The sequence below is a fragment of the Chanodichthys erythropterus genome, chromosome 13, assembly GCF_024489055.1.
Source record: "Chanodichthys erythropterus isolate Z2021 chromosome 13, ASM2448905v1, whole genome shotgun sequence".
NCBI classification, from domain to species: domain Eukaryota; kingdom Metazoa; phylum Chordata; class Actinopteri; order Cypriniformes; family Xenocyprididae; genus Chanodichthys; species Chanodichthys erythropterus.
This window is the reverse complement of record NC_090233.1, coordinates 8527185-8599273: the sequence shown is the minus strand read 5'-3', so window position 1 is coordinate 8599273 and position 72089 is coordinate 8527185. Positions and strand designations below refer to the sequence as shown.

The 72089-nt window shown below is 36.7% G+C and overlaps 4 protein-coding genes across 12 annotated transcripts in view; 1 reads left to right on the top strand and 3 right to left on the bottom strand.

The window, feature by feature from the left end:
- doc2b (double C2-like domains, beta) overlaps positions 1-15545 on the bottom strand; it is a 286240-nt gene extending 270695 nt beyond the window's left edge. For 4 of the 5 annotated variants that reach the window (XM_067407184.1, XM_067407186.1, XM_067407188.1 and 1 more), the window contains exons 1-4: positions 15263-15545; positions 12067-12157; positions 11753-11896; positions 8671-8800 (exon numbers count right to left, since the gene is read on the bottom strand). In XM_067407184.1, coding sequence (XP_067263285.1) covers positions 8671-8800; positions 11753-11896; positions 12067-12143 — 351 coding nt within the window. In that variant the 5' untranslated portion in view covers positions 12144-12157; positions 15263-15545. Of the gene's footprint in view, positions 1-8670; positions 8801-11752; positions 11897-12066; positions 12158-13936; positions 13972-15262 lie in introns of those variants that run through there. The other variant, XM_067407185.1, reaches the window with a different exon arrangement.
- Positions 15546-20112: 4567 nt separating this feature from the next.
- On the bottom strand, positions 20113-43302 carry tmem248 (transmembrane protein 248). 3 transcript variants are annotated; one of them, XM_067406729.1, is made up of 7 exons: positions 43056-43302; positions 35127-35285; positions 34119-34404; positions 32096-32246; positions 29617-29800; positions 23869-24012; positions 20113-23737 (listed from the first exon to the last, which is right to left on the bottom strand). In XM_067406729.1, exons 1-7 carry the CDS (start codon positions 43056-43058, stop codon positions 23717-23719), a joined length of 948 nt encoding a protein of 315 aa, XP_067262830.1. In that variant the 5' UTR covers positions 43059-43302; the 3' UTR covers positions 20113-23716. The 3 variants fall into 3 exon arrangements, with proteins under 3 accessions (XP_067262830.1, XP_067262832.1, XP_067262831.1); XM_067406731.1 differs by lacking the exon at positions 35127-35285; XM_067406730.1 differs by lacking the exon at positions 20113-23737 and having other exon boundaries at positions 23863-24012.
- Positions 43303-43430: 128 nt separating this feature from the next.
- On the top strand, positions 43431-48354 carry rad51d (RAD51 paralog D). Of its 2 annotated transcripts, XM_067406928.1 has the most exons (11): positions 43431-43554; positions 43652-43739; positions 44203-44264; positions 44422-44540; positions 45871-45952; positions 46103-46237; positions 47014-47109; positions 47182-47272; positions 47357-47427; positions 47976-48134; positions 48218-48354. In XM_067406928.1, exons 2-11 carry the CDS (start codon positions 43658-43660, stop codon positions 48314-48316), a joined length of 996 nt encoding a protein of 331 aa, XP_067263029.1. In that variant the 5' UTR covers positions 43431-43554; positions 43652-43657; the 3' UTR covers positions 48317-48354. The 2 variants fall into 2 exon arrangements, with proteins under 2 accessions (XP_067263029.1, XP_067263028.1); XM_067406927.1 differs by having other exon boundaries at positions 47014-47272.
- A 1123-nt stretch (positions 48355-49477) lies between these two features.
- On the bottom strand, positions 49478-65295 carry lig3 (ligase III, DNA, ATP-dependent). 2 transcript variants are annotated; one of them, XM_067406925.1, is made up of 22 exons: positions 65163-65295; positions 63554-64144; positions 63331-63459; positions 61996-62208; positions 61723-61767; positions 61136-61287; positions 60825-60991; positions 60628-60705; positions 60383-60551; positions 59785-59940; positions 58807-58938; positions 58130-58209; positions 57889-57976; positions 57200-57277; positions 55034-55157; positions 54785-54927; positions 53056-53130; positions 52620-52766; positions 51857-52004; positions 51649-51746; positions 51018-51095; positions 49478-49711 (listed from the first exon to the last, which is right to left on the bottom strand). In XM_067406925.1, the coding sequence occupies exons 2-22, from the start codon at positions 64095-64097 to the stop codon at positions 49478-49480; spliced, it is 3078 nt and encodes a 1025-aa protein (XP_067263026.1). In that variant the 5' UTR covers positions 64098-64144; positions 65163-65295. The 2 variants fall into 2 exon arrangements, with proteins under 2 accessions (XP_067263026.1, XP_067263027.1); XM_067406926.1 differs by lacking the exon at positions 61723-61767.
- Positions 65296-72089: the final 6794 nt, after the last annotated feature.

The window sequence follows — 72089 nt, the reverse complement described above, 5'->3', positions numbered from 1 at the left end:
AATGTTCAATCCTCCTTTGCTCTTGCGCTTCTTTGGTCAGGAGTGGTCTCCCGTGCTTATGGACACCCCACGCCTGATGGATGTTCCGGACAACACACAGACGATGTGGTAGAGTGTGTTTGCACCTCTACAGTCCGCTGCTAATTGTGCTGCTTCGTCTTGTTTTTTTAACATATGCGCATTGTCCTGCCGACAGCTCCTTTTGATTCGGCAATCTAGGGTGAAATATTAGTCATTAGCATGCTCTTGGGCCTCTAGGGTTGGCATTTGCTCACAGTGTTGCTTTGCATGTCAGTGATCGTCAACCATTTTCCAGGACTTTTCACTAATCCACCGCTCTTTATATGAACCTCGTCGCCTACCGATCAGTCTCTGCGCTTTCTACCATTATTTCTTGAAAAAGTGTCTAACAATCTTCAAGGCTGGTTGGTTCTTCGTGCACCTGAAACCAACTCCGAAGTTCTAACTTGAAGGCATTGACGACGGCAGGGTTTTTAAACCTAGCCATATTGAATGGATGCCATCATTTCAGTGGTGTTGGAAGACGCAGGAGACTAAGGCCCCTCATCGTGGTTTGACGTTGCGCAGTGTCAATCGTTATCTCTTCGACACACAGATATAGTCGATCTCATTATGCGTTCTTCCATCTTTTTCAGTTTTTCTGGCAGGTCTTTTTGTGAATGTCTTCGTGTTGATAGAATGTGTTGACGATGAAGATGTTGTTTGGCTGCACAAAAGGAGACAATTCTTTTGCACTTCATTCGTTTGCTTTGCCAAGCCATGCGAACCAAGTGTTCGTTGAGTCCTCGACATGCCCCACTAATCTGGGGTCCGTTCTTCGTACATCGCTTAATACATCTGAGATGATTTGACAGTTGTCAGATCATCTAGTCATGATAACTGAACTCTTTTGGTTCTTCAAACGAATTTGCAGATTGGATTTAAAATATCTGGATTAAATTGTCTGCGATTACTGCGCGTTCTTGTGTTCCTTGAAAAGGGCAGACTTGTCGACACTCGAAACCACGATCATCAATACAGCAATTGGTTGGCGACGACAACAACGTAGTGACTAGACTTGTGCCGATATTCGGTAATGCGATAAAGTGAAAGGAGATGAGCTGAATGAAAGTGCTCATTCACTCTCTGACAGCAGAGGGCGCTGATGGAACAGCAGCGTGCAGCGGTTACCACGGAAACCGTGCAAACAAAGTAACTGCGGTGGTGAAGTTTTTAAAATGCTTCAAACAGCCATTCATTTTTTTTTTTTTTTTGTCATCTCAGTGTTGTTCATCACAGCACCAAATAATGAATACTTAAAGACTTAAAAGGATATTTAATTTTCAAACCTAAACAGTTTTATATTTTAATATGGACTACAATATGCCCTAATGATTAGAAATGTTTATTGTGTCATATACATATGTTATTGTTATATAATATTTGTTATTGTTCAGTAAAACTTTGAAAACATACAGCTTCATTATTTAACATGTTAATTCATTATCACTAAACTGACAATAAAAATACTTATAAAGTATTATTAATTAATGTTAATTTCTTAGTTACTGTTTAATAACATTACTAAAATCAAAACAACTTATTTAATGGACCTGAGATAAAACTAACAATGATCAGCTAACATTAACAAAAAATAACACTTTCTGTAACATATGTAGCTATTGCTCAATCTTAGTTAATGCATTAAATAGAGTAAAGTGTTATCTGTTGTTCTTTATAGCCTAATTCTTTCAAACTTTCTCTGTTTGAAATTTTCAGTCAAACCTGTTAAAGTATGATAAAAATGGTTTTGCAACTTATTTTAATATTGTGATAATACCGTATACCGTGATAAAAGCTTCATCAATTAATCGCAACATGAAAATTTGATGCCGTCACATGCCTAGTAGTGACATCATAATTAAAAAATGCACCTGAAAAAAAAAAAAAAAAAAAAAAAAAAAAGACAAATTTCTGGACATTTTTCATGAGAAAACAGCCAAGCAACTATAAATGACATAAAAGTTATAATAGATCAATTAAATGTGCAGTTTTTTGTAACATGATTCCTAATTATTTAGGCCATATTCACGATTTCCTATTTGTACAGGCTTTACATTTTTATTTCAATGTTGTAAATAGCAATTCATTTAATTAACCTTTGAAACGGATTTGTTGCATTAATTAAAATTTCTTAAGGGTCAAGATCAAGTTATCTGCATCTCCTGCACTGCATCAAGCCACTCCCATACTAGCTGTCACAGTTAAAAATTAATGGACACACTGCATAGACTAACTGTACATTATATGTGTGAGTCTGCAATAAAATTAGGTATTCCCTCACAAATAAATCTCTCAATGAGTAAAACTGGCAGTGTCTATATTATGATAGACTACACAACATTAGAATATTATTTGCCAATTTATTTTTCAATTATTATTATTGTCCCTGTTCACATTAGGGTACTCTTGTAAGAAAGTAGCAGTGGCTGGGAAAGACTTTAAGCATCACCTTCTGTTTACATGAAATAAGCCTGCTCCCAACTCCGAGCAGGTTTGAGCTTATGGACCTGTTGCTATGTCAGCAAGTCCAGGATGAGCAAAGAACCGAACAATCCAAGATCATACAAAATCGTCAATCAAATCCAGCTAACTGAGTTAGCGACTTATGAAGAACGGACCCCAGGGTGTTAAAATCCCCAATCAGGAGGAGGCAAACCAATCTCTTACCACAGAAACAACAAATGATCAACAGCATACTCAATGGTTTACCCGCAGTGAAGACAGACGAAAAAAAATATGACCGCTGTGGAGGAAAACCCCTCTGGGTTTGTCCAACGCCTGATAGGTGGCTCGAAACAAAGGCTTTACTCCTTTCAAACTTAAATTAGAATGCCACTGTTTTCATCACTGCAACTTCCTGAACACACACACAAGAAATTAATTACGTTCAGCCCAAGCAAAGGCTGAATATAGGCTTTATTAGGTCACAGTGTTACATATCACATATACAGCACTTGACTGGTCCTGATTAACTACTTCAATAAAACCACATGGTAATTTTCTTTCATTTTGTTTTTAATTCTCCTCCTGTTTTGCCTCCATTGCTGCTTAAACAAGTGGACCCCGAAACTGCGTAGTTTAATGAAAGTCTGCAAATTAGTACCTGACGAAAGCTTTAAACATGTTAAATTTTCAATCATTATGCTGGAAAACACATCAGAATAATTTCTGTTAAGCTTGTGTATATATTTAGTAAAAGTTGTTAAGTTATTAAGCAATAGCTCATCAGTTTTTTTTTTCCTTTATGTTCTATAGAATGACCACTATAGAACTCTAGGCATACGTTTTCCTTGACTGGTTTTCCCTTTAGATTTCAACAACAACATAGGCCAGGGGTGTCAAACTCAGTTCCTGGGCCACAGCTCTGCAGAGTTTAGCTCCAACCCTAAATAAAACGCCTAATTTCTGGTTTTCCAACCCTAATTTCTGATCCAGCTAATCAAGTCTTTCAGGCTTATTTGAAAACTGCAGGTATGCGTGTAGGAGCTAAACTCTGCAGGGCTCACATTGGCTATAGAGTTTTTTTACTTGAAGCGGTGCTGCAACTGAGCCGTCTACTCTCCAATCGCTTTCGTGGTACTTTGATGTCATATGACAATCGATCTGTGCAGCGCCGCTTCAAGTCAGACACACATATAAGCCTACATTGTTGTTGAAAACGAAAGTAAAAGAGTGACGCAGAGGGTGGAACAACCTGTCACTCACATGAGATCGACCAATAGCAAACCACAATGATCTAACCATTCGATCAATTGCTCATGGACAAAATCAAGTCCCACCCTACATTTTATTTCTTGTTCGAGAAGCCGTTTCACTCGGATATACAGTGCATCCAGAAAGAATTCACATCACTTCACTTTTTCCACATTTTGTTATGTTACAGCCTTTTTCCAAAAGGGATTAAATTCATTATTTTCCTAAAAATTCTACAAACAATACCCCATAATGACAATGTGAGAAGTACATTTATATTTCATAAATTTGCAAAGATATCAAACAAACTTACGTATTCACAGCCTTTGCTCAATACTTTGTTGAAACACCTTTGGTTCCAATTACAGCCTCAAGTCTTTTTGAGTATGATGCTACAAGCTTGGCACACTATTTGTGGGCAGTTTCTCCCATTCTTCTTTGTAGGACCTCTCAAGCTCCATCAGGTTGGATGGGAAGTGTCACAGTGAGGCCCTGTGACTAGAGACTTGAATTATAAAAAGGACTTTTATTTTGACAATGGACTGTGAAAACACATACATGCATACATTTTTGGTAACATCACACACACTTATCTGTTTTGCGCATATGGAACATCAGTTAACACAGATATGTTGGTATCACTGATCATGTGTTGTTCACGTCCTCAACATGCCATTCCTCTTATGTTGATTTGTGTTGTGTTATGTTATGTTAAGAAGTAAAACAAGACCGTTTATGTTAATGTAAATGTTTATTGTTTTATATTACCACTTACATATCATAAATAGTCATACTTACGTACTGGAACATTTTCCCATCCCAAACAGACAAACCCAGTCACAGTAAAAGCCACCATTTTGAGGATTACATTCCCGCCAATAGACAGCACAGTCCATTATTCTCATGTGTGAGGGGGAGATTGGTGATCTGATAATTCTTGGTTGGGCATTGTTAAACATTAATTGTAAATTGAGTTTGTTTTGTTCTAAATGCTTATGTATTTTATAACAGTTTATCTCTTTGTTACTGTTAATTCACATTTATATATATATATATATTTTTCAGATTCTTTATTACCTTTTAAATTTCTAAATGGTTTAGGCCAATTAGGAGGGGCTTGGTCTTTTTAAGATGGCCTCTCAGAGTTGTCTGGTAGCTTGTAGAGTGAGTTTGAGTGAAACTACGGTCTTTTGGGTCAATTTATTGGCATAGCCAAAAGTTTGTTTGTTAGTATAACTTTTGAACAGTTTTAATTGTATATTTTTTTGGACTATCACTGTAAATACCATTGACGCACCACTGGAAAACCTTTATTTTTGCTTCACTTGGAATAAACACTGAACTTTTGGCTGTATTAACACGTCACGTCATTTTTACGCCTCCATCTGCCGGTACATTCAAAGCAGTGGTGCTGCTGCTGTTCAAACATCTTTGGGGCCTTGTTGCAGTTGGCACACGACTGTCTTTGTTACAGGAAGCGTCAGTGCACAGCCATTTTCAGATCTCTGTAGAGATGTTCAATCGGGTTCAAGTCTGGGCTCTGGCTGGGCCACTCAAGGACATTCACAGAGTTGTCTCATAGCCACTCCTTTGTTATCTTGGCTTTGTGCTTTGGGTCATTGTCCTGTTGGAAGATGAACCTTCACCCCAAACTGAGGTCCAGAGTTCTCTAGAGTAGGTTCTCATTAAGGATGTTTCTGAACATTGCTGCATTCATCTTTCCTTCCATCCTGACTAGTCTCCCAGTTTCTGATGCTGAAAAACATCCCCACAGCATGATGCTGCCATCACTATGCTTCACTGTAGGGATGGCATTGGCCAGGTGATGAGTGGTACATGGTTTCCTCCAGACATGACGTTTGCTATTCAGGCTAAAGTTCAATTTTTGTTTCATCAGACCAGAGAATTTTGTTCCTCATGGTCTGAGAGTCCTCCAGGCGGGCTGTCATGTGCCTTTTGCTGCAGAGATGGTTGTTCTTCTGGAAGGTTCTCCTCTCTCCACAGAGAAATGCTGGAGCACTGTCAGAGTGACCATCTGGTTCTTGGTCACTTCCCTGACTAAGGCCCTTCTCCCCCAATTGCTCAGTTTGGCCGGGAGGCCCACTCTAGGAAGAGTCCTGATGGTTCCAAACGTCTTCCATTAATGGATATTGGAGGTCACTGTGATCATTGGGACCTTTAACGCTGCAGAAATGTTTCTGTACCCTTCCCCATATCTGTGCCTACATACAATCCTGTCTCTGAGATCTACAGACAATTCCTTGGAATTCATGGCTTGGTTTGTCCTCTGACATGCACTGTTAACTGTGGGACCTTATATACACAGGTGTGTGCCTTTCCAAATCATGTCCAGTCAACCGAATTTACCACAGGTGGACTCCAATCAAGTTGTAGAAACATCTCAAGAACGATCAATGGAAACAGGATGCACCTGAGCTCAATTTTGAATGTCATGGCAAAGGCTGTTAATACTTATGTACATGTGATTTTTGTCACAATACATTGTTTGGAGAATTTTGAGGAAAATAATGAATGTAATCCCTTTTGGAATAAGGCTGTAGTAACAAAATGTGGAAAAAGTAAAGCGCTGTGAATACTTTCCGGATGCACTGTATGTCACAATAGGAAAAAGTCTATCACAACTTCCATTTCATGCCGACTTTAAGAAGCCAATACTGATTATTTTTTAAATTGTAGATAACCAAGAAAGTGGGCGATATTAAAATCCAATACCATTTTATTGAAATAAATTCCAACTGAAACACTTATCAAAATATCATTTTTAAATGCTATGATTGAATTTAGGCATCTCAATGTTATAATGTACAGTATGAAAATGGATATTCATTTTGAGAATTGCTTATAAATACAGATAAAAATCAAAAATATCTCACTAATATGAGCTGAAAACCAATATGATGCCGATATATTGTACATCTCTAGTCATACTCAGTCATGGTTTGCTTCTCCACCCAAGTATTATATTTCAGCATGTAACTCAATGATTTGTGCTACAGAGGTGAATGATACTTCTAAACATGCAACTCTTAGTGGAACGATACTTTTTAAAGCAAAAAGTTATGATTTTCACCTGGCGGATGTCAAAACTGCTGATAATCAACCAATCATCCAAACCAGAAGCCACTCCGAAGACCAAAGGCAGTAATGCAGCAAAATTTCACTACAAAATCTGCTAACGCAGCATCAGATCCATATGGTATATGATCAACACAATCTATTACATAGATTGTAATATAATGACTGAACACAGAGGCATTATCTAATAACAATCTAATAACAATAATGATCAATTCATTAATTTCCCCTGCATGTTGAAAAGCCATTGTGAATCCAGTGAGGTCTAGAAACAGCAGCTGTTGAGAATGATCACAGGTCATGAGAGAGCAGAAGTGATGTGAGCTCAGACTCCCTGTACCAGATGCTCTGTCCTCACTGGCACAGACCTGCTGTTAAGGACCTCATTCAGTCTTTAGCACTCCTTAGTCCTGTGTCAAGTCACAGTACGTGTCTGTCTTGAAATAAACTACAAACTTCAACCCCAAAGTTCAGTGGAATGTGTCTCTCTGATTTCAAAACATGCAATAAGAGCAAACTATTGTTTCAGTTACACACTGCCCCCTTGTGGTTAGACTGGGAGCATGTCAACTTTAAATCACATGTTTACAATTAGCATGCTATATTAAGCAATAAATATAGAAGTATATTTGAATAGCTGTATTGTAAGTAGTATGACAGTATGCTCAATCATGTCATCCATTTGTAGTCCAACCTGCAAGAGGCTGTGGCTCCCTCAGGAATGTTTTGTTTTTAGAACAAAATATTTTGGACAAAATAAGGTCTGTGGTAAACATTATTGAAGACACTTTTACGTATTGTTCAACATGACGACAAATGGCATACAGTCAAGCATGAATTCTGAAGTGGCTGTATTGTCTGTAACGCTGTCACAAAGTCACAATCTTGTGGTGTTTGTAGTCTTTATTTAGCAATCTCAGTTAAAAACAATGGTCTCAAAATTCAAGTTTGAAAACTGATTATGTGTAATATTACACTGTTTATGTTGGACACTCCAATTCAAAACTTTGTGGTCAGTAAGAATTCATTTGACTTTTTTGAAAGTCTCTTATGCTTGCCAAAGCAGCATTTCTTTGATCAACAAAAAGTAAAATCTATTGTTGTGAAATATTATTACAATTTAAAATAACTTTTATATTCGACTATAATTTAAAATGAGCCAAACCTTTTCCTAGACAATTATACACAAAATCATCATGTATAACCATCCAAGAAAAGGTTTTAGTTTTTATTTTGAACTAAAAACTAATATTTTCCATTAAAATATGGGTAATTGAATATGTAAATATTCAAATCCCTATATGTAAGTCATAGAATAATTTTACCTTTCAGATGAATCTTGTTTACTGGGATTCTGTATTATCTGTCATCAGTTATTCAATTATTCAACTATATCTATATCTATCTATTATATACATATTTTATATATTTATTAGGAGCCATCTTACCCCTCTTTTAATATTTCACATTTTGTGCAATAACAACTAAATTAGCAAATATTTCTATTTATTTCCTTTAATAACACATTGTCTGATGCATCACCATCCTGCACATACTAAACTTATATCTAAATATGTTATAGTTTAAAACTGTTAACCCTAGTTACCCTACAGTATAAACATGTACTGTGCACAGAATGCAAATTTCCTGTCTGCATAGATTACTTTCAGACCCTCCCTTGAATATACAGCTCTCTGCTGACACTATGTGGTGTTTCAGAATTACTGCATGGGCCCAAATCTATATACTGCACGGAAATGACTAAGCAGTGAGTGTGAAAGAGAGCATCATGTTTAGAATATTTAGACTAGTTTGTACCATGCAGCAGTCCAGACAGAGGACAGACGGAGAGCCCAGCAGACCAAACACTTCTCCACACAGCAGACACTGTGAAAGGCCGTTTCCAACTGCAGACCTCCTCATGTTCTCCAGACGCTCCACTAGACGCCTGAAACATAGATTTAAAATTTACTGTCTTCATGTTGTTTCTACATTCATTTGGAGATTAAATGTGAAATTACAATATAAAAATATATTAAAAACTTCAATGTTATATGCCATTAATCACGATTAATTACAGAAAAGTGCAATTAGTTTTTTTTTTTTTTTTTTTGATCGATTGACAGCACTATATAAAATATTTCTATTTCAAATAAATGCTGTTCTGTTCATCACAAAAACCTGAAGAAAAAAAATGTATCACGGTTTCCACAAAAGGATCATGTGACACTGAAGACAGGAGTAAGGATGCTGAAAATTCAGCTTGGCATCACAGGAATAAATTCCATTTTAAAAAATATTCAAATATAAAAGTTATTTATTTTAAATTTAAATAATATTTCACAATAGTACTGTTTTACTGTACTTTTGATCAAATAAATGCAGCTTTGGTGAGCAATTCTGTCAAAAACATTGAAAATCTTTCTCCCTGTGAGACCCCAGACATAAGTAATGTTTTTGATGTGTGGCATTTTAAACAAACTTTTTAAAACATCAAGCAGAAATCTTGTTTATAATCAATTAGGGAAAGTCATTACGTGACTATTGCTCAGTGCAAATGAGTACACCCCCTTTGAAAAGTAACATTTTAAACAATATCTCAATGAACACAAAATCAATTTCCAAAATGTTGACAAGACTAAGTTTAATATAACATCTGTTTAACTTATAACATGAAAGTAAGGTTAATAATATAACTTAGATTACAAATTTTTCAGCTTTACTCAAATTAGGGTGATGCAAAATTGAGTACACCCCACAACAAAAACCACTACATCAAGTACTTTGTATGGTACTTTCATTTTTGCATCACCCTAATTTGAGTACAACTGAAAATGTTGTTCTCCAAGTTAAATTATTAACCTTACTTTCATGTTATAAGTTAAACAGATGTTATATTAAACTTAGTCTTGCCAACATTTTGGAAATTGTTTTTGTGTTCATTGAGATATTGTTTAAAATGTTACTTTTCAAAGGGGGTGTACTCATTTACGCTGAGTACTGAGTATGTACAACCCAGTAACTTTGTTTTGGTAAGCCTTTCTCTGCAAGCATGAGAAAAAACGAGCCGCTCAGATTTCGCGCCCCTTGTGACGTGGGAAGGGGATCTTATAATCAGTGTTACTAATGCCGTTAATTTTTTCAGTAACGAGTAATCAAACAAATTACTTTTTTCCCCCCATTACAACGCTGTTACTGTTACTGGCAAAAAAAATATGCTGCGTTACTATAATTGAGCTCACTGAAGCAGTTTTCATCAGAGTAAGCTCTCTCTCACAAAGATTTTTCTCTAATGTGTGCTGCGGTTAGTCATACACAACTATAATTTTAAACTGATAATAATGTACGATGCTCTGTCTGTGTGTCTGTGTCTGTGTGAGAGAGAGCATGTGAGCAGAGCACGAGCTCAAGCCAGAATACCCTTTGTGACATGCTGGATCGAAAATATGTGAAATAAGTTTTTCTACTCGACTAGTAGTTGTTAATTTAAGCCATTAGTCGATCACATTTATATTAATTTAATTTCTTAAATACTGGAGAGAATAAAATAATAATGAGCGTTTATGTAATATAGGCTATGCACTCAAGTGCACGCATAACGCTTGCCATAAAGAACCGGCAAAAGAAAAGATTATGAATATGACAAAAAAAAAACAGCAAGGAGACATTTTAATTGTTTATTAATAAACTAATGTTTTCTGAATCAGTGTCGGCTGCAAAGATGAAGTTGACATTGCTGACTCCCATCATCTCCACATATATTGGACGCGCCTAGAGAGAGAATGTACATTTCATTCGGATTAGGCTACATGATCAGAGTAGCCTATTTCTTTTTCGTTTTTAGATATTTCAAGTTTTTTTATAGATATATTTCTCATGTCTGCGAGGCAAGCAGCCTATACACTGAGTTTCGGTTCATTTAGCCTATAAGTCACGCTCCAGGTCACGCGCCCGCGCATCCATGATTATATTGTCTGCTATATTTGCTTCTTATTTATTAAATCCAGGCAATTGGTTGATGAAACATTGATTAAAATTAAGATACAATTTTAACAAAATGAAATTCACTTTAAAGAGAGGCTTTCTATAAAACAAAACTTAATGAAGTGGTCAAAATCATGTCTGACTCACTCCATGACTCCCGATATATTGCACATCTTATGATGCATCTTACTCATGCTGTTCACCTTTCATAATCAAGTAAATTAATTTAAAACATAGGACTATTTAAACATATATATGAAACAAAATTTTCTTTAATGGCTACCAACACGTATTGTACAGTACAGAGAAATTTCATAAGCAAGAGCGGATCATGAGTCACGAGTCGGATCAAGAATTATTTATTCTTAGACTTATATTTAATAATGGGGGCATTCAAGTTATTTGACATATATATATATATATATATATATATATATATATATATATATATATATATATATATATATATATATATATATATACACACACACACACACACATATATATACACACACACATATATACACACACACACACACACACATATATACACATACATACATATATATATATATTTTTTTTTTTAAAGTAACGCAATAGTTACTTTCCTTGGTAATTAGTTACTTTTATAATGATGTAACTCAGTTACTAACTCAGTTACTAGTTACTTCTCACAAATAGTAACTATAACTAATTACTTTTTCAAAGTAACGTGCCCAACACTGCTTATAATTACCGTCCCACTGCTTATAATTACCGACACATTCTGGGGACATCAGAGACTTGTATTACATTTTGTGAAAAGGGTCATAATAGGTCCCCTTTTAACATTAAAAAAATTAGGCTGGCCATTGTATGACAAGGCAAAATAAGGCATGAAAAAGCACAAATGTGATGCAGAGTGATAAAGTCTCACCCAATCCGGTGTTGCTCAATGATTTCGAGTTGCTCAGCACGGTGGAGGACACTCATGATGAGATCCAGCTCGGTTTTCTCAATTGTCTGAGCTTTCCTCTGTCTCTCGGACTGAAATGTGTGGATGGACCAACCTGTATGTAACCTGGGTGTAATCCAGTCACATGAACAAGAGAAAAATCACATCATAGATCAGTGAGAAATTAATGCTTTTTAATAATGCAAACACATCACATTGTTTTTGTCAAACGACATGCTGAAATGCATTTTGCGCAACAAAATAAAAAAAAAAAACAACAAAAAAAACACACTTACTTTGCTCTAAGCGCTAGCTGTCTGTCATTGGGACAGACCCACTGCTCATTCTCACTGCCAAACATTGTGTCTGTCATGATTCACTGTGGAGCTGTAATAGAGCAGAATGAAAAGTCTAAAATCATAAAATAATCAGGTATTTGATGTAAAGTATGAAACAACAGGAGTAATAGGTTTGAGAATGTAATTGTCAGGATATATATAGGTGAATGAAATAGCATTCACCTTCAACGTCACAACCGTTCATTGGCTTTGACAGGTGTTGTCTGTTTGTTGTGATAGAGCTTACATCCAATTATGTAGAACTGGAAGGACGCGGCTCAATTATTGGATTACTCGTCTCACAACACCTGCCAAATAACAGTTTTGGAGACCAAACACGAAGACATATTGTGCTGTCTGTCTAACATAAGAATTATTTACATAACATTTAATCAAGAAAATAACAGCACCTTATTGAATGAAATAATACTGTATAGATGTCACTATGTTCTGGTACTGCATGGATCCCATTTAATAATTAATGTGTTATATGCAAGTTAAATGAAAGGGGTTGTGTAACAGAAACAATCCAACAAAAAAACAAGCAAAAATGTAAACAAAATCTAACTTTTTTTTCTGAAGTTAAACCATAAATAGCATAGAAACATGTAGACTTTCACAAATTAATGATTTAATGATATAAACTAAATGTAAATTATTTTATAATGAATGATAATAAAAATAAAGTTTATTAACATTAATATATAAATGTCTGAATTAAGTAATCAAAAAATAAATGGAATAAACCGACACTATTTTTACAGGATAAGAATCACTTTTTTTGACAATATGACATTTCTATTTTTAAGAACATTATTGAATTAATGAATATAAATTGTGCTTTTAACTAAATAATATTATTATTATTATTACTACTATTATTATTAAGTATAATTTATATAATTCAGTAATATTCTTACAAATGTCAAGGTCATTTATGAATGCATAACAACAACAATAAATTAATAATAAATAGCATTCATATATTACCTTACATTTGTATTTGTAAGAATATAATTGAAATACTTTATTTAAATTATAGGCTACATTTAAATTATGTATAAATTGATATAACAACAACAACAACAATAATAATAATGTGTATTATTATTTATTTATATTATTATTACTATTAAGAGGCTTTAAATCACAGGCCATGATGGAGACATCATTTACTGTTGACACCCAATGCATTTATAAACTTTCTGCATACTGTATTGTGCATAAATTTAAGTTAAAGCACCTACTCATAAAAAAAATAAATAAATAAATTAAAAAAAAAGAAAGAAAGAAACTGACTTTCTCTCTCTCAAACACACACAAAGATACAATCTACACCTTTAGGGTTAACCAGGGCAAGTCTGTTTACTTTTCCATGAGGAGAACTGCACTTTATTTGGCTCTGCTGCTCAGGCCTCGGGGCACAGATGACAACCGCTCCAACAAACTACTTTGTTACACTAGCACACTTCACAGTATAGCGTTTCCTCCCAAGCCAACAACTGTAATTTCAGGGAAAGAAAACTTGAAAGCTGCAAACCCTGGTATTTCCTTGAAGAGTTCAGATATCAAACATTCCCTTTTCTTATTACAACCTCCAAGTGACACGCTGTAGAAATCGCTGACTGATATCCAGTAGGATATAATAAAAAAAAAAAAAAAAAAAAAAAAAAACATACAGTACTCCTCTATCCATTACATTAACTACTCTCTCTGACTGCAGGCAAGACATCTTTCTTAAGACGTCAATATTCAGGCATCCATTCAAGTCCAATCCACTTAAATGCTGATAGAAAACAGGCACAGACAGACAAGAAAGAGTGTTTACCTTAGGAGAGGACAGATAAAGTGGTGTTGCTGCAGGCCGTATCTCAGCATAAGAAAGTGAGAGAAGAGGAAACAAGGCTGCGGAGGAGGAGGAGGAAACTCCTGATTATACTGATCTCAGATCAGGTTCGCTGCCTCTCCTGCAATGGATCAGGTCACATGACCCAAGCACATTTCATCCAAAACATCCTGCTCCTCCACTGATTACAGTGATTGAATAAAGAAACAAAAGAGTGACGGTGACAAAGCCAAACGGAGACAGGCCTCCGAGGTGCTAGAGGCTAAAGGCTTTACTATTGACCTGGCCTTTAAAATCAGTCAATAGAAATCACAGTAATCTCATTCGCTTGGTCTGCTGCAACACTAAATCGTTTAGAATAGCATATTAAAGGACGACTACATTGTAAAACTTCTTGTGGAAAACAAAGTATCAGTGGTGGTTATGCAATTAGGCCGTATGGTAGATGAACAGTTGCAAAGACCTTACAATCTTTATGAAAAGTGGCGTCGAGTTAAGGCTGCTCTGACAGTGCCTGCTCAAAATTGTGTAAAGACAAATATAAAAGGCAGACTAAATTATGCCTGCTCAGTCCCACCTAGCCCCAAAGTACAGTATACAGTTATAATTGCTGTGTAAATCCATTTATGCCACCTCAGATGAGCATTAAACTGTGTAAAGACATTTATCACAATAAAATTACCTGTATCTCAGATGCACCCAATAACTTTGGTTTTACTAGCTTGTTAGAATTATTTCAGGAACTCAGTCAATAAAATTAAGACAATAAAACTGTCTATTTGCACACTTAGCCACTCTTGTACTGCACAGTAAGTGTATGAGAGTCATTGCCAAATAAAACTAAAAGTGTCATTAACAAGAATAATAGCAGCTTTCAAACAAAACCCTTTGACAAAAGAAGTTTGTTGGGCTTTAAATTATAAGACAACAAGCACATAAAAGTATACTTTCTAGTGACCATGTTCACAGTTGTTGTGATGATTTATAGCTAGAACACCTGTGTGAATGTGAGGAGAAATTACTTCAAAATACACTAAAATCACCTTGAGAGCAGATGGTTAGAAACAAAGAGCCTCAGGAGGGGGAAAAGGGAAGTTTAGAGAACATTGCTAGCATCATTTGCTTGGTCTCACAATATCAAGTTATCTAATGCAATCCAGAAAATCTTCTTCAAAATGTCTACAGGCATTAATCTTGACAATGTCACATTGATTTTTGTTAAAAACAACAGTTTTATTCCCAAACAAACAACATAGAGAGTAACAAACAGATGGTCTAAACACAACAAGTGCACCGCGCACGCCTTACCTTTGAGACGTGATGTGTCCAAAGTAGAAGTTATTTAATAGCCGTTCAGCTGTCGGACCCAAACCCCATTGGCAGGGTCAAAGCTGTGCGAAGTCTGCGAACCCAAAAAGGTAGCAGGTGTCACAGAAAAGAGAGTAATCCCATGGATAATAGTGTGAAGCGGTGTTTGTTGCGCTTTGAGGTTTGTTTGCCGCCGTGGACGAGAGCCACGCAGTAGTGTATCTACAACTCTGTGAAAAGAGTGTGAGGGGAAAATCTGAGGTCACACCTTTCTGCCACAGCAGATGCTGGAGAGCTGACCACGTGCTCGCTCCCGGGCAAACGCGCGCACATATACGCGGCGCGTGCGAGTTTCCAAGGAGAACGAAAGAGGAAGTACGGTAAACTGTACGCTGTTTATTTATCAGAGCGCCGGTGTGGTTAAAAGGTCTTTATGTTAAAATTAAGCAAACATCTTTTATTGTCTTGGTCAATAAAACTACGGATTAAAATCAACGTCAAAAAGTTAAAGTCAAAGTTAATAAGATTTTTCCCCTTACTCCAGGTAGATGCCAGGTACAGAACATGTAACTAGATTATTAGCTGCTAAACTCTGTGCCTGTGACACTAACAATAAATACAAATACTTATTAATTTTGCTTAAAACTTAACAAGTCACAAACAATCCTGGAAAATATTTAGACAGAAATTGCAACCTGCCAAGAGGCCAGTGTCTCTCCTGGGTATCTTAGCAACAGGAGCTTGTGGAAAAAAGCACAGACCCCCACACAGGAGGAGAAGAACACAGTTGGGCTATAAAATCAATAAAATCAGGCTGTGTCACCAATAAAATGAGGTATCCCTGAGGTATTCACAAAAAAAAAAAAAAAAGCCTAGTGACAGGTGTACTTTTCTGCCTGCAGTTTGTGTGGGAGTTCTTGTTCAAACTGAATTCTGTCTAAACAACATAGAAAACAAGTGACAGTGTGTTTCTTCTGAGTTGGGACTTTTACTGTTCAAATATGTTTGTTAAAACTCTTGAGTGTGAGTGAATACATTTCTGGATATGTTGAATTAAATATAAAGTATATTGTAAATTTTGAACACATTTTAATACTTAAAAGTAACTGAAAATATTGGAGAGACTGGGGCTAGTTTATATATAAATAATATATATATATATATATATATATATATATATATATATATATATATATATATATATATATATATATACACAGTGGGTACGGAAAGTATTCAGACCCCCTTAAACTTTTCACTCTTTGTTATATTGCAACCATTTGCTAAAATCATTTAAGTTCATTTTTTTTCCTCATTATTGTACACACAGCACCCCATATTGACAGAAAAACACAGAATTGTTGACATTTTACAGATTTATTAAAAAATAAAAATTAAATATCACATGGTCCTAAGTATTCAGACCCTTTGCTCAGTATTTAGTAGAAGCACCCTTTTGATCGAATACAGCCATGAGTCTTTTTGGGAAAGATGCAACTAGTTTTTCACACCTGGATTTGGGGATCCTCTGCCATTCCTTCATGCAGATCCTCTCCAGTTCTGTCAGGTTGGATGGTAAACATTGGTGTACAGCCATTTTTAGGTCTCTCCAGAGATGCTCAATTTGGTTTAAGTCAGGGCTCTGGCTGGGCTATTCAAGAACAGTCACAGAGTTGTTGTGAAGCCACTCCTTCGTTATTTTAGCTGTGTGCTTAGGGTCATTGTCTTGTTGGAAGGTAAACCTTCGGAAGCTCTAGGAAGGGTTCTGGTCATCCCAAACGTCTTCCGTTTAAGGATTATGGAGGCCACTGTTCTCTTAGGAACCTTAAGTGCAGCAGAAATTGTTTTGTAACCTTGGCCAGATCTGTGCCTTGCCACAATTCTGTCTCTGAGCTCTTCAGGCAGTTCTTTTGACCTCATTATTCTCATTTGCTCTGACATGCACTGTGAGCTGTAAGGTCTTATATAGACAGGTGTGTGGCTTTCCTAATCAAGTCCAATCAGTATAATCAAACACAGCTGGACTCAAATGAAGGTGTAGAACCATCTCAAGGATGATCAGAAGAAATGGACAGCACCTGAGTTAAATATATGAGTGTCACAGTAAAGGGTCTGAATACGTAGGACCGTGTGATATTTCAGTTTTTCTTTTTTAATAAATCTGCAAAAATGTCAACAATTCTGTGTTTTTCTGTCAATATGGGGTGCTGTGTGTATTAATGAGGAAAAAAATTTAACTTTGAATGATTTTAGCAAATGGTTGCAAATAACAAAGAGTAAAAAATTTTAGGGGGTCTGAATACTTTCCGTACCCACTGTATATATATATATATACAGTGTAAGGATTTGAGTAAGTTTGACAAGGGCCAAATTGTGATGGCTAGAAGACTGGGTCAGAGCATCTCCAAAACTGCAGCTCTTGTGGGGTGTTCCCGGTCTGCAGTGGACAGTATCTATCAAAAGTGGTCCAAGAAAGGAACAGTGGCAACAGGGTCACGGGCAGCCAAGGCTCATTGATGCACGTGGGGAGCGAAGGCTGGCCCATGTGGTCCGATCCAAAAGACGAGCTATTGTAGCTCAGATTGCTCAAGAAGGTAATGCTGGTTCTGATAGAAAGGTGTCAGAATACACAGTGCATCACAGTTTGATGTGTATGGAGCTGCATATCTGCAGACCACTCAGGGTGCCCATGCTGACCCCTGTCCACTGCCGAAAGTGCCAACAGTGGACGCGTGAGCATCAGAACTGGACCAGAGCAATGGAAGAAGGTGGCCTGGTCTGATGAATCCGATACTCAGTTATTAACAATGTTGGAAACAGTTGTGCTGCTTAATATTTTTTATTTTTTTTTGGAAGATGATACTTTTTTCAGGATTCATTGATGAATAAAAAGTTAAAAAGAACAGCATTTATTCAAAATAGAAATCTTTTCTAACATAACAAATAAATGACAGTTAAAACATTTTAAAATACAAAGTTATTTTAAATGATAATATTCCATAATATTACTGTATTTTGGATCATATAAATGAGACTTTCAAGAAGTCAACCTATTTTAGCTGTTGTAAAAACACATTCAGACAAGAATTGACTATATAATGAAAGTACACTTGCTTTCTCAAAGATCAAGATTACTTTATTGTGTATACTTATTTACTTTACTATTGGATACATCTATACTGATGCTGCCTAACCCAGTCACTAACTATAGTACATGACTGTAGCTTTCAGCCAGGAGAAGATGTCGTCAGGTGGCGTCCAACTTTCACAGGGTGTTTCAACCCTGAACCACAACACCCTCCAGTTGGCGGGTTGGCAGTGGTGGCCAATCACTACCCACCTCCTCCTGGCCCCCAGCTCAACTCCTCCCTCCTACTCCAGAGCCAGCAAGATGCTCTTTCTGCTGCCTCACCCAACCTACGAACAGCTGTCTTCCTCTCCCTACCTTGTAAGCCCAGAGCGGTGAGTGTCTTCCACACAGACTGTGCCGGGAAGCCCCTACACCCGACCTCAACTGGGAATAGCCAGGTCTGCCACCCTTTGGCCCTACACTGCTCTACGAGGTCCTGATACTTGGTGGCTTTCCGCTCATAGGCCTCCTCGCACCCGTCTTCCCACGGGACTGTCAGTTCGATCAAGATTATTTTCCTTGCCTCCTCGGACCATAAGACCATGTCTGGCCTCAGCTGTGTTTGCACAACCTGGTGGAAGACTAGTTTCCTTCCCAGGTCCACCCTCATCTCACAGGCTTGTGCTGCTAGCAAGAGGCTCTTCTTAGTCTTCTTGGGGGCTGGTGGTTTCTTCCCTTCTCTGACGAACTGAATAGATGTTGCCGGCCTTGTACTGGTCTGGTGCTTTTTCTGCCTCTCCCGCTCCAAGATGTCAGCCAGTGCACTGAGAACCTTGTCATGGCGCCACCTGTATCTTCCTTGGCTAAGAGCTGTGAGCTGTTTATATATATTTTTTACCTCTAATAAACCACTATGTCCAACTGACAGCATCCAGTGTGTGAGGTCTGAATGCGCTCTGATGCCGAAGTGATCTCTCACACTCAGAAGTATACGCGCGAGAGATCACTTCCATCATCAGAGCGTGTTTTCAGACCTTACCAACTGGATGCTCAAGGAAGTTGGACATAGTGGTGTATTAGAGGTAAAAAAAATATATAAATACTGTTCAATTTCTGACACAAACCGATCGTTTCATGTCTTAGGACATCAATGTGTCGTCACGAGCCACAGGGTTTAATTTGGATTTGTCTGTGCATGTTTTTTTTTTATTCTCATATGGTGTTACCGTTTCAATGCATTATATGACTGACAGACTGGAACAGTTGGAGTTAAAAATCATCATTTGTGTTCTACTGGAGAAACAAAGTCACCTACATCTTGGATGCGCTGGGGGTAAGCAGATAAACATCAAATTTTAATTTTTGGATAAACTATCCCTTTAACGAGTCTTGTTGCTTATTCAACTGTGATGAAGGAGAAAATAAATGCTTACATGTCAGGCTCTCATTCCTCAGGTAAACCAGCTGCAGCAGCCATCAAATTGTTATTGACAGAAAATACAATTAGTTACGCCCAGATGGCCTTCAACAGAACTGAGTGCATCGTGCCCTCCACACAAAACCAACCACTTCAGTTTATAACATGCTTCTAGCAAACCGAGAATCCCTTGCTTTCTATTTTCCACTAATGGATGTTACATAATTATTTTATTAACCATGATCTGTAAGACTGAAGTCAAATAACAATATTAGATTACAGGTGTCATGAAGCAAGAAAAAAAATGGAACCATGAAATTGTTCATTAATAAGACAAAAGACCAAAGACAAGAAGTCAGTGTTATCTCAGATTTTATTCAGCAAAGCATGTGCCTACAATATCTTACAAACAGAACAAAAACAGAGGGATTGTCCTCATACAAACAGGTCAGCAGGTAGAACATTTACAATCATGCATCATGACGAGTCAAAGGGCTCGCGACGCCTCTCGCCAACATGAGGGAACTGCCGAGAGTGTGCGACGCAAGTTCAGACGAGGAGAGGACCTTCTACCACTTACGAATACACTTCACTCAAATGCTACGAGCCCAAAAGGAAGGACGAGGGGAAAGATCAATATGATCTGAGCATCAGGCAGCATCCGTGGAATTCGTTGTCATTTTCCATTGTCCTCCAGCAGCACTGAAAGGCCAACTTTAATGATCTCAGGAATGATGCATTAGCTGCAGTTATGAAGCAGAATGCTCTTTCAGAAAAGCTCCATTAAAATTCAGAATGGTTTGAACTGATCTCACAATCACAAAAAAATTAAACTAGACATGAGCAAATGTCTCCAGGGCAGAAGAAAAAAAGCTTCAAAAAGGTTTCAAATCATGTTTATTTGGAAGCTCATTTCCACCACAGAATAAAAAAAAAACGTGTTATTCATTATTCAGAATCACGAGAAAAAAAGTCAGAATTGTGAAATCAAACGAGTTTATGGGTACTTCTCAAACAGAAGGCTGCATCCTTCTTAGTCAAGTCCTTCAGAGGTTTGTAGGCTAGATTCCTCCTCAGCATTAAATGCTAGAATGAGACCGTCTAGTAAGTGCGCATTGCTGCGTCATAAATGTTTCCACCCCTGCAGTCACTGCACGATATTTATATTAAAAAGCTTTATATTAACACAGTCTATGTAATTACAAATGTCTGAGGTCTTCCAGTGTTTTAAATTACGCAGGTTAGCATTATTTGATTAATTTACAATAAAACAAAACAAAACACCACATGACTTCATCTCCAAAAGGAGCTTGATGACGTGGCAGCCAAGATATGCAGCCTTACTAGGATGCAGCCTTCCGATTGAGAACCACCCTATAACTTGTAATTGTAAGATATAAACTCACAATTGTGAGACAAAAAGGCAGAATTGCGAGACAAACTCATGACTGCAAGTTTGTATCTCGCAATTCTGCCTTTTTGTCTTGGTCTTTTGCCTTTTTATTAACTTGCAGGTGTGAGGAAAAACAGTCCGAATTGAGAGATGCAAACTTGCAATTACGAGTTTAGAATTTGTAATTGCGAGATATAAACGTACAACTGTAAGAAAGTCAGAATTGAGAGATATAAACTCGCAATTGTGAGAAAAAGTCAGCGTCGAGAGATATAAACTCGCAATTGTGAGAAAAAGTCAGCGTCTTGCTATTGAACCACAATTACGAGTTTATAAACTCACAATTGTGAGAAAAAAATTAAATGTGAGAACTAGTAAGTATGACTTTATAACTTACAATTGCGCAATATAAACAACTGAGAAAGTCAATTGAAAAAAAAAAAATTGTGGGGAAAAAAGTCAGAATTGTGAGAAAAAAATTTGCATCTCGCAATTGAATCTTAATTATGAGTTTATAACTCACAATTGCAAGATATAAACTCACAACTGAGATATTGTGAAATATAAATCGCAACTGTGAGGAAAAAATTTAATTTTGAGATACAAACTCGCAACTGTGTGAAAAAGTCATAATTGTTAGATAAATTATAATTGTAAGGAAAAGGGGTCAGAATTGTAAGACAAACTCGCAATCCTGAGACAAAGAGACGCAATAACATGTTTTAATTACATGATGAAAACAAGCTTCCATAGGTTGCTCAACGCAATCATTTAGCATTTTAATCTAACCTCAAAATCTATCAAACTAGTTATAGTAGGATGGACTTGGTGATTTAAAAAAAAAAGAAAAAAAAAAGGCAGCTGTCTGTTCTTATTCGTCAACAGAAAAAGCACAACTGAATCCCACTCTTTCACAGCCATTACTGCAGTTTTGACTTGGAGTTGGACATGAAATGGGGAGAAAGTCAGTGCGAGCAGATCAGACGTATTTATTTAAACTCAAAATGTATACAGCAGGTTAAACTGGAAAAGGAAAAGGCTATTAAACAGAAGACAGCGATGAACATGGTTGACACAGTGCAAAGGCACATTAGTGTTTATTATGGGCTGTGATATCGGGAGAAAGAAAGAGTGCTGATGAACCGTGACTGATGCAGCTTCAGAAGGCTGTAATTAAGCAAGGCATAATGGGAAAACGGGTTCGTCGATAAAGAGCAGTGAAACTTTGGAGGTGGGAAAGTACAAAGGTGCAATGCTGAACTAAATAGGAGCATGAACTACACAAAATGGAGGGGGAGAGCATTCGTATTATGTCTCATGCACGTCTACTGGATATGATCACACATGCATGATATGCGTTTCTTTGAGTGGAAATGAAAACCTAATGACAATAAGAACAACAAAACAGTAAGTCTGGAAGGCAAAAAGACAGGTCAGATATTGCACTAAGATTAAAACAAAACATAGGCATTGCTGAAGTATCAAACTAGGCATTAAACGAAACAAATTGGATGGTTGAGAAATGGGTAAGCGTATAAATGGTTATGTAAAAACAAAACTGGAAAACAAAACAAGGTAATGTGATTACAAAAAATAAAATATCTACAATAACGATTTACATTTTTTAATCTTCAATGTTAAATGTACAAGAGATTGCTGCTGCATCACTGCTGTTAATTTGCTGATTTTACAAATACATTCATTTGAAGTGTCCAGAAACAGATCTAAATGAGACGTGAAGCCCGAGGCGTCAATTCAGATTTAAACACACAAATCCTTCGATCCATGAATAGGCATTTTATCTCCACTCACAAACACTGTAACATTCTGAGGAAGATGATATTTTGTCATGTTTTTATTCCCATCCAATTTCATTTAAGAGGAATTTAATCAAGCACTGTGTCAACTTCCACTCAGGCATTTCTTTTAGACACAGTAAAACCAGATGATAAAAGAAACAGGTCAAACAAATGCCTGCTGTCATCACTAGAGGAACTCCTTCAAAGATCATGACCAGCAGCCTGATCATGGTTCATGGCAGAGATCCACACATCTCAAAGAGGAATCAAAAGAAATGCCACTGCAGAATCTGCAATGGACACATATGAAAGGGTCGGTTAAGATAAAGACACAAGAGGAATGACAAAGGCAAAGGTCACCTCCAGAGAAATCAAATATCACACGAAGTAGGATACACATTTGTGATCTGATGAAGAACACAAAGAGTGAGCATGAGAATGCATTAAATTTAATGGAGGCGATATTCCCCATCTCTAGTCAAACACTTTCCTCTGTTGATGCAGGATATACTGAACATTTACAGGATGGCACAGGGTGCAGGGGAAGCTCAGGCAGACTGCTTCTGTACTGAATTTAAGAGTCCTATAATTATTTACACAGTAGATACAGGCACTTAAAAGTCTTTGGTTGGAGTGACCCAACATTGCAGAAAAATGCATTCACAGAGCTTTTTTTTTTTTTTTGCACCCTTCTCCTGGGTTCAGTAGGCAACATGTAGTTTTCTCACTTCCCTTTCCGATATGCTTCAGTTCAGATGTTCACCTTCGACCCCGTTTATCCTGCCGACAAGGCCACCTGTGAGAAAAACAGGCACTTTTAGTATTCAACTAGAGACGCTGGATGACGACATTCATGTTAGTGGAGCAGCAACTAGAGACTCAGTTATAATTTAACTAGCACAGCTCATCTTACACACCAACTCATACCTTTTCTGGACAGAAATCTGGGTTGTTCTGTCGAACTTTGCCAGGCCTGCCCTTAATGACTGCATAGCAGAACATTGTGATGACCATCACAAACAGGAAGTAGCTGGTGTGCATGAGGTGCAGGTTAATGAGAGAGCGATCGTCCTATCGGGAAAGAGAATGCAATTTGCCTCTGTAAATTCATGCCTTTACACAGGTTTTTATACAAATTCTAACAGTTTAGTTCATATTCTGTATAATAATTTAAATTGATAAAAAGTGAATATCGTCCAAACACCAGCTCATGATTGACCCTTTGCCGGGAGTTTGATTGACAAGCGATCTAACCAATCAGAACGCCGAATCCACCATTTTGTCCGACAAAGCAGTTAGAAGTTAGAAGATTTGTTGTTTATTAAGTTTTTACACCATGTTAACATCATGGCTATTTACATGGCAAAAAAGGTCAGTATCATCCATAAAAATTTACATTATATAAAGCATTTCAACTTAACATAAGATAGAAAATCTAAAATACATTCAGGTGGTACTTTTTCCAGAAGTTAGAAGATTAACCTCGGTGGACTTAAACTTTAAAAATGGTGTGTATTGATGTCTTTCTGAGTTTTATTTGATGCTATAAATTAACTAGTAGGAAGATATGATCGCTTTATGAGGCGCTTGAGCTGAGGCGCTACAACAATCTGTCACGACACATTAAAGATCCACAAAAGTTTTTATTGTTCGGAAAAAAGAAAAAAAAACTACACAATTGACCCTTCCCAAAGACCCACCCCCCCTTAGTTACTGTTGCTTTGTCCGACAAGCCGTGGCGCTGTCACACCACACACAGTGAAAAATACATTGCGGAGCAAAGAGGACACTGACAACACGTCGACAGACAAGACAGAGCAGGTTACTTATGATCTTAAAGTCCCAGCTTTCAAACTGTGTAGTTTAAGAAATTCAAACAATAAAAACTGTTTTGTGGCTCTTTAATGTGTCGTGACAGACTGCTGTAGCGTCTCAGCTCAAGAGGCTCGTAAACCGATCATATCTTCCTACTAGTTAATTTATAGCATCAAATAAACATGAATGAACATGAGAAGGAATGTTGTTTCAAATGCGGAAAGACGTCAATATACACAATTTTTCAAGTTTAACTCCGCCGAGGTTAAATTTTCTAACTACTGACTGCTTTGTCGGACAAAATGGCGGATTCGGCATTCTGATTGGTTAGATCGCTTGTCGATCAAACTCCCTGCGACGGGTCAATTTGAAAGCTTGGACTTAATATTATAAGTAACCTGCTCTGTCTTGTCTGTCGACGTGTTGTCAGTGTCCTCTTTGCTCCGCTATGTATTTTTCACTCTGTGTGGCTTGACAGTGCATTGGCTTGTCAGACAAAGCAACAGTAACTAAGGCATGCACGCATAACATCACATGCATGCATCGTGCTGCTCACGTGTACAGCTTCGGCCAATACTGAGTAACCGCTCTGACTTAAACACGGAAGCCAGATCTTTTGGTATATAAGAGGTCTTTGTAGCATTAATACACCCTGAAAAGCTCCTTAACTTAAAACATCCTCATCGTCAATAAAAAAGCATTTATATAATCAAGCTGTAAAAATACTTCGTTTGAATCCGAGGTGGCATGTGATGTCACAGGGGCACAATCATTTGCAAATGACTGCCTCTGGAGCAAGAGAACAACACCTACTTTTACATCATTGCATCGTTGACACACTGGTGCTCAGTCGATGAGCAGCGAGTGGATCTAAAGTAATTCTAGTTGTTTATGACAAAACTGATATATTAACAAGATTGCGATGCCACGTAGACGTTGTGCTGTTCCTGGCTGTGGAAAACCATCATCATCCCGATATCAGAAAAAAAAGGATTCAGTTTATTTTTACATTTCACTGTGGATTATTTGGTAATTCAGTCACAATATCGAAGCAGGCTTTGAAAATAGACTTTTACGATATGGATTCGGCAGCAATGCCACAAACATGTAAGTAACTGTTAATTCTAATGCCTGATATGCGATTAGTGATATCTGATTTGTATTCAAGTCCCCAAATCATTTAATACTGTTTCTGCATCAGTAAATCAAGCCAGTGACCAAACGATCAACTTCGCATTGCATCTTTTAGTAGCATGAAAATAATCAGATTTTTAAATTGTGATGAAATTACATACAAAAAGCGATCAACGTATGCTCCCTTTACAATGGCTGAAGCTGTCAATCACACAGCGCGAATCAAGTTGCATGATGAGATCACTGCATTCACACTGCAACCTTTCAAGTGATGGGAAAAGATCTAAATATAAGGCTATAATCAACACTTTTCAAGATGCATTAATCTAACAGTGGGTGTTTACACTGACGTCTCACAGTAGACACGCCCCTTCAAACAGCGCGTTCAAGCCAGAGGGCTAAAATCAGGATAGAAAAATGCCTTTTATTTCGAAATTATGACATTTTATGATGTAAAAAAATCATACTAACAATATTAGTGCACCTCAGGAGACATTATAAAATAATAAAAAAAATCCACTTCATTACCCCTTTAAATAAAGTCATAATTTTTGTTGTTTTTGCATACAAAAAAGTATTCTTGTCACTTTATAACATTAAGGTTTAACCACTGTAGTCACATGGACTATTTTAATGATGTTTTTAGTACCTTTCTGGACCTTGTCAGTGGTAATTAAATTACTGTCTATGGACGAGTCATATACTCATGGATTTCATCAAAAATATCTTAATTTTTGTTCTGAAGATGAACAAAGGTCTTACAGGTTTGGAATTACATGAGGGTGAGTAATTAATGATAGACATTTCATTTTTGGGTGAACTAACCCTTTAATTGCGCAGCTAAAGACTACTGAAAATTTGGTATCATATCTAACTCTAATGCAGTGGTTCCCAACCCTGGGGTCGCGACCCCCACTAGGGGTCGCTAATAATTTTCGAGGGGTCGCCAGTCGCCAATCTTTTTTTTTTTTTAAAGAGCACGATAAATTAATTCTGATTAAAATAATTCTGAAAAAAAAAAAATGTAAAAAAATTAAACATGACAAAAAAAAAATCCTTAACGCCGAGAATTTTGCAACATATCGCGAGAGTGGGAAGATACAGACGTAACTTCGAAAAAAAAACGAGGCAAAGAGAAAATATGGCAAAGCGGCGAGGAGAAGATAAAAATGAATGCGCTAAAAAGAAAACAAGGCCTTATTTAGACAGTTATCTTGAATTTGGTTTCATTGAAGCGATGGACAAGGTGAGAATTGAGTGTGTAATCTGTGGTGAGAGACTAGCGAATGAAAGCATGAAGCCCTGCAAACTAATGAGACATCAGAGCACCAAACACCCACAGACGGTGGGTAAACCTACAGAATTTTTCCTGAGGAAAAAAGAACTTGTTATGTCAAATAGACCCCAGAACATAATAGATGTTTTTACAAGAGCTGGAAATGAAAATAGACAGGCAACGGTTGCATCCTTCGAGTGCGCTCTCTTAATTGCCCAATCAAAAAAGCCACACACCATCGGGGAAACTCTGCTCAAACCCGCATGTGTAAAAATGGCAGAAATAATGTGCGGGGCACAGGCAGCTTCAAAACTAAAAACTGTACCTCTGTCTAATAATACAATAAAGCACAGAATCGACAGAATGGCAAATGATGTTGAGAACACACTGATTGAAAAGTTAAAGATGCACCCATTTTCCATCCAACTTGACGAAACGTCTACTGTGGCGGATGAAGCAGTCCTCATTGCATATGTGCAGTACGTTGATGACTCCGAACTAAAGCAGGACATACTTTTGTCGACTAATTTGTCTACAACAACACGAGGAGAAGATATTTTCCACGCGATTGACACGTACTTCACAAAGAATCAGATTCCCTATAATAATTTAGTCGCATGCTGCACTGATGGAGCTGCTTCAATGATGGGAAAAAACAAGGGCTTCAATGCACGTTTGAAAGAAAAAGCACCCTACTGTCTTGTGTTTCACTGTATGATACACCGTCAAGCCTTGGCCAGCAAACACCTCTCTGATGAACTTAATGAAACAATGAAGACAGTTGTAAAGATCGTTAACTTTATAAAAGCCCGCCCGGTAAACAAGCGAATCTTTGCGGAGCTGTGTGAAGATGAGGTGCATCAGACACTCCTCCTTCATACCGAAGTGCGCTGGCTATCAAGAGGCCAAGTGTTGGTTCGTTTTATTGAACTAAAAGAAAAAATAAAAGAGTTCCTGAAAATGAACAATCAGAAGCTGTTTGACGAAATGACAGATGCATTTCTCATCAGAACGTCATACTTGGCGGATATTTTCAGCCTCTATAATGAAACAAACAAGCGCATGCAGAGCGCGGATGCAAATGTGCTGGAATGCAAGGAAATTATTGACGCATTTGTGCATAAAGTGGACTTTAGGAGGAATAAGCTGATGAAACGAGACCTACACCATTTTCCATCACTTCTTAAACAGACCGGGGGAAATTTGCCTGAATCCTTGAGCAAGGAGTTCATACTTCACATGGAACGGCTACAGAAAGAGATGACGTCACGGTTTTCGGATGTTGATGAACATGTCGCTAAATGCGCATGGGTAATGGATCCAATCACTGCGCAGGAGGAGGACGTGGAGTATTTACAAGCGGAGGACGAGCTCTTGGATATCAAGTCTAATTCTCTTCTGAGGAGATTCTTCAATGAACACGGGTACAAACGGTTCTGGCTGGTGAAAGGACCTAACGTCGCACCCAAGCTTGCGCACCATGCTACAACCAGACTCATCCTGCCATTCGCCACAACATACCTGTCCGAGACTGCTTTTAGTTCTCTGGTAACCATCAAAACGAAGGCACGCAACAAGCTGGATGTGCACCATGACTTTCGTATGGCTGTCACGAAAATCATGCCTAATATACAATCTCTAGCCCTGGATATGCAGGCCCAGACTTCACATTAAATAGTCACATTAAAACAATTAAATAAGGGCTTTAATTCAACCAGGAACAAGAGAAAAGGCATGAAAAAACATAACTTACAATATGTAAATATTTATTATGCAGTGGTTATTGTTGTGTTTTAATTGGTGAATGTTTTTAGTTTTTAGAATGCAAAACAAAAAATACATTAATTCTCTGAATAAGTGATATTCATGTTAGTAAATTTTAATTTGCTTCTGTTTGTTCATCAGTTAAAAAGCACAGGCTGAAAACAAAAGTCGGTCATTGTGAACCCTTGCATGTTGTTACACGTTTAAGGTAATAAGTGAAATGGATAGATTTGATATTTACGCTAACAGATTAAAATGTGCTGTTATTTGCTCAACGGGTTTAGGAAAATAAATGGAATCTGTTGTTGGAAAAACTCAGTAGTTGCAAGTTGCAGTTAATTGTTTGCATTCTGGTGTTATTAAAAACTTAAACAACTGACAGTCACATTAAGCTGATGTCTATACTGGTGTATTTGAATGGGGGGGGGGTCATGGGGGTCGTTAAGATTTTTCAGTGTTAAAATAGGGGTCTCTTGAAAAAAAGGTTGGGAACCACTGCTCTAATGTGTTGTGGGTGACTGTCAGGACAGATGCTTTGAGTTTGTTTGTTGTTATGTTTTTGTTAGGGTGTTCTGAGTGGTGCCAGAGCATTGCTATTTGGTTTGTTTTGTCTGCTATACATTAGTACTGTACTTTCACAAAGCATTTAATCACACAATGTTACTATCAAACGCTGAAACACTCACATCTGGAACGATGACAGTGAGCTTGGGATTCAGTGTGTGATACACCTTCCCAATGGCACCTTTGTAACACCAGAATGGGTTGTACTCCTGTGTGTACTTTGTGTCCGAATCTCGTGCTGTGGTGAAAATCTTGTACCAGGATGTGGCATTGCTGTAGGTCTCTGGGACACAGTGAGGCGGCTGCCTGCAGAGGATTTGCAAAACAAGGCATGAATTACTCATTCTAGATGAAGGAAACTCAAATCAGTATTTTTTAAAAACAAGCTTCAGTTATGTAACACCAATTTGCACTATTCTGCCCCTCTGTGTATACTCTTTTTGTTTTGCTTTGGCTGTCTGGTTGAGTTAAACAATTTCTGAGTTGTTAGTTACTCGGCACAAACAAATTTACAGAGAAAATCCACAGCTGAAAGCCTACAGCAATATTTGTGAGCACATCTTGAAGATACAAAACACATAGTGGGGGAGAGTGGGGTAGTGTGTCAGTAGGTAAGTGTACGACCCCATTCTCTAAGAAACTGTGCACATCAGTAAGAGTCATTACATTAAAGACCCCCAGTAATGAAAATCAAGTTCTTAATGTTGTTTATATGTCTATTTGGTGTTTTTAATATGCTTTAATTCAAACCATATTTAAATTCATAAGTCAACACTATTGAACGGTATTTTCTCCTTAAAACTATAGTTTACCAAAGACAGTCTCAAAAATGCATTTTAAAACCGTCCATGTTCCCTACATCACATATGTTGTAACTAATACCACCAACATGTGGGTGGGCTTTAGCATATCATTAACTATGCTGCGAAGAAGGGGGGTCTCAAGAGAAGCCAGGTTATCACAGTATATGTGTCTGTTGATATGAAAAATCTGGTACATTTAGCAATATGGCAGGTGAATTATGTATATGATGTATATTACAATGTTATGATGAACTATATGCCTTTCTCCACTGACGTTGTTCAAAGCGTTTCTAAGGATGCAGATTTTTTGAAGGCAGCCGTCTGACTCTGAAATGGCAAATGGGAACATGGTTTGTGTAGCATCAGCAACAAATAGCTGTTTGATGACGTAGTCAAGCCAAAGCGAAAATCATATCAATTATTTGTTGAGTTACAATCAAACTATTTTAAGGTATGAGGAAATTATTTTCACAGGACTTTTTTAAATTGATCAAAGATGAGTTTTAAAGGATAAAATTATTGACTACAGGGGGATTTAAAATAAAACTAAAACCATTTAAAAAAAAGAAAAAAAAGAAAAACATTTTCTTTACTTGAAAAAAAAAAAAAAATTATTTCAGCTACTTGCTAAAACAACATTTCTCATTTTCATTTAGTTTATCTTGATGTACTAACATAACTGAAATAAAAATTACAACATAAAAAACCCTGCAATTTTAACATTAAAATGAAAAAAAAAAGAAAATTCAAAAATGTTAAGTTTTTCAAAATATTAAAACACTATAATAGTGTATATTACAGTATATGATCATGCCATACATAGATGCAAAAGCCTCTAAGTACCATCTGAAATTCTTATAAAATGAGCATTTTTATCGAGCTTGTATGTTTATGTTCAGTTATTTCACTTTAATGGCAATGAAAATGACCTATTAAATGCCATTAAAGTGAAATTACTGAACCTAAACACATGAGCTTGACAAAAATGCTATCAATGCTAATGCTATTTGTATGTGAAGTCTTCAGATTTATATATATATATATATTATATTATATTATATTTGGGCTGTGAATCTTTGGGGAGACAAAATCAATTTGATTCCTGATTTATAGGTTTGCAATTAGATTCAACAATGGTTTTTGTTTCCAAAGTTTCGAATTGAGGCAATTCAAAATGACATTCATTGCTTTTCAATTCAGCATTTTTAAGTGCATTCATAGGATTATTTAAACACTTGCCCTAATGTGTCTTAGTCTGTGTGAATTACACAGCGACTCAGAGAATGAGAGCAAAAAAAACAAACAAAAAATTCATAAATAAAAAACATTTTGTCATTGTTATTTCTAAATGATGCAACACCACTTTATTCTAATAGCCTAAAAATGGCAGTTCAAAGATGGCTGAATGCTTGTATATTACTTATCAAGGTCTACCTAACTGGCTCAACCTACAGTGAAAGAGAGCTTCCCTTCCGAATGCAAGGACAAACCATTATTACTAAAATTTAGTAATAATCCCAGTCCAGCATCCTCATGACCCAACAGAGGACAAGTGGTTTGGAGAATGGATGGATGGACACCAATTTTATTAATATAAATATCAAAATAATCAAATTACAAAATGTTGTAAACGATTTCATTTATATTGTGAATAGAATTTTTTTCTAATTTCAGTTGAATCAGTACAAGTAAAACGTACAAGTAAAATATAGTAAAGAGTTGCACAACTTACCCCACATTCCCCCTACATGATTGGCCTGTTAAGTGATTTGGGACATATGATTCTATAGACACTTACACTGTGACTGGGAAGACATTACTGGCTGCTGTGATGGTCATACAGGTGCTGAAGACCATCTGCTCACAACGACCATGCAGAATGCACTCATCTGAGTTCCAGGCTACTGGCAGAGTGAAAGTGATGTTCATCTCTTCATGGGCCTCTCTGCCTTTAATGACAAAAACACACCCACACAGAGTCAGCATGTTCAGTAAAACAAAGGGAGCTTAGATGTGCCTGCAAGTGATATCTAGAAGGTATTCAGCTCCAGGCCTCTCTCCCACTGTTATCCCTTTGTGCACAATGGACCTTTGTTTTAACTGGACTATGTTCAGTCACAACACCAGAAAGAAAAGAAAAAAAAACAACAAAAAAAAACAAAAAACAAACGCATCACAGCAATGACTCTCCACCCTGATCTGTTTAAGTGAAATAGACAGTCATAGAGGCTGAATTCGGTTCAAAATTTCTAAATGTACTCAATGTAAATTTCATTACAACTACCACAACCTACGGCCTTCATGTTTGAGAACATGTTGTGCACTACCATTCAAAACTTTGAGGTCAGCAAGATCTGTTTTGAAATAATTTAATACTTTTATTCAGCAAGGATGCAATAAATTGTTCAAGAAACACAATAAAGACATTCATAATGTAACAGAAGACTTCTATTTCAAGTAAATGCTGTTCTTTTAAACTTGGTTCCTCAAAGAAAAAAAAAATCACGGTTTCCAGAAAAATATTAAGCAGCTGATTTCAACACTGACAATCTTAAGAAATGTTTCATTTAAAGACACATATACTAGGGGTGTAACAATACACTGAAGTCATGGTTCGGTACGCACCTCGGTTTTGGGGTCATGGTTCGGTACAACAAAAACGAGCAACAAATTCCCAATGCTAGGTTTCTTTTCATTTATTTTGAACAGAATGTAGTGCAAATTAGTTTGTTTCACCTAGCAGTATTTAGTTCCCCCTGAGGTAGTTGGTACAGTATAGTCTCCTTTAGTGTACTAAGCAAAAAGCAGTAAACAGAATGCACTCCTGCATAGGTAATATTTTTTTGGGAGTTTAAAAAAACAAAAGAATAATGAAAAATAAAACTTGTGCAGAGATTAGTTTTTGCACTCCTGTTGTTTTTTCTGCCTAGCTCCGGTGAGGCAGACGACATCATCCAGATGTGCCAGTCAGCAGAAACAACTTAAAATACTCCATAATTTATGGTCATACAGATAGAGATCATCTGAACTCTTGTTTGGGTTGGTGCATAGACTGTCTCTTCTTTTGCTCTTTTTCCTGTTGTGGTAGTTAGCAAACAGTGCTGCGTCATTTTGAGGGCTGAGTCCTTCAGAGGTCGCATTTGAAGGCTGCATACGTCATAAAGGATGTTTTATTTAAGAAAATTAACCATAATAAAATCGACTGTTATTCCCCGTGAGGTGTAAAATACTGTAATTTCTTTCTTACTTTGCAATCTAACGGTTACTTTTCTTAAATGAGACCGCCTCGATGATTATGCAGCCTTCAAACGTGACCTCCAGAGGACACAAGACTTTGAAATGAGCCGCAGCTAGTATTGCATTACCCCTTGCAGCCTTCTGGATTGTAGTGTGGATCACCTGTGACTGACTGTATTAGTTGTCTGACTGTATGCACCGAACTGTGATGCCTCGTACCGTGACGTTCAGGATGAGTACATGTACCGTTACACTCCTAGCGCATACACATCCGGACCAGTTTTTTTTAGCATGATTTTATCTAAAGAAATATGATTGTTGTCAGATTTCCTCTATGATTTGAGTATGTATAAAACATAAGCTTGTTTCAATGGTCTTTCCTTAGAGAAGCTGCATTTGCATGCCTAGAAAATAGATGTAGAGACTCAAACATAGGTACAGTACTTTGCATCAAGTGCAAACTGAGTGCTGAGTAGAAATATGCAAATTGTGAAAAAACCTGACAAAATGAATGCCCACATGAAGGTATGTTATCAGATGGCACACTTTTCCACAAAATTCCTACAAAAAAAAACAAGACATACCAGCAAGGCCAACTTGCTGCCCAAGGACACTAGCATAAAGGTGGGTAATATTGCGCGAATAGCCTCCAAATGGCCTCAGCGGATCCAGGGTCAATGTGATGGCCACAGAGATGTTGATCAGACCAGGGTCCTCCAGCAGGGGTGGCGACTGGGTGCTGGATCGCGTCTGGCTACTGGTCACTGTGCTCTCTGGTGTAATGGACTCATTCAAGCTGTGCTTGAGGGTCTCGTTTTCTGAGATGCAAAAGTCAATCTCGTTGAATCGGAGAAGAAAGGTGTTCCAATCCTGGTGGGGAAAAAAAAACAAAACAAATACAACAGTCACAAGAGTAAATTCAAAGTAAAGCTTATCGCCAACACTTCCTGCTCAATATTTAACATTCTCATACATGTATGTCTATTACAGTGTTGTTTTATTAACTAAAACTATTGAATTAAATATAAAAAAAAAAATAGATAAAATAAAATAAAAAATAAAATAAAACATGAAAACTTTACAAATGTTGCCTTGGTGTCTAACTGAAATAAGTTGAAATAAAATTTCTGAAATTAAAACTGAATTAAAAATAAATTAAAGCAGTACAAATTAATCACATCTAAAATGCATTAGTAAAACTTAAACTGCAACTAAACTGAAAACTAATAAAGCCAATTTAAAATACAATATTATATAAATAGTAGGAGTGGGCGATATACTGGTAGACGCGATTAGCCAGTAGAAATTTGTATACTTTTTTTGTGATATTGATATTGGTGATGAGATATTTCAATGGTATCAAAAATGTTAATATCATAAAAACTTATTTAAAGCAAAAATAACTATATCACAATATACATTGCTATCGTGAAATAAATTGTATCGTGATTTTGGTCATATCACCCACCTCTAATAAATATATAAACAAATACTAAAATAACACTGGTCTACCAATCAATAACTATTATCTTTGCAAGTATTTTCTATCGTTCATGGCTCACACATTTGTGGTAAACCAAGTTATTTTCTACCTCGGTCATTTCAGGTGATTTGATCTCCTTGATCTTAAAGAAGTATCCTACAGTGAGGAAAGCAATAGCCACAGCACTGACGCTGACCATAAAAATGACCAGCGGTGGACGGTTACTTATGTAGGTCTTCAGATTCTCCAGTGGATTCAACAACAACACCTGCAACAAGAAAAAAATCCCACAAGCTTAGGGAAACTTTCACCTACATAAACACTGGCAATGAATGAATCTGAAGCACACGGCAGTGAATTCTAATTCATTTCTGTCTTCTTCTGTTCAGAGTAAGAACTGGTGTGTGTTCTTAATCCAACCTGCAAGGCACAAAGGTTTGCCATGTGCTAACATATGGCTCTAAGTCAATATTTGGATCTTATCCATTTATTTGTTCTCTCTTCACTTGACAAGATTTAAACTGTGAAGTTTCACAACTTGCTTTAGTCATTTAAACATGTGTAAATGCCCAAACACCAGTCAATGGCAGATCTTGATTCAAAGTCTTGCTTTTTCACACAATATTAATGATTATTTGTAATATTACAAATTTCAAATATTATTGCAGCTTAAGAATGATTAGACGACTAAAGCTCTGTGGATTAAATTGTGTGGAAAATAAACAGAGACACTGTCAAACAGTTTAGGGTGTAGAAACGCAAGCAGAAACTCCACACCCCACACACATACAAACTCAAACAAACCATGGCTGAATGAGCTGACAAAAATGATAAGGAGACAAATATTCTCAGTGAATACCCTGAACTCTTCTGTGCAGCTGAAAGCTTTCGCAAATCCTAAAAAAATACTGTTTTACAACAAATCAATTAAATCCTGTAAATGGTGACATTGAGACACCATCAAGAAACCTGTTTTTTCCCCCTTAAATTGTAGAAGCAAAACCGTATCACGCATTAGAAGTTATCTTAAGGTGAAGCATATGTTTCCACCCTTGTATTATGAAAATGGAAATAAACCAACATCCTATCATTTTTCTTTTAAATATCGGACTCAAATTCTTCTGGTGATGTTCAGTTAATTTAATGGTTCTTGAACATACATTTTTCATCACATGATCTAATCAATATTTAATTTAATTCAGTGAAAAAAAAAAAAAAAATGGTAAAGCATTTTAATCCCATTTAGTGAAAATGCTACAACAGTCAGCAGTCTGATCAATAACTGCTGAAGTAAGAAATCACAGCTGATATTACTTCCAATTTATCTAACACACTGCACAGTAAAGATCAAGGCAAATTTAAAAGGTCATCTGAGTATTCATATAGAATATTAGCATTCAGTTTACACATTATAAGGCCAATTCACACTGAACAAAACAGACAATCATAGGATTACAGTATGTTACTTATCAGACATTCCACAACCCAACAAACGGCAATTGAACGTTCAATCAGTGGAAACAAGTGCCGAACCAACAGCAAGAGATGCCGACAGGGGTAACACACTGATCCGACAAAATCATTGGTTGGCGACTGTTGGTGCAGTGTGAACTGGCCTAGTGAATGCAAGAGTGCCCACCACCTTTTTCAGCAGTTAGCTCTGGAAATATTTTTCCCATGGGGATTTAAAAAAAAAAAAAAAAATTCATTTAATAGTTATATGCCATGAACTAAACTAACCATCTTCAAGGTGAATCACAACATCAGAAACTTGAACTTGAAGCAAAGAAGTATTTGAAAATCTGACCAAAACTCAAAAGGTACAAGACTGTGTACTTAAAGGATTAGTACACTTCAGTAGGGCTGCAACGATTAATCACGATTAATCGATTGCAAAATAAAAGTCTGTGTTTACGTAATATATGTGTGTGTTTTGTGTATAATAATTATGTATATATAAATACACACACATACAGGTATAAAGTTTAGAAATATATGCATGTGTTATAAATATTTATATTTACATATATATTTTATATTACATATAAACAAATGTTTTATATATAAATATAAATTTTTTCTTAAATATATACATGCATGTGTGTGTATTTATATATACATAATTATTATAGACAAAACACACACATATATATTACGTAAACACAGACTTTTATTTTGCAAACGATTAATCGCGATTAATCGTTGCAGCCCTACACTTCAGAATTAAAATTTCCTTTTAATTTACTCACCTCCATGTCATCCAAGATGTTCATGCGTTTCTTTCTTCATTCGAAAAGAAATTAAGGTTTTTGAAGAAAACATTCCAGGATTTTTCTCCATATAGTGGATTTCAACGGCTACCAACGGGTTGAAGGTCCAAACTGCAGTTTAATTGCAGCTCTCTACACGATCCCAGACGAGGGGTCTTGTCTAGCAAAACGTAAGTCAGTCAAGTTGAAGGAGAAAATGAGGTGGAGTTTTTCGCCCTACCATGGTACTTTCACCTACGTCATGCGTGAACTTTCCAACTTGATTATGTAATGCGTGGCGCATCGAAGAGCTAGTGTAAGATGAGCATTTGTGGTTAAAAAGTATATACATTTTTATTTTATTTTTTTACACAGTGAGTGATCGTTTCGCTAGATATGACTCTTATTCCTGAGCTGGGATCATGCAAAACCCTTTGAAGTTGCACTGAAACTGCAATTTGGACTTTCAACTCATTGGTAGTCGTTGAAGTCCACTATGTGGAGAAAAATCTTGGAATTTTTTCTTCAAAAACCTTCATTTCTTTTTGATTGAAGAAAGAAAGACAAACATCTTGGATGACATGGGGAGGAGTAAAAATTAAGAAATTTTCATTCTGAAGTGAACTAATCCTTAAACTGCTGTAATGAAGCAATACAAATGACAATCAAATTTAAAATGATGAAGAAATATAAACTATTGATTTAAAGATAAATATAGAGAAACAATATACACTACCTGGCCAAAATAAAAGTTGCAGTTTGGTTTTAAATAGGCAGTTGCTTAAGAGTTAATGATTGGATCATAGTTATTATGTTTCTAGCATGTTATTTGTTTGGCAGCAGTTCTTCTAGCCCTAATTGATGGAGTGTGTAGCTTTCTTAAACAACCATGTAGAAAGACACATCATGGCCATATTCCAGGATGACAATGTCAAGATTCATCAGGCTCAAATTGTGTAAGAATGTTTGGGAGGGAGCATGAAGAATCATTTTCACACATGAATTGGAAATAAATGTTGTGATGTTACAGTGCTTCCAACAGGTTTGAAATATACTTGCGGTGGTAGCCGGGTGAAAAATCCTCCCATTACCGACGGCACAAAAATGGTCTACTACATGTGACAAACAAATACTGTGATTTTTAACAGTATTTTTATTTATTGAAATTAATTTTAAATACATAGCATACTATTACATTTAATTACATACTAATATTATGCATTATTATGCATTGTTTGCCAAATTAAATTATTAATTTATTAAATTAAATTATGCTAAATTAAAGCATTTAAATGGTTCTCCTTTTCCTATGTTCTCCTTGCTGTCATACAGTGTCTCTCTCAGTGAATGAGACAGATTTTACTGGTAAAATTTATATAATGAATAATATGCGTCAAATAATGTTCTTAGTCTTTTTTTCCTGTGGGGGAGACTATAATAATTTACTATGAATTAAATGGAAATCAAATTAAATACGATTTATTGTGCAACCAAAATACCAATAATGCCCAGAAGAAAAAATAAAAACAAAAAAAAAAACGTGTGTGATTTGTGTGCGAAAAGCGTGTGACTTTTAATTATAAACAAGCCGGAAATACACTGGGACTCTTATTTTGAAATGTCTACACAATTGCGGGCTGATCCTTCAGATTCTCGAGCCTGTAGAACGCACAACAACGCCGCCTTGTGACTTTGTAACATGCAGCGCTCTTTGTGAAATATCCACCGCGTCTCTGCAGCGCACGTGGGAATGCCAGCGGAAGTAAACAGTTCTTAACGCACACATAACGAGCCGGTATGAAACACGAGGGGAGATTTTCCACAAGTTAACTGATCGTGGATGGTTTCATTATCTTGAGTGGATGCAAAAGTATAAGAGGATAAAAATAATAGAAGCATAAATGTGTCTCCAAATATACTTGGCCATTAATATACCTGGGCAGCCTGCCCAAGTAAAGTCTTTGTGTGGGAAGCACTGTGTTTTTTCCATCAAGAGGTGCACCATTTTTTGCTCAAGATCTTGTATTGACAATGCAAGAGGTCAGCACTCTGTAAAGTCTACTCCAGCACATCCCAATGACTTCCAATGAATTATGCATATTATGCATATAAATATTTATGTAGTTTGAGAGCATATGGAAACTAACTCTATATTTGCAGTGCAGGCGCTACAATGTTCTTTTTTCCTGCAATGTGTTTGTCACAAATCTCTGATTGTTGGAGATTTCACTGCAGAATTATGGGTAATGTAGGTTTTCACCAGGAATTCAGCTGTTGAACATGATTATTTAAAAAACAGGTTGAAATAATTCAGACTGATGTCTTCAACAGAAGCATATCTTAATAGATTAACTGACTCCTGTGTAGAGTTTTTTTTTTTTATTGAATCCGAAACACTGGAGCAGTTACTGCAAATAATTGCAGACTTGCTGAACCGCAAATTAATACTGTCATCATGTCTGACTCATTCTGAATTAAAGGCACAATATGTAAGATTTTTGGATTAAAAAAATCCAAAAACCAAGAGCAGTGTTAAATATTCTCTTGACTTGTGCACTTACTTTATCCCAAATATTTTCAAGAATATTTAAACTATGGAGACTTTTGAAAACGATGGCATGGCTGCCCACATTCGCTCTGCGTATCTGAACTGCAATCTTTGCTGGCTTTGTTGTAATTTTAAGCAGCCATTGTGCTGTTAAAATCTACATTTTTGCAATACTGCAGCTGCCTACATGCACAAGAGGCAACTGTTTACAGTTGTATGCGCATGCTTATTGTGCATGAAGTCATGTGACATGTTTTCGGCCGTGTAGTTTTCTGGAAAAAAATTTCTGAAACGCTGTGAAAATGCCGGTGCAGACAAGGATCGTTTTCATTTTAAAACAAAAACGCACTAGTGTAAACGTGGCCTTAGAAGGCGGGACGTATTCCACCATATTGCGCGTTGCAGTTTCTCCCATTCGTAACTAATAGAAGTGAATAGTTTTTCTTTATCTATAGTCTTTGGTACCCTGATTTACCATGCCTAATATCTATCTAGCTTACTGCAGTGTACAACAAGTGTCTCATAGCAGCTGCTGAGTGAACGCACAGAGTAGCATTATAGCAACTTTCAACACAAATGTATGAAAAACAGCGCTGTGTTACCCCACATATGCATGACAGCAAGAAGCAGAAGCGGTCGCCTGCGGCATAATAAAAATTCTGCTTCTCTCGAGACATTTGTTGCGCTTGTCTATCATTAGCAATCGCTCCAGTGGCCTCGTTCCGCTCCGATGGTTTGCAGCCACACCCTGCTTCATACTACAGTAATATAGTACATCAATACACCAGCTCATCCATGAATATGATTTCTCCCTGAGACCCATTGGATTCTTTCCACCAGCTGTAGATGTGAAGATAACACCTCCAATGATTCCACAAAATCAAGGTTTTACCAAGCTATGACTTTCTTTTGAAAAAGCGATCTCTAGCGGCGAAAAATTACAAATTGTGCCTTTAAAAAAAAAAAAAAAAAAGTTGTATAGTGTCATTCAGAACAAATGAAATATTGATCACAATTATGTTTATTTTTATTTACCATATAGTTATGGTCAACTAATGAATTGCATATATACTAGGGGTGCAACGGTTCTCAGTAAAAAAACAAAAAATCTGTACTGTTCACCACTTACAGTTCGGCACGCACATGCACCACGGTTCATCTTGAATGACTATGAATCTGCTGCCCCTGTTTTTAAAGGGTTAGTTCACCCAAAAATTAAAATGATGTCATTAATGACTCACTCTTATGTCGTTCCAAACCCGTAAGACCTCCGTTCATCTTCAGAACACAGTTTAAGGTATTTTAGATTTAGTCCGAGAGCTTTCTGTCCCTCCATTGAAAATGTATGTACGGTATACTGTCCATGTCCAGAAAGGTAATAAAAACATCATCAAAGTAGTCCATGTGAAATCAGTGGGTTAGTTAGAAGATTTTGAAGCATCTAAAATACATTTTGGTCCAAATATAACAAAAACTGCAACTTTATTCAGCATTGTCTTGTCTTCCGGGTCTGTTGTATATCCGCTTTCACTCCACAGTGACGCTGCTTCTTTCCCGTTTTACGGCGGTTGGCATCCAGCTTATTGGTGCATTACCACCCCTTCTGCTCCGGACAGTGACGCGATTAGGACATCCGCGACATGCACACCTACGCACCATTTTAAAAAATATAGCAATACCAAAATACAAACAATGTAGAATAGCTTGAATACAGCGTGTGTCTCCCTCAGAATGTAAACGAAGCTTGGGCGCACCGGATAACACGTCAGCAGCGTCACTGTCTGGAGCAGAAGGGGGCGGTAATGCACCAATAGGCTGGATGCCAACCGCCATAAAACAGGAAAGCGGATATACAACAGACCCGGAAGAGAAGACAATGCTGAATAAAGTCGTAGTTTTTGTTATTTTTGGACCAAAATGTATTTTAGATGCTTCAAAATCTTCTAACTAACCCACTAATGTCACATGGACTACTTTGATGATATTTTTATTAGCTTTCTGGACATGGACAGTATACTGTACATACATTTTCAATGGAGGGACAGAAAGCTCTCGGACTAAATCTAAAATATCTTAAACTGTGTTCTGAAGATGAACGGAGGTCTTATGGGTGTGGAACGACATGAGGGTGAGTCATTAATGACATTATTTTCATTTTGGGGTGAACGAACCCTTTAATGTTAATCAAACAACAAATGACAAAGAAATCACTCACTGCTCTTGACTGAATAGCTTTTGTAACTACAATAATGATTAATCTTTATCTAATTTATACAGTGAAAATAATATGCAGGGTTATTTTATATTTAAGTACTTTATTCATTTTCTGTACCTGCTGTTATATACCTGAAAATTATTTTATTTGAATCTTTGCTCTATTGTATAGATTTTTGCTGTTGCTTGTAGTTTAATTAGTTGTTCTTATTTTCTTTCTTTTTTTTTTTTTTGACAGTAGTCCTGTTTTCCCTGAATATGGCACATACCGAACTGTACTGAAACCATGACCCTAAAACCGTTATACAAACCGAACCGTGAGTAATGTGAACCATTGCACCCCTAATATATATATATATATATATATATATATATATATATATATATATATATATATATATATATATATATATATATATATATATATATAAAATGATACACACATATACACACTGTTTGTTATTTAGAAATATTTTTTATTTTTTAAATATATTTCTACCAAGTACGTACTAGTACAGGAAACATTAATCAACCAAAATCGTTGAGAATAAATCGATTCCCACCCTGACTTTCCAGACAGCACTTAGGGATCTGACAGAAACATCTTCCCTTGGCTTGTATCATATTTGCTCTTATCAGGCTGCTGCTGGTGATGGCCTGAATCTCTCGACCTCCTTAGTCGTACTCTGCAGCATATATCGAGCTGTCAAGCCTACACGACGGCTGTGTGTCAAATCCAAGTGCTCTACCAATCAAGGAAGTATTTATGGGGCATCATTTGAGGGTCTGTGACACACATAAATGCAGCATAGGCAGGCAGCTCACTAGGTTTTGAGACACAGCCGACATTCAGTTGTTTGTGTTAGCTAAGAGCTCCGATGTGAACGGCACGTATCATTACTGTTCTCACCAAAACAGATTAACCTGAAGCAGCTATGCGGCTAACTAGTTATGCAACCATCCCCAACCACACAAACACAACACGTTAAGTGATTAAGCTAAAACAAGCAGGAAATCTCAAACTCACCATTTTGCCTCCGCGAGTGCGCAAGACAGCTGCAGGCGGCTAACGCTAACAAACTCGAGCCTAACGGGCCTGTGCGACAAACGCACAGCTGACAGCGGTATAGGAGTACACAACACCCCTTCCCATTATTTTCAGGTGCACTATATTCTCAAAACGGGATTTTATTAGGCCTTAGCGTCTATAACGAGCTGCTGGTTGACGGAAACTGACTGGAGATGTCTTCTGTGTTTAGGAACCAGCACAACCAATCGCGTTACTTTCACTTCTCTACGCACGCCCTGATCACGCGTGGCGGGGCTTAGCACGGTGCAAAGCCTGTCATTGGCTTATGTAAACCTACGGAGGCTGTGATTGGATGGTTCTCCTGTCAATCACGCTAAACGATGACTGTTGTTAAAATGTGGCGGGCGGCGATATAAAGTCATGAAAATGTTGCTCTCAAGATGTAAAGATACTCAGAAGAACTTAAGTGTGTGTTGATGGGTTTTCTAGCCATCTGGTGAGAAGATCAAGTGTTAAGATGCTTAACGTAGCGTTGTTATTACCTCTTTTTTTTAATAACGTTGCTGTCGATTGTGTTCTCAAACTCTGTCTAGGGAGTCATGGTGATCTTGAAAGAAGGGATGTGCCCTGGAATAAATGAGGACTTCATTAAGGCTTTACAATCAGAGGACATCAGAACAGGTGTTGACTGTCAGCATCACACTGATGGCAACATGTAGTTTCAATTTCATCCTTGCTGCACAAACAAATAGTATAGTTAGTACTGTTATGGCTTTATGGGGTTAAACTAGCTAGTAATATCACAGTAAAAAATAATTTCCACTTACCCCCCTTTTTTTTTTTTTTTTTTTTTTTTAATATCATGTTTATTTACTGTGCAATTGTGTTGGAATATAAATCTGTATATGTTATACTTTGAAGATAGCTACTCATGCAAGATTATTTTTCTTTTTATGGAAAAGAGCTGTGTAAAGATTCTGTGGAATTTCTCATTGAGTGTAAAATAACAGCATATGAGTTTGGAAGGACGTAAATAATAAGAGGACTATTCATTGAACAGTTGTCCCTATGGGAATTTATAAAGTTTACTCTGTAACTGTCTGTGGTCTTGAATTAATAATACATCCATGTTTAATCCTTTCAGTTGAGGACTTTGTCTCTTGTAACCCAGAAGAACTTGCGCAAAAATGTTCATTGTCTTACAAGGTATGTGGAATGACTTCATTTTTAGCGTACTTCAGTTGTCATACTTCCACTAATGCCTATTCAGGCCTCACCTTTATTTCCCGCTATCCATCACAAAGACAGTATAATTAAAATAAGCAAAGTTAACTAACTAAATGCTGTCCATGCTATCTTTCAGGCCCTAGTAGCTGTTCGGCGTGTGCTCTTGGCTCAGTACACTGCTTTTCCCGTCTCTGGAGCTGATCTCTATGAGGAGCTCTTGAGCTCCACAGCTATTCTGTCCACCGGCAGTCCCAGGTCCCAAACAAATATTAATATAATATAATATAATATAATATTGTTTGTATATACACTACCAATAGTTTGGGGTCAGTATTATTATTATTATTATTTTATTTTTTTTAGGAAATTAATACTTTTATTCAGCAAGGGCACATTAAATTGATCAGACGTAACAGTAAAGACTTGTTACAAAATATCATTATTTCATGCTGTTATTTTTCTGTTAATCCTGTTGGGGTTTTAAAAATGATTAAGCAGCACAACTGTATTAAATATTGTTAATAAGAAATGTTTCTTGAGTATCAAATCCGCATATTAGAATGATTTCTGAAGGATCACGTGACACTGGAGAATGGAGTAATGATGCTGAAAATTCAACATAACCATCACAGGAATAAATGACATTTTAAAATAAATTAAAATAATATTTCATAATCAGTGTTGGGGTAAGTTACTTTTAAAAGTAATGCTTTACAGTATTGCATTACTCTGCAAAAAGTAACTAATTGCTGTGATTGCTTTTTTGTTTTTTAATAACAAAAAAGTTTTAGCAAATGTAAAGGCCCTTTCCCACCAAAAGTGAAATAAATAAGCCTCAATTTGCATTTCCTGAAGCAAATGCAAATTCACGTCTGTACAGTACGGTGCATCTCACAAACGTTTTAGCTGTGCTGCCATTTTGCAGAATAGAATGCAGAAGAAAGTTCAACATTCTTACTTCAGCAATAAAAACCAAAAAAATGAAACACATATGTGATGAAAGTCCTTTTTTCTTATTAGTATGGTTGAATTAGATCATTGCAGCAAAGACATTGGTTAATAAAGTGAGATTAAATACATAAAGTATATTTGTATTTAACATATTTACTTGTTGAATGCTTACATAATATTCAGAGTTTGCATTTTCCTGTTTTTATTCATTTTGAGAAACACTGAATCTGTTTTTGTCCAAGTGAGATGAGGAAATGCATGCTCACATTTAGTCTAGAACTACAATAACCATCATGTTCACACAGCACACACAACACCTCATGGGGACAGGAGAGCTCTCAGTTATTAAAAGGGAAAACAGTAACTTGAGTTACTTATTTGAAAATGTTTTGTTGTAATTTTAACAGTAAAGTTACTTATTACTTAAAGTAATGATTATGGAACTTGAGTTACATTGTTCACAGTATTACTGTTTTTCCTATATTTTTGATCAAATAAATGCAGCCTTGGTGAGCATAGGAGAATAAAAAAAAAAAAAACATGAAAAATAATCATTCCGACCCCAAACTTTTGAATGACAGTCTATGTATTTTGTATTAAGTCACTGTGCAAATCTGTGCTGTCTTCTCTTCAGTTTGGATAAGCTGTTAGATTCTGGGCTGTACACAGGGGAAATAACTGAGCTGATAGGAAGTCCAGGGAGCGGGAAAACACAGGTAACCTTTTGTTCTGGAAACTCTTCTCAGATTCTTGGTCCTGCTCTATCTACAATGTCAAAGTCCACCTTGCTTTGATCACCTACTAGGGTTGGGTGGGCAAACGAGTGGGTGTTCAACAATGCTGTGTCTCTTTCAATCACTTTGTAGGTGTGCTTTAGTGTTGCGGTTAATATGTCCCACCAGCTGAAGCAGACTGTGCTTTACATTGACACAAAGGGTGGTATGTGTGCCAACCGACTGCTTCAGATGCTACAAACCAAAACCCCTAATATGGAGGAGCAGGTAATTGAATTGAAGTGTAATTTATTAGTAGTGCTTGCCAAGGCAAGTATCGCTATGCTGTATGTTCAATATTCTGGATCAATAGCTTTTGTGTCAATGTTAAATTTCCTCTTGTCCCTCCTTATATATAAAAAAAAAAAAAATAGTAAGACACTTACAATGGAAGTGAATGGAGCCAAACCATAAACCTTTAGCCATATAATGTTAACATGATTTTAGAGTGAAAAAACGATTTCTGTCTGAAGTTATCAATTTTTTCAACACCATATAAAATTAAAGCTTCACATTTTAACTCTCCAAAATTCACTTCTATTGTAAATGCCTCACTGGCCAGGTTTCCATTACAGATTTGCTCAAAACTTTTGCGATATTAAAGGGTTAGTTCACCCAAAAATGACATTTCTGTCATCAAGTACTCACCCTCATGTCATCCCAAACCCGTAAGACCTTTGTTCATCTACACGCATTAAGATATTTTTGATGAAATCTGAGGGTTTCTGAACAACATACGGACAGCCACGTCATTGCAGCTTTTGAGAAAAGTACTAAAGACATTGTTAAAATGTCACTGTGACTGCAGTGGTTCAACCTATTTTCAATTCGCAATTTCAATTTGTGCAATTTGAAGGGTAATGGAAACGCAGCTAATGTCCATTTTTACTTTTTTCAAAGTAAAGTACAGTAGGTTCAAGTCAAATTATATATTATTAACTTTACCGTCTTGTATCGTAACTTCTACTGTGCTACAAAAATTGCTTTTCCTTTTGAATACATAGATGGAGGCACTTCAAAAAATCAAGGTGTTCCGAGTATTTGACGTCTTCTCTTTGCTCGCATGTCTTCAAAATCTAAGATCGAATGGCCTTCAGAAGGTAGGAAGTGTTCTGTGTGAAAGTCTATTGATTTATGTGGTTGTTTGTAGTAGAACTCTTGAATGTGCCCAGGCGTCTGTTGGAGGTGGTTCAGTCAAAGCGCTGATGGTGGATTCAGTCTCTGCTGTGCTCTCATCCATGCTCGGAGGGAAACAGAATGAGGGTATTTGTTTACAGTATTGCACAATACTTTATGATAATATTTACCTCATGCATCAGATGTCAGAGTTCTTCTACTTTGCATCAGGTATGTCCCTGCTGATGCAAGTTGCTGGGGAGATGAAGATGATCGCCAAAGAATTCAACATTGCTGTGCTGGTATACACCTTTCTAATTCCGGTTACAAAAAAAAAAATCTGGATATTTTAAAATAGCTTTTTCCCAGGGCTGGAAAAGTCTAATGCCAATAAATATTGATAGGTTTGTTTAAAAAATCTTTATATTTTATCTTATCCATTATCTTTTTGCTAATGAGAATAAAATTATTTTTAAAGTCAGCATTAATTGAAAAGTCATCCCATCTGTTTTGTAAATGCATGTTATAAATCTTACTGTGAATGATTCATCCATGTATGTATTTTTGTAATTTCTTTTCTGACCTTGTAATGTTAAATCAAAACGTAACTTGATCTTCCGGTGAAAGTGGAAGATCTTCAGTCATCCAGCCCACTTACCTTTCAATTGGCTCCATCAAATCAACAACTGATGGAAAGGAACCCCCCCCCCCGCATCTGCTTTTGTCATGAACTAGTAATTTGAAATGACTGGAAAAGTCATTAAAATCCATCCCAGTGACTTTAGTTTATTACCAATTATCTAAATATCCTTTATAGTAGATACTGATATGATAAAATTTTGCATTGAAGGTGACAAACCATGTGATCAAAGATGGAATTGGCCATTTGAAGGCTGGACTAGGCCAGTCGTGGAGCCATGTGCCACGCACACGTGTACTCCTGCAGAGAGTGGAGAACGCAGAGACTTCGTCCTTACGAACCGCGACACTGACCAAATCATCACGACAGGTGGTTTTAGGATAAACCTTTGATATTTTTAATAATAGATACACATGGAACATTACTACAATTTTCTTTTTTTTAATCTTCAGGCTTGTCATCTGATAGAGGAGTTTGATCTTTGTCACTGGTCTGAAGAGAGAAGGACCTCTATTTCAGGCAAGAGGAAGCTAGAAAGCAGTAAACCTTGACAAAAGTTCCACTCGGTGTTTTCATTGACAATACATATTGTGGTCCTTTTTGATTTCAAAGACTTTGAGGAATATTTAGAGTAAATGTATATTATTTCTGTGGACTCTTTTTGTCTTTGACAAGTGATAAGGAACATTTGTGCATATTTGTACTTTTGTGTTTACTAAAGTCACAAAGGCCTTCCATTCTTATTTTATTAAAATCTTTTACATAATGTTGGCACCTTAATATTTATTAAGTGATGAATGGAGCAACAAGTAACTAAAAAGTAAAAAAAAAAATGTTTTCCTCCATATCAACAGTAATGGATTTTTTTTTTTTTTTTGCATTATTCCATTTCTCACCTCTGTGTGTCAGTATAAGTCCAAAAATCACTGAGTGCACCTTACTGATTAGACAAGAAAAAAAACAATTCAGAAAATGAATGTGTTATACAAACACTCGCACAATCACTTATACTGGAGAACAGAACTGCGGTTCCCTACCGTGTGCTAGAATAACTCGATTCAAGCACAAATCAAGTTCTTGGTGCATAAAAAGCTTGTTTTAATTAGAATGATTGGAACATTTGAAATTACGCACAACTACCCTTACTAAGCTAGAGGGCTCTTACCCAATTTACTCTACACAATTATTCATTCCACAATCATGCCTCATGGCTGTTGCTATTGTATTGTTAATCACTCGTCCTGTGCCCAAGAGCATACTTCATACAAACATCCTTGTCGAAAAAGATGAATGACATTGTATTATGATGAAGTCATCAAAATCATTACACTTATTGACCTCCTTGAAGAATATGCATAAGAAATGAGTATCAGCATTAGTCAATGACATCAAAAAATTTAAAAATCATAAATATGAGAACTCAGTAAGAAATATCTCAATGTCAAAACCAAAAAAACTTGAAAAGCTAGGAAACTTGACAGTTTTCTAGTACAACGTGTAATACCACAATGTGGTAAAGCAAACAAAATAAAATGATTTGGAGACACCGTTTAGAAAAAGTTCATTCAACTCGGTCTGTCATGTTTGACAGCATTATTGCTGTAGCTGCGGGTCTGATGAAACAGGCATTTTTCCCATAATGGCTTTGCTTGTTAGAGAACAGCAAACCTGAGCTTTGTGGTAGTGTCCTTCGAGCAGTCTCTTTATCTCGTTCAGCAAGGGGGAACCACCCTCCTCTTTCGGATGCATTCCCAGATCCAGTTGGAGGTGACCCTATGGGCTGAACTGTCGTCCTCTGGCTTCTCCAGCGTATGCGTGGCTGAACTGGAGTCATACTCAGGCACCAGATCTCCATCGTACGCTAGGAAGTAACGGCGAAGCTTCTCAAAGTCCTGTACCGACTCTGGGAGGTAGAGCTTCACGCCTGTGAAAATGTCCAGTAGTGTCTGCGGGAAGATGGCAAGGGTGAAAACGTGTTAAGTGTGTACAGCATTTACATGTTTTGAGGGAAATCAACCAACAAATGGCTATTTACATTTAAGCTGAGAAAGGAAGTATTTTAACAGCAAAACCATGATTTAAAGAGTCAGTTCAGTGAAAAATATAAATTTGCTCACCCTCATGACTTTCCAAACCTGTATGACTCTTTCTTATGCAGAACACTAATGAAGTTACTAAAAATGTCAATTTTTGTCCATGCCTTCATTATATGGACAACAATTCTGTAAAATATCTTCTTTTAAAGGTTTGAAACAACATGAGGGTAAATGATGTCTTTTTACTTTTGAGTTTACACTTGTAGTTCGGTTCTTTTGGTTAGGACCAAAGAATATTATACATTTAGTCCTGGTTAGCTTTAGCATTCACACTGTTATTTTTTTAACACCAAATCTAGAAATTCAAAAAAAAAAAAAAAACAGCTTTTATGACATTTATAAATAAATGCTGTGTAAAAATAAAATAATGGTGTGTGCTGGGCTAAATGTGCTCGTTGTATGTGCGTACATGTGGTATTTTTACTAGCTGAGAACTCATGAAGAGCACAAACGCACAAATGAAGATCTGCTGCAACAAGACACAGTCCAACTGCCTGTACCGAACTGTAATGGGCAACACTGTTCAGTTCATCCACACTAGAGTTGCCTGAATGTGTTAAATAATTTCTTATTTCTTGGGCTTCGCTTTTTGACTTTGTTTCATGGGATTTTTCCATTGTGCACATCATGTACCTACCTAGACAAAACAAGAGGTAGTAGTCCTTGGACACACTGACACTCACACACAACCAGAAGTTGAAGACACACACACATTTACGCATATACATTTCTTATTTGTTATTACATTTCTTGAAACGCCATACGTGGTAAGGTTTGGTTCTTAAGTCGTATGATTGGATGCTCAAGCCATCCTGCAGATTGTTGTTTGACCTATGTCTATAAATATGACCCTTCTTCCTTAATAAATATGAGAATGCTCTGTACCACACTTGATCTGCTGCCACACATCACAGGGGTTGAGGTGCCCGTTTCTAAATTGATGACAGACTACAAAAATTCTTCCTGTGATAGGGATTTTAATTAACGGATTTTGGTCCACTTGTTTGGTGCACATTTATATTCGGGCGGCAGCATTCATACTTCTTCAAAAGAACTGCACTAACAGAGCAATCGCATCAGAGTTTGTTTTAACCGAACCAAACCAGCCAAGTGTGAACAAACCTTAAGTATATAGTTCCAAAGAGGTAAAACAAACCTTTTCATTCTTTGGGTCGGTTGTTTGAATGGTCTTCAATTTACTTTGTCCATTGCTGTGAGCAGGTTCTGTTTTTATCTGAAATAAAGCCAGATCACAGGGTTTGAGGAGAGAGATTAACCAAAAACGGATAAAGACAGACTAAACCGGTGTTTCAGAGAACGCTCTTTGCCATTTAAAAGTTGAGTACGATTTTTTTTTTTTTTTTTAGGAAATGAATACTTCTATTCAGCAAGGTTGCATTAAACTGATGTCAGTAAAGACTTTTACGTACAGTGTTACAAAATATTTCAATTTCAAATTATTCTATTCAGGGAGTCCTGAAAAAAATGTATGTTTCAACAAAAATATTACGCAGCACAAATGTTCTCAACATTGATAAGAAATGTTTCTTGAGAAGAAAATCAGCATATTAGAATGATTTCTGAAGGATCATGTGACACTGAAGACTGGAGTAATGATACTAAAAATTCAGATTTGCATCACAGGAATAAATTACATTTTAAAGTATATTAAAATAGAAAATGGTTATTTAAAATTGTAATATTTCACAATGATCAAATCAATGCAGACTTGATGAGCATTACTTTTCAAACAGTAGTGTGTGTATATGGATATATGTGCAACAAACCTTCTTGGCATCTTGTTTCTCAGTGGGTAGTTTCCTCTTAACTGCTGGAGAGGATGATTCTGTTTTCACTGCCTTTGCTTTTGGGGTATGACCATTTTCTGAACAGTTGAAACAATTACAGAACATAAGAACATTTTAATGGTACTTTTATGATGCAGATGTCACACTTGACATCTACAGACCAAACAGGATCATGGCAAATGCTTACTAGTCTTAGCTGAGGAAGCTCCATGAGATGCTGAGGGAGAGCTTCCTCCACTCTCACCTCCTGAGGAGCTCTTGTCATTTTGGCTAGTTTTGGACGGACCAGCTGTTACCTCAAAATCACAGTTTTCCTTCGAGATACGATACAGCTCCTGCAAAATAAATAAAGTTGGCATGACATGGAAGTTGTGACAGTCTTTTCTTCTCTATTGTGACATATACCCAAGTGAAATGGCTTCTTGAACAAGAAAAAAAGTAAAGGAAAAAAAAAAGTAGGGCATGACTTGATTTTGTCCATCAGGAACTGATTGGGCGACGGTGGTTTGCTGCTATTTTGATTTCTTGGTGAATATTGGTAATATTTGATGTAGGGCAGGGACTTGTTTCAACTGGATTTTGAGATGTGGGTGTTGGACTCAAATGAATGTGAGATGACCGATTGGGGAGGGACGGGGTTAGATTTGAGAAGTCTGACATGCGTCAGAGAAAAATTGTTTCACCAAAAATCTAATTATGACATTTTGATTAAACATTCTGAGATCAAAAAGAGAAACATACAAGGATGAGTCATTCACAGTAAGATCATGCATTTACAAAATGAGTGAGGCCAATTTTCATTTCATGCGGATTTTAAAAGCACAGATTTTTCTCATTTTGTACATGCCAAGACAAGATTGGTTTGAAATGATTCACACGTGTAACATCTTTTGAGATGCTTGATGGCACAATCTGCAATTCCTAATTGCATCTCCATGCAAAATGCTTACCTTGAGCTGCTGAAGGTTAGTGGCTGTCTTCCAGTCCTTGTCGTCACGCATTCTAGTGCATCGTGGGAAGCGGATGGATATGCCATCTGCAGTGTGCATTTCTGATTTGGAAAACTCTGCTCCTGTTATTTCCCACACTGGCGCTTTCTGTAAGCATGAACAAACAGGATATATTCTTGTTCGTGTGCACACAATACGAACAACTGCAGTTTCAGTTGAGTACAAACATCTTAAACATTTGAGTGTTGTATGGTCTATTTAACACATTCATCTGAGTTAAAGAGATAACTAGCCAATAAAGTTCCCTCATTGCTGTTTTTCCAATCACATACTCAACTGTAACCAGGCTTTTAACAGTCCCATCAAGCTAATTTCACATTACAAGCACGTAATCATTAAGCATCCCATATTATGAAGAGGATTGTCTCAGTCTTACTTCTGGATCACGGATAATGAAATCCGGGTAATAGTTCTTGACAATCTTCAACCATCCTGGGATCTTGCTTGGATCCTGTGATGGTGAGATAAACAGGAAACTTGTCTCATGCAACTTTTTATAAATCTGTTATGACAATATACAGGTGCTGGTCATATAATTAGAATATCATCAAAAAGTTGACTTATTTCACTAATTCCATTCAAAAAGTGAAACTTGTATATTATATTCACTCATTACACACAGACTGATATATTTCAAATGTTTATTTCTTTTAATTTTGATGATTATAACGGACAACTAAGGAAAATCCTTAACTCAGTATCTCAGAAAATTTGAATATTGTGAAAAGGTTCAATATTGAAGACACCTGGTGCCACACTCTAATCAGCTAATTAACTCAAAACACCTGCAGAGGCATCTCAGTCTAGTTCTGTAGGCTACACAATCATGGGGAAGACTGCTGACTTGACAGTTGTCCAAAAGACGACCATTGACACCTTGCACAAGGAGGACACAAAAGGTCATTGCAAGAGGCTGGCTGTTCACAGAGCTCTGTGTCCAAGCACATTAATAGAGAGGCGAAGGGAAGGACAAAATGTGGTAGAAAAAAAGTGTACAAACAATAGGGATAACCGCACCCTGGAGCAGATGTGAAACAAAACCCATTCAAAAATGTGGGGGAGATTCACAAAGAGTGGACTGCAGCTGGAGTCAGTGCTTCAAGAACCACTACGCACAGACGTATGCAAGACATGGGTTTCAGCTGTCGCATTCCTTGTGTCAAGCCACTCTTGAACAACAGACAGCGTCAGAAGCGGCTAAAGACAAAAAGGACTGGACTGCTGCTGAGTGGTCCAAAGTTATGTTCTCTGATGAAAGTAAATTTTGCATTTCCTTTGGAAATCAGGGTCCCAGAGTCTGGAGGAAGAGAGGAGAGGCACACAATCCACGTTGCTTGAGGTCCAGTGTAAAGTTTCCACAGTCAGTGATGGTTTGGTGTGCCATGTCATCTGCTGGTGTTGGTCCACTGTGTTTTCTGAGGTCCAAGGTCAACAGAGCCGTATACCAGGAAGTTTTAGAGCACTTCATGCTTCCTGCTGCTGACCAACTTTATGGAGATGCAGATTTCATTTTCCAACAGGACTTGGCACCTGCACGTACCAAAGCTACCAGTACCCGGTTTAAGGACCATGGTATCCCTGTTCTTAATTGGCCAGCAAACCCTGTTCTTAATTGGCCAGCAAACTCGTCTGACCTTAACCCCATAAAAAAAAAAAAACTATAGAGGAATTGTGAAGAGGAAGATGCGATATGCCAGACCCAACAATGCAGAAGAGCTGAAGGCCTCTATCAGAGCAACCTGGGCTCTCATAACACCTGAGCAGTGCCACAGACTGATCGACTCCTAATCGACAACTAAGTATTGAGTGCTGTACATGCTCATACTTTTCAGTGGGCCTAGATTTCTAAAAAAATTCTTTCTTTGTATTGGTCTCAAGTAATATTCTAATTTTCTGAGATACTGAATTTGCGATTTTCCTTAGTTGTCAGTTATGATCATCAAAATTAAAAGAAATAAACATTTGAAATATCAGTCTGTGTGTAATGAATGAATATAATATACAAGTTTCACTTTTTGAATGGAATTACTTTTTGATGATATTCTAATTTGATCACCAGCACCTGTAGGCAGAAGAAAATCTACTGTTTAAGTCATGAGATTTACCTTGCCTATTTTGATAACGTCCAGCTCCTTCTGCAGTCTGGCTAACGTGGCGTCGTCATAGCCTCCTGAACACTTGGTCACAGTGCACCACTTCCTGGATTCAGGGTCATAGCAGCCCATGAGGAAACTGGACATAATTCCACCTGTGTGGCAGACAGAAACACATAATATTTCAAGACTGTGCTACACTACCAGCTCTGAAGTTCAATTATTGTTTAAAGCCATTTGGATTGGACTGCTGTTACAGACCATTTGAGCCTTTGCCATAGAAAGCTCCAAGCACCACAAGGTCAGCAGTGTCCGCCATTGCTCCTTCATTCAGATAGTCCTTCTTCACCTTCAACCAGTGACGCTTTCCTGGTTCATAATGCCCCTGAAACAGCAATAAAGTCCAGATGTAGCATGAACTGATCTAGCAAACACAAATATATGGCACTTTTTACCGGAGAGCAATAAGCTGTCAGAATCCTTGGGTTTTTGGCATTATGATCAAGGGCTCACAAAATACTTTGCAGTATGTATACTGTGCGCAGTAAGCAAATTTTCTGTGAGAGTGAGACTTACTACATTTATCCAAATGTGAAAGGCACAAAAGAGCACCTTGAGTCAAAAACTGTATCCTACAATGCAATGAGCTTGACCATTAATTTCCAACGTTAAATAACCCGGAAGTAATATCAACCATGATTTTTACCATCTATTTGACCATGCTGCTGGGAATTTGTCTCATAAACCAGATAACGAATGCAACATTTCTATTTCCTAGATGGTAACAGGATGCCAATCAACAAATCAAGGACAGTTTACAACACAAATGTTTGGCTCAAAATTTTTCATATTCTCGCAAGGATTTGTACGTTCAGACCAATGTGTAAAAAGACGAGAGCCATTTCCAGATTCTTCCTCTGCTGTACACTGTCAAGTAGAAAAATGCTTATCTTAATCTTAGTCCACATTCACACAGTAGCAGAATATGGTAGTCAGTCCTGAATGAGTCCCTAAAGGGTTAGTTCACCCAAAAATGAAAATTGTCATTAATTACTCACCATCATGTCACTCCACACCCGTAAGACTTCGGAACTCAAATGAAGATCTTTTTGATGAAATCTGTGAGCTTTTTGTCCCTCTATTGACAGCTTATGCAACCAAAACTTTGACGCTTCAAAAAAAGTTAATAAAGAGATCATAAATCTAATCCATATGAATTGAGCGGTTTAGTCCAAATTTTCTGAAGAGACGCGATCGCTTTATATGATGAACAGATTGAATTTAGGCTTACATTCACATATAAACATTCATCAACTCACACATCAGTTGTGGTAAACAGAAGCTCAAGCATGTTCGCTAGATGTGCGAGAACCAATGAAATTCATTCTCGTGTTACGCACCATGTTTGAGCACCACGTTGTTCACTGATCAATGTTTATATGTGAATAAAAGCCCAAATTCAATGTTCATCATATAAAGTGATCGTGTCTCTTCAGAACTGTTGGACTAAACCACTCAATTCATATGGATTAGTTTTACAATCTCTTTATGACTTCTTAAAGCATCAAAGAGTCACTTGTGCAGCGGCCAATGAAGGGACAGAAAGCTCTCAGATTTCATCAGAAAAATCTTAATTTGTGTTCCAAAGATGAACAAAAGTCTTATGGGTTAGAAATGACATGAGGATGAGTAAATGACACAATTTTTATTTTTGAGTCAACTATCCCTTTAATATGGTTAAGTTCACATAGAGTTCAGTTATTTACGGGAGTGAAAACCACATTCTATAACTAACCTACTCTGTGTGAATGGAACTGACTTGGACAACTAGTTGTCCGTCATGTCACACAGTGCAAGAGAGATGTGTGTCATCTGAATGTAAGTGCTCCCGTCAGTTTGTACCCACGCCTCGAATGCTCCGCTCTCCACCCAGATATAAAAACAGATATGTATCAAAAGTCATAAGAGATTTCAGCTTTACAAATGTCACCATCTTTGATATTACTGTGGTCAAAATATGGTTAATATGGTTACTGGCAAGAGAGTATGGGCTTGACTCCTATTGCAAGTTCATATAGACAGTATTTGAGAAGCTAGTGTAAGTTGCTTTGAGAACGGGTCATTCCTGTAAGCAAATGCGGATGTCAATCCCAAAAACTGACAGTGTGAATGTAGCCTTATTGGTTTGCCAATTATTTGCAGTGGGATGGAAGAGAAATTAATACATCTCTGGAAAAAATTTTTTCGCATTGATGGAATGCCAATGTTCGTGTCGGTCTGAACAGACTCATCAGCCTTCATTCAAATTAAAATGTTTCTAGCACCGAATTCACACAAATAGCATACTATTTCAAGTACTTCAGTAGGCAGCACACTGCGCAGTATACAGTATGCTAGTATTACATTCAAAATGTAGTCAGGCTGTACCTTGATATCCTTCAGAACCAACCCCTCCAGTCCCTCCCTGATGACACGTGTGATCATTTCTGCCAGGTCAGCAGCTCTCTGTTGGGACACAATGTCATTAGCCATAATAAAATCATCCACCCTGAAGTTTTACTATAACATCAACCTTTAATTAACCTACCCACACATTTGAAAACACTCTAGAATACTGAGGACATATGCAAAATGGTAGAGAAAGAAAAACATAAGCCGCTTTTTCCACCATCAGGCCAAACCGTTCGCTTTGCTTAACCGCACCATTCCGTACCGATCCAGCCCAATTGGTACGGATATGGTTTCATTTTCCACTGTGGGGCTCATAATGGTGCTCTTTAGTCATTGCCTTGGTAACAAGAGTTTACAGACAGTATGAGATGTAAATAGCAACTGCGTTATGGAGGATGATCAAATATTACTTTTAATTTTATTATTAATTTGTGTTTACTTTGCTTAAACCGTGTGCTTGGCCAGCAACATAGATATTGCAGCCAGGCAGCAGACAAGTGATCAATCCTAAGCTGCGCTCATGACGCTTTCTACCAGCACAGTAGAACTCCGGGTTGAGTAATCGTGCAGTGCTGAACCAAGGTTAAGAGGAAATATAACCAACTGTTCCAGCGTTCTTAGAACTGTTTAGCCTGATGGTGGAAAAGCAGATATGCAGAACTGACCGTGACATGCTTCATTTCTGAGAACAGAATCCTGTTAGGAACTTCCACCATATTGTCATGGAGAAACTTTCTTCTTTCACAGAGAGGTCTGGAAAACATCACTACATCAACATCTTTCACATCTTAGACTGAAAATATCAATCACATTTTAATAAAAACGTTTTATTGTTCTCTAAATCCTCAAATATCTTTCAGATAGATAAAGGACAAACGAAAAATGAATTAATTTAGGTTGACTCACTTGTCCATGAGACTGACACCGTTAAAATAAATGCAGTCGAACACAAACAGACCCACTTGAGCATCCTGGAAAGCTGCTTTCTGAAAACACACAAAAACAAAACAATGCTCTCAGTTCAGTTGACTTCATAAAGCTTGGAATATACATTAACATTTAAAAGTTGTCTTTTTTTAAGGAATTAATGCTTTTATTCTGCAAGGATGCATTCAATTTCTCAAAAGTCTTTTCTTTTTTTTTTTTTTTTTTTTTTTTTATACAAATGCTGTTCTTTTGAACACTATATTTATTTTTAAAAAAATAGTTCCACAAAAAAATATTAATTAAACATTAAGCAGCAAAATTGATAAATATTTCTTGAGCAGCAAATCAGCATATAAGAATGATTTCTGAAGGATCAAGTGACACTGAAGACTGGAGAAATGATACTGAAAATTCAGCTTTGCATCTCAGGAATAAATTACATAAAAAAAATATTCAAATAGAAAACATTTTAAAATGTAATAATATTTTACAATATTTTTCTGTATTTTTGATAAAATAAATGCATTGGTGAGCATAAGAGACTGCTTCTTTACAAAAACATTTAAAAAAAATTTAACACCCCCAAACTTTCAAACAGTAGTATATTTAAAACATTCCTTTAAGGAAAACCAAAACGACATTGCCCTCTGGTTTACCTTGTGTACTCCAAGAGTCCCAAAAGGCAGTGGTTTGCTAGACCTTGTGTCAATAAGAAGAACTTCAGCATCAAGGATCATGCTATGACCACCAGGAAATGCCTTTGGTATGAACTCTTTAAAATGAGCAACCTGCAGGAGAAAATCAAACACACATTTACACTCCTGGGCAAAAAAAAAAAAAGAAGCCCAAAATGGGTGAACACTAAGCATTTAATTGTCTTATTAGTCAGCAAATTAGCTAAATTTAAGAAAATGCACTAAAGATGTCTTTGCAGTCTCAGAAAAGGACAGAATGAATGTTTTGTCAGAATGTGGGAAGTTGTGCGTGGAGTGATGAATCAATGAAACACGAGTTGCATGGTGATGCTCCAGAGCGGTGTCTTTGAAAATCTGCTGAGAAATATAATAATAAATGCATCTCTAGCAGAGTGAAGCATGGAGGAAGAGGTGTCATTTTTAGCTGCTGGTATTGGTGAGCTGCTTCACTGTGAACAGTTTGGAGTACAGGAGAATACTGCAGAATGGCTTGCTCAACACAAATGAAAAGTTGTTATCTAAAGAGGAATGATCAGATGTTATTTCAACAAGACAACCATGATGTGGCTTGAGCACAAGTCCATCAGGCTCATGTTTTGTCCAGATTTGAACCCTATAGTGAATATTTGGTCTCACATTAAACTCAAATAAGCTGAGAGACATTTTTCAACTACTCATGAACTGTTTGAAGCCATTAACATTCAGTGGAACAACACTGACTTTTCTTCCTGTGAAAAGCTGTCTGCAAGGCTATTCTGTGCCAAGGTATTTTATCTACAGTACTTGTGCAATTCTTGCTAATTTCCTGACCAGTGATTTGTGACCATTAAATGACCACTAAATATGTTGCCATTTTTGGCTTGGCATATTTCTTTGCCCATGGAAGTGTATTATGTGTATATATGTATATTATGGCTAACAGTTGCTGGAGTTACTGACCTTGTGGGGAAGTACTGGTTTGAGACTTCGACTGAAGTAACTGAAGTGATCGCCGTTCTTATGGACCTGCACACGCTCACCATCATACTTGATCTCAGAGTACATCCCATTAGGACACTTCTTCATGGCATACTCAATGGACTTGCATGCTTCTGCCTACAAGAATAAAAACAAGCAGTTGATACTATTAAGAAAACCTCAGTAAATAGGAGGCATACTCTAATATTTTTATAATAGTTTCTTAAAAATATTTAAAATATCTTTACTGCTTATTAATAAACTACAACCTGCAGACTAGTCCAAATTATTTAGTTTTGCACATTCTTAGTATTGAATGTAATCTGCATCTGAAGAATATGGAATTAAAGTGATCACCCAAAAATAAAAATTCTGACTTTCATCTGTAGAAGATATTCTGAGAAATGTCTCAATTTTGTTTCATCAAAATTGTTTGGTTCCAAACATTAACATTTTTTTTTTGTGTGTTCCACAGAAGAAAGTCAATCATACATGTTCAGAACATAAAGATGAGCAAATTATGACAGATTTTTTTTTTTTTTGTGAACTATCCGTTTAAGAACACTACAGAGACTCAGACCAGCATTGGCTGTACAGGGGTCATCAGAGACGCCTCCACGCTAAGGATCTTTCGGGGCCCTGATCCATTAGAGGCTTCCTGCTGGTTCCGTAGCACCCTGTCGATTACGTCACCAAGGTTACGGGAGGCTTTGAAGGCATCATATGCGTTCGGGTCCACAGCATCCAAACTGATGAGAGAAAGATTACACTGAGTGAGACAGAACAAACACAATGTTTTAGGTACAATTTGCTAGCAACACTTACACATGCTTTGCCCCTGAGTTGATTTTCAGATCATGTTTGACCAAACGAATGTAGCACTTCAGATCATTACCGGTACATCTGGGAAACAAGAAAAAGTTAGCATCCTCAAAATTCAAATAAATGGAAAAATGTATTTATTTATTTATTTTTAAATAAGTATTTTATATAATCAAAGATTAAAATGATTTCTATCTGACTTTTTAGCAATGTCCTGCAGCTCTGCCTGCTGATCATCCTCCTTTGTGAGCTGGGATAGACGGCTCAGTGAAGCATCCACTTCCTGGATGGTCAAAAGACTCTTGGCTGCTGGAGGGAAAGACTTGCTGTCCTCGAAAAACATCCGCACTGTCTCTGAAACATCTCCCTAAATTAAACCAATAAAGATCAATGAAGGAAAGGCTCAAATATTTCTCTTCTTCGACTACTTTATACGTATTGTGAAAAGCGCTTAAATAAAGGTGAACTGAAATACTTTTGTAAAAGAAATATGAAAAACAATGCAACAAACCTGTTCCAAGTCTTGCACCATCTCATCCTGATTGCAATTCAATATACGGCTGAAAAGTTTGACAATTTGTTTGTCATTGAGGTTGTACACATTCTTCACCACTCCTGGGAGGAGAAGCTTCACTGTCAGGTATAAATCTCCTCTGAATTTGTCTGTGAAGATGTGGGAGAGAGATTAAAAAAAAGACTGCATTTTGAGACTGCTTGTGTTAATAACTACATTTCCATCCACCTATTTTTATGCACATTTTGGGATATCTCAAAAAAAATAAAAAAAAACAGCTGTATGGAGATGGCAAGATGCGCATAAATTCTAAAAATGCACTTAAAAAACAAACAAACAAAAAAGTTTGAGTCAGATACTTTTTTATCCGATAAGAAAAACATGTGCATAAACTACGATGGAAACACATTAACCGAATAAATTCCTTGACGCACATAAAAAAAAAAAAAAAAACTTTGTGCGATGGGACAGCATAACTCTACTAACTGGCGGACCGATCTCATTGCACAGCATCTGAAATGTTGTATTGGTCTTTCTGAAATGCATGATAAAAGTCTGCCATCAAAGTGGTTCAGTATAATTACCTCTCAGAACGGTCTTAAACGACTGCGTTCCCAAACAGCAGGCATCTGCCTCAGAACGCAAGAGAACATGTTTATTATATTAATACAGTGGCTTCTACTTTTCTTAGTGATATTTAGCACCAGTTTATCAGAAAGTGACCATTTTGTTCTCTTCGACTCACTGGATGCTTTATTCACAAATGTTTTATATGATATTCCAATTTAGCGCATAAGTTCAATTCGCAACTGTGGATGGAAACATAGCTTATGATGGCCCCAATTATCCATGCTCACCTCCACCAGAGCCTTTTGCTAAGAAGTCTCTGATGATCTCTGTCTTGGCGTTGTAGCCTGACTTCTCTGCGACTAAGGCACAGAGTTTGCGGAACTCCCGCAGTAAGTTGTCTTTATGGTTGGGGTCACATAGCTGAGCTGATAAAGCACTGCCCTGAGTGGGTTTGGCTGGAGACGGTCCAGGACTGGAGGAAGAGGAACCAGCCTTGGTAGCTGCAGACATAGAGTGTTAAGCCTTGTATTAAGTTGGCAGAGCATGACAGCATGAAACGATAGATCACGTTTATACATCTATTATCATAATGGTCCAAAATTAACACTGGCCTAGTGGCAAATGAGAGTAAAAATGGCTTGGCAGGTCAAGAGATTTATTTTCCAACCAGTAAGTCACTTTATAAAATGACATAGTAAGAATGATAATGACACTCATTCATGTAAATTCAAATCAATACATACTAACCATCTATATACAGCACTAAGTGACTAGTAAAGACAACTTGTACATCCAAATATAAAATATATAAAATACATTTTAATTTTTTTTTATTTAAATATAAAAACTATATATAAAATCTAAAATTAAAAAAGTCACTCTCTTTATAAATATACACAAACATATAAGTTTTATAATATTTTTTACTTTTTATTTTATTTATTTGTTTGTTTTTTAAAAACAGTTTTACTGCCAGTAAGAAATATTTATGGCTGGTAAGAGATTTTTTAAACAAAATAAATAAATATATTAAAAGGTAAAAAAAAAAATTATAAAATGTTTATTTGTGTGGCAAAAAGTTAATTTCAGATTCTGTTTAAATCTCTACTGTCTCTACAATAATTAAGTTAAATTTCAGTTAAGCTTGGGGTCAATAAGACTTTTTTGAGGGGAAAATTAATACTTTTAAATCATCAAGGATTCATTAAATTAACCAAAAGTGACAGCAAAGACTTTTACATTAATACAAAACATTTCCATTTCAAATAAATGCTTTTCTTTTGAACTTTCTATTCAATGAAGAATCCTGACTAAATTGTATCATAGTTGTGTTAATATTTTTGTGAAAACTGTTCAAAAAAAAAAAAAAAATCAGCTTTACATCGCAGGAATAAATTAAATTTTAAAATAGAAAACAGAATAGTAATATTTTACAATATTACTGTTTTTACTGTAATTTTGATTAAATAAATGCATATGCGTAAGCATAAGATTTCAAATTTAAAAACTTTAAATAAACTGACCCCAAATATTTGAACCATAGTGCATCTTAATATACACAAAAGTTGCAAACAAAAACAGCAGCAAAAGAAAAAAACACACACGCTCTCTTGGGGTTATACCTGTGAAGCCAGAAAACTTGCGAGGAGCGTTGACTGTTGGATCAGCTTGCGGTGCTGACAGCTGCCCACTGTTGTTTAACTTTGCTTGCACTTTCTTCTTTGGGGTTGCATTGGTTTTGGCTGCCAGTTCTGTTAAAGGGAAGACAGACTGTTCAGCATATGGCAGGTCTGCAATGACATCTGAATCAAACTAAACAAGGAGAGCAAATCAGTGGACTAATACCTGAAACATGTTTATTGATTAGATCTTTATCCTCATCTTGAAGTTCCTCCCATCCCTCCAGCTCCGTGATGTCCTCGATTTTCTTTGTGGTGGCACGCGCTCTCTCCAGCTTCTCAAAGATGCACTTTACATGGTACCACTCCTTCATTTCCCCTGCAGACTCACTGAACGGGTTTGGCACAATCTTGCCAATCCGGACCAGCCCCTTCATGATCTTGTCTTTGCATTTCTTGCACCCCGCAGTGCCACGTTTGGCATATTCCACGCAGTACCTTTGCTCTGCCATGTCTGGTTGTTCACGTTGCCACTCAGGCCAAGAAATGTGGAAATAAGAGCCGGAGCTGAGAGTAAACTGTCGAAATTGTGGCACACAGAAAAAGATGCCACTGGGGCTAGATACAAAGCCCCACGTAAATGTAAGAGCCCTCGAGCACTGGAGATTTTGATGATTTAGTGTTGCTCTGAATACAGTTTCCCTAAAAAGTGTTGGCAAAGATGGTCTACTTATTGTCCTCACTAGTCTGCCAAAACAAAAACTGGGCATAAAGTTCAGTAATAGAGAGTTTCCATCTTACACAGCACAGGTGATTTCTGCAAGAAAAAAAATATATATATATTATTAACTATATTATATATTATTAACTATATTATATATATATATATATATATATATATATATATATATATATATATATATATATATATATATATGCTGGGATTATGTAGAAAAAAAAAAGTTAACTGAAAAAACACCGCATTTATTTATTACTCATTAAGCAATAACATTATACACATTAGAAGGCTACAAATAATTTAAAATGTGACAAAATGCAAAATAAGGTATATAAATGAAAACCAAATTTAGTTAATTAAAATATACAACATATTGTACTGCAGAGGAAATATCATAAACCACTTTACCTAACTTTAGTGAAATTGATAAAATAAATAAAAGTGACTCACAATTATGTTTTTAGTGTTGCATTGTAAATAAAAATACAAGTGAAACTTAAAGTAGCTTATTACAAGACAATAACAACCAATTCCTTTTTAAGACAATGGGTTATGTTGGGAAACAATTGTAGATGGCAAATAATAATAATTAAACAAATAATACAAGGTGACAAAATGCAAAATAAGCTATATACACTTAAATCAAAGCTTTTCCTTTATGCAAGATATTTCAATAGTGTCAATATAACTTACAGCTTCATTTCACCCAAAGATCATACGGTTATATTCTCTACTAGTGAATTTACATTTATGTAACGCTACATGGAATTTAATCAATTATAAACACCTAAAGTCTAAATGCGCTGCAGAGGTAATAATCATAAGCAACTATTTAATCTTAAGCAACTACCATAAGCAAGCATTTAAAAAAATACTGAAAATGACATTGTCAAACAGTGTGCGGCAAAATTATCATTTGATACTGATAGAATAGTAATTGAAAATAGTTTTTATGGTTCTGTTTACGTGTCGCTTTGTTGATCAACGTGGAATTAGCTCACATGCTAATCTTAGCTGAACTACAAACCAAAGCCATCTAACGTTAGCCAGCTAACTGTGAGAGGTTATACAGCGAATCATATCAATTTAGTTTTACCTCAGTATGTGGTGCAAGTCGATCCCAAGCTCCTCACATAACGAGTTTCATTTTAAAAAACAACTTAAATGTCTTAGCAAAAGAGCATGATTTCGGTTTTGTGTGCGGTCCCCTTTAAATCACAGGAGCGCTTCCTCTTTGTTTGGAAGTGTTTCCTGTGCATTGCGCATGTGCACCACAAATACCGCTGATGTTTTATTTTAACATTATTTATTTTTGCAAACATTTACCGACCTGCCTTAGACACAAATGCAAGACTGCTCCTTCCTCTAGAATTTCACGTTTTGTTCTACAACACACAAACATGACTTGGGAAGATGCTATGTTAATATTAAGAAGAAGAAGAAAATGAACAACAACTTACGGTTTTTAAAATGGTTTAGTTGTAGTCCTTATCAAAGACTTGAGATATACACAACGATGGAGCACTCGCATCTCTTCTCTTCTCTGATGACGTGTTTCCTGGAGTGAGGGCGGGGCAACCTGTCACTCACATGAGTGCAATAGCAAAACATCCAATCAATTCCTGATGGACAAAAATGTTCTTCTTCTAGAAGCCATTTCACTTGGATATACGTCACAATTAGGAAGAAAAGACTGTCGCAACTTCTGTTTCATGCCGACTTTAAACAAGCAACCACCTTAGTTCAAACAATGATCTAATCAATTCCCAATGGACAAAATCAAGTACCAAGTACCCTTGTACGATTCAATTAAATTCACATTTACTCACATATTGTTTCAAAGCAGCTTCGCAGAAAATGAATGTTTCTACATTATAATTCAGAGTAATCTGTTATTTGACTGTGTCAAAGTAATGTTCATATCTGGCAGAAATGTAAGACAATACAGATCATACAGTTAGCTAATGTCCTGTATTTAAAGGTGCTAAAGAGGATCTTTTCGTCGACTGTGAAACCAAAGACTGTTACTGAGTTTTTTAAATGAGCGCATGCGTAAGAACAACCCCCCTCCTTCGAAGGAACGCCCCCCAAAACTCGTAAACACTCGTATTGGGACACGAGTGTTTACCACCGGCATTCGCTGTATCGTGTTAGTGGATTCATTATGTCGGGCTCACCGCAGGTAACTCATAATCTGCAGTTGTTACTCCTGTCTCTGGACAAAAAACATTGCATGCGGCGCCTGTGGAGTGTGGAAAGTTACTGGAGCGCGCAGCCGTGCTCGTCTCTCACAAGGAACGTCATAGCAGTGATTGACAAGCCAGAGAGCCAATCGTTTACGCGATTGGCTGATGTTTTTAAGGCCCTACCTCGTGCACAGATGATGTATATTAATATTATTCCTTTCAGTGTACCTAATAAATAGTCTTTTATCAGTTAGTAAAGACAGTTTCAAGTAATATTGCAAAAATGTATAAAACAAAACATCCTCTTTAGCACCTTTAAGCGCAATGACACAGTGAGCATTAAAGCAATGATTGCTTGTTTTGATCATTTTACAGTATATGGAAAATTTGGCAGTTTTGGTGATTCAGAGTTGGCATCATAAGTCAGAGCAGGGGTTGGAGTCAACTCTTCACAGATGTTGGGTCACCTGAAATCTTTATAAGAGGCTGATCCACACTGGAGCTGGTGAATCTAGTTATCTCAGGATGGGTATACTGAGGTACTGTAGAAACAGAAAAGCAATGTGTAGCTGCTGTTCATAACATTTCAAGCAAAAAAAAAAAAAAAAAAAAAAGAATTTGATCTGATATTGGCTAACTGGAGTACAAGGTTATGGGATGTATCATGTGAATGCTTGGCTAATGAAATGTATCTGTAATCTAGATTTAAACTGAACATTATCAGGATGGCTAGTCCAGAGTTTAAGAGGTAAATCCAATAACGTTCTACCTCCTTTAGTGGACTTTGCCTGGTACTACCAAAAGTCCAGAGTTTTGTTACCCTAAAAGAGTGTGATGGATTGTAGCACAATAGAAGATTGGTTAAATATACAGGAGCTAAACCATTTAGGGCCTTAGCAATACATTGTAATTGATATTTAACTTAATAGGTAACCAGTGTATAGATCAGGGATGGGCAACTTCAGTCCTGGAAGGCCACTGCCCAGCAGAGTTTAGCTCCAACCCTAATCAAACACACCTGAACCAGCTAATCAAGGTTTTCTGGATTAGTAGAAAGCTATAGGCAAGTGAGTTTTTATCAGGGATGGAGCTAAACTGTGTAAACAGTGGCCCTCCAGGACCGAAGTTGCCCATCCCTTGTGTAGATGATAAAATTGGCGTTATATGGTCATATTTTCTTGACCTGGAAACTCTAGAAGTTGCATTTTGGACTAACTGTAGTTCGTTTATTGAGGATGCAGGACACCTAGTAATGCATTACAGTATTCCAATATAGAGGTAATTAATGCATGAACTAACTTTTCTGTATTAGAAACATGATAGCATGTTCCGTAGCGTGGCAGGTGGAAGAAGGCTGTTTTTGTAACATGAAATATAAAAAAGACCCTGTAATATAACACCCAGATCTTTAACTGTAGAGAATTAAGTAACAGAATACAACTTGCATTTAGAAGGATGTACTAAGAGCTTCTGTGTGCAGGGATTCGGTCTAATAAGTAATATCTCTGTCTTATCCAAATTTAATAGAAGAAAATTACTGGTCATCCAATATTTTATATCTTAAATACGCTCTGTCAACTTGGATATATATATATATATATTTTTTTTTTTTTCATCTGGCCTAGATGAAATATATAACTGATAATCAGCATAACAATGGAAACTTATCCCATGTTTTCTAATAATAACAAGCATGTATACTGAATATAGCAGTGGGCCTAAAACAGCCCCTTGCGGCACTCCATACTTTAACTTTGATAATTCACCATTTTCATAAACAAAACGGTAATTGTCAGACAGGGAGGATCTACACTGTAAAAAAAGAATTGTTGATTGAACTTTAAAAAAAGTAAGTTACCTGGTTGCCTTAAAATTTTGAGTTCATTAAAAATTTGAGTTAATACAGCGAAGGCAATTGGCTTAATCAACAGAAACTTAAGATATTATGTTATCTGAACCACATTAATTATTTAAGTTGATTTGACAAAAGAAAATGATAATAAATGATTAAAATATTTTTTTTTTACAGTGTGAACCACCTTAATGCCTGTCCCTGAATACCAGTGTAGTTTTGTTCTTCCCTCATATTTAAAATATTTAAAAAATATAAAATATTTTTATCATATTTTGATGGTTTAATCAAACGTAGGGTTATTAAAAACAAATATCCCCTCTGGACATCACTTTTTGCCACTACTTGGCATTAGCAAATGAGAATGAACGTCCTTAAATAACAATATTGCAATTTTTTGTACCAAAGGCACAATCACAGATGTTACTATTTGCTTTTGTGGATTAGACAAATGATATTTTATTCAGTAGACACAGCAAGTTCTTCACCAGACACATCTTCATCATACCAAGAGATGGCAGTAATTCTACCACAATCAATTTACTGTACATTGTACTTGAGATGTATCTCTGTGTTAAGGAACATCTCTAAATTTTTCTCAAAAGTTTTATTTTGCAAATGTAAGAATATGAATGAGATTGAAACTTAATACGCCAACATATCTGATTCCTATTTAGCACAATTTAACAATGGCACATAACAAATCTATTCCAGCAAAGGTTTGGTTCATTAGTTAATGAGCAACATTAATGTTTTCCCCAGCAAAGTAAATTTAAATTCATACAAGATTCAGCAGATTCTGAAATATTAACCACTGAGGCTGAGCTCAATATAATCACGTCAGTCCAGTCAGAGTATGTACTAAGGCATTTCAAGGTTTCTACACCAACCACTCCCAGGGTTAAATGTGCTCTATTACAGAGATCAAGGTAGGACACATCATGCAATCGACAATCATTTCATGCAAGGCATCATGGGAATGTAGCATCTTAAAAACCCATATCTAGACAATATCACGTTAATTAATCAGATAACCATGTTAATATTGCATCAACGGTTATGTTGAATGACAAACAGGCTAAACACCCTCTGTTGATTTTATTCAGACAACTCCACTTTAATACTTTTCTCCTCAAGGGAATATATTTCCATGTAAAAATAAATGAAGAAAAACCAAGGTTTATTCACTAAGGAATTATATGGCTTCTTCAGTAACAGTATAGCCAGGCTGAAATATCTTATGTCTATATCATTTTCTTGTTTCCTCAAAAAAGCACCACTCAGCGAATCCTCTCGTGTGTGACTTCTTTATACAAAAAAGATGAGAATGAAATAAAAGATGAGGAAAGAAAGTTTCAAGAGGGAAATATTGATCGGGTTTAGCAGTCTCGGTTCACTTGCGTGCTGGGATGAGGTGAGATGTCTGCAGTACTTTTCTCCAACTCAATTAGGGAGTAAAACATGAGTCCCAAAGGACAGACTGAGGGGAAAATAATTGAATGATTCATCAGTTAGTGATGGCTTGTTCACAATTAAAAACAAATTAAATGACAATGAAGCGGAATGATAAAAGGAAGAAAACGGACTTGTGACAATATAGACCAAAAATGAGGGAGCACACTAATTTATTTTTTCATTGCTCATTCGAAGATTAACAGGGCCAGATCATGGTCCTGAGAGGCCCCTGAAATATGTGTTTTTATCTTGCACTGTGCATGCAGAGGCCCTCATACTGTAAGGGGGACCTGTTTTATGCTTGCACTGTAGGGGCTCAGGTGTTCTGATGAATGACAGTCTGAGGTCCATAATTTAGTCCTGAATGTGAAAACAGAATGCTCAAACTGAATGTAATGCTTTTGGACACTTAATTGCAGTTAAATGAAAATGTATTATAGTAAAAATGTATATTCAATACGGTCACCGTGATTTTGCCAAGTAAGACATGTTCCTGGATCAACATATTTTGTTGATCCTGGAACAACATTCCTGTCTGAAAATTTAGTCTTAACCCTATTCCTACCCCTAAACCTAATCCTACCCATAATTTATCCCTAAAATCAGAGGGGAAAGATAACACTGAATAACACTGATGTAGAAGCACCTAACCCTGTTTGCAAGCCTAAACTTGACATAAATATTAAACTTGTCCCTCAAATCTGATTGGTTGATTGGAATGTTGTTCCAGGATCAACAAAGAAATCACATTCACCTATTAAATACAATTAGCTGAAATTTAGAGGTTTTTTTTTTTTTTTTTTTTTTTGCACTCTCAAAATCCTACTCCATAATTTTTCAGTGCATGATAACTCTGAAAGGCGGCACTGTATGTATATCAATTTTTAGAGAACAGATTAAAGATCACAAACATCAAAGTTCCATTATACATTCATAAAAGTACAAGAAGCTATTCAATGTTAAAGAAAGAGGGTGAAATTAAATTCTCACCTGTCAAAATAGACTTTGTTTGATATCTTTGAATTAGTGAACTATATGTCCTTTAAATTTTTCCCAGCTGATAAAGACATTATTGTACATGTGTGGAGCAAAAAACATGGGTCAAGTGTGATTCACATTAAAGTTATTTATCATTTTTCAGTGGTCTCTCTGCCCCAACTGTCCTCAGTCTACCCTACATTTAAAATGTTGTCAGCATACAGAACACAAGTAACTCAATCGAATAGGTATTTTAGAGATGCAGAGAGCAAGCAGGAGAAACAGGTTAGTGTTCAGTAAATGGCTAGTTTAGCAGACTTAGCATAATTGTCTCTTTGTCTTTGCAAGTGTAAGAATGGTTTAAGGCTGGAGAGAATGCTGGTGGATCTGGATAGAAGATGACAGATGACGAAGGCTGAAGATGGACAGGAATCTCAACAGGTAGGTAAATCAGTTAGTTAGCCAGGTAAGTTAATCCGTAGTGAACAACAAGAGCAGACAGTGTTGGTCTGGTAGAAGACTGCATATATACTATGAGTTAGATTACATTAAAGTTGCTCGGTTTCTGAACAAGTGGGTGGAGATGAAGGGTCTGACTCCGTGACAGTACCAACCCCCCATTGTTGCACGACGTTCTTGAATTAATCCGGTTGTTAAGTCTGACGTCACGCGGCAGCGCTTCTTGGTCCTAACGCTCTCATACCACAAGAAAACAACAAATGGTGCTAATATACATACACAATGTGGTGTAATACTACAAAAAATATATAATTACAACCTTTATCTCCATATCAAAATTCCAGATGGCCAGACAATGATTCATCTTTTATAAATCATTAAAATATTAATATCTGTGACACTGTGAGCACAGAGACTGTTGTGTAGACTGTAAGTATTTAAAATGTTTAACTTTTTTAAATGATTGATGTTTAATATGAATAAATAGCGCTCATAAACGGCCGTCGATGGCATTCTCAAGTGAAACGAGTCGAGGCTTGAACCCGGAAAAGGCATTCTTTACGTCACAACTTAACAAGCGGATAATCTATACACGCATGCTGGTCTATTAATTCTGTTATTGTAGGGACATTGACTTTATATTTTCACATCCCTAAACATTATGTGGAACAAAATGAACTGTGAATGGTTGTGTTACATGTCAGTCAAACATCCTTTTCAGTGGTCCTTGGCGTCAGTCTGAAGGTCTGGCTATGCGAGACTACCCCCTTCAATGGGCGGCTCCCGAAGACCACATGAAGACCGCATATCCTCAACCTCTTGGAGCAGAATGATTCGGGTGACTGGCGTGGAAATCTTCTAGTAATAAGGGATATAGGATGCCAACATGACTCACCCACAATGTTTCCTCTGGGCCAAATCCTTCCCATTCAACCAGGTACTTCCTCTGCGATTTCAGAGTGGAGGAGGAGGTACATCATCTACACCAGACCCTGTGGGAGAAGAGAGCAGAAGATTATTGAAGGGTTTGAGGAGAGAGACATGAAATGTGGGTGAAATGCGATACTCAGCAGGTAACTTCTGACTTCAAGTC

What these genes read in the sequence shown, in the direction of transcription:
- lig3 (XM_067406925.1), bottom strand. Translation starts at nt 64,097, where the DNA reads ATGCCCAGTTTTTGTTTTGGCAGACTAGTGAGGACAATAAGTAGACCA. An exon ending in AATCAATAAACATGTTTCAG is followed by an intron (nt 63,460 to 63,553) that starts GTATTAGTCCAC and finishes TCCCTTTAACAG; the next exon opens with AACTGGCAGCCAAAACCAAT. An exon ending in CTGCAGGACATTGCTAAAAA is followed by an intron (nt 60,706 to 60,824) that starts GTCAGATAGAAA and finishes CTTGTTTCCCAG; the next exon opens with ATGTACCGGTAATGATCTGA.
- rad51d (XM_067406927.1), top strand. Translation starts at nt 43,658, where the DNA reads ATGGTGATCTTGAAAGAAGGGATGTGCCCTGGAATAAATGAGGACTTC. An exon ending in ATCAGAGGACATCAGAACAG is followed by an intron (nt 43,740 to 44,202) that starts GTGTTGACTGTC and finishes TAATCCTTTCAG; the next exon opens with TTGAGGACTTTGTCTCTTGT. An exon ending in CCCCTAATATGGAGGAGCAG is followed by an intron (nt 46,238 to 47,013) that starts GTAATTGAATTG and finishes TTGAATACATAG; the next exon opens with ATGGAGGCACTTCAAAAAAT.
- tmem248 (XM_067406729.1), bottom strand. An exon ending in TCACTGTCATCGTTCCAGAT is followed by an intron (nt 24,013 to 29,616) that starts GTGAGTGTTTCA and finishes CTTTCCCGATAG; the next exon opens with GACGATCGCTCTCTCATTAA. An exon ending in CAGATTTCTGTCCAGAAAAG is followed by an intron (nt 23,738 to 23,868) that starts GTATGAGTTGGT and finishes TTTTTCTCACAG; the next exon opens with GTGGCCTTGTCGGCAGGATA.